Source organism: Papaver somniferum, chromosome 7 (assembly GCF_003573695.1).
Source record: "Papaver somniferum cultivar HN1 chromosome 7, ASM357369v1, whole genome shotgun sequence".
NCBI lineage: Eukaryota > Viridiplantae > Streptophyta > Magnoliopsida > Ranunculales > Papaveraceae > Papaver > Papaver somniferum.
The window spans coordinates 16,362,320-16,433,701 of NC_039364.1; the positions used below are offsets into that span (position 1 = coordinate 16,362,320).

The window sequence follows — 71,382 nt, forward strand, 5'->3', positions numbered from 1 at the left end:
GGCCCTAGTTTGATCGCGCCTAAACAAAGCCAAAACCCTAACTTTTGGCCGCGCCTAAACTGGGCGATATTATACTGATCATACTTTCATACGACTGGCTACCAAACGAAAGGTTGCAATAATCAACGACTACCTTCCTCTTAAGATGCAAAATCATGACCGTTGAAGGTCACCACCGAGCCGACAAGTCTCCCAAGCTCAACTTTCCAGACAAAAACAACATGCTACATGTTTTCCACGAAAACACTCGAGACATCAACGCATGTCACAAACTGGGGGATGCTCATTGGGTATTGGTTTGGCGGTTTACAGCGTGCGGCGTACACTATGCTTGTTATAAGAAAGTGTCATAAGGATGAGGCGGTTAGTAAATACAGGGAGTAACGGTGAAATGCTTTATTTTATGGAACATCAATTCCAAGCGTTACCGGTTACCACCTCCTCCCATTTACTCACCCGTTTTCCATTTCTTAATGAGACCAGAGTACGTTTCACTCCGACTTGTATAAATAGGCATTACCTATTTCCACCGAACAAAAAAGTTCAGGTCAGGAGGATACAACATTCAGAAAACATTTGTTAGCTTTCCATCTGTTAGCTTCCCACTTTCTGATACAAGTCATGAAACAACTATTCTTCTAGAATCAACTATTCTGGTCTCAACACTTTCTTCGCTTCCCTCCCCAAAACCAACTCTTCTCCTTCACTTTGTGACCGAAGCAAGTCTGAAACGACCATTTGATGGTTTAGGACGGATTTGTACAGATTGATCTCTCGAATATAAAGTACTCTCTTGTAGTACATTGTTTAGGGTTTAAATTCGTTTCTCACCCAAACACCCGAAATTACCAAAATCAGCAGAAACCGTTTTTACCCTCAAACAACTTGTCAGGGAAATATGGTACCTTAAGCTATGTATTTGTTAGGGATATACCGGGAGGTTTACCGGAAGTTAAGAAACCGTTGGTGAATAAGGGATAGTTGTTGCTATGCAATTCGTACTATCCAACTTAATAGATAGTTACTACTGCACTAAGGATAGTTGCTATCTAAACAAAAATACGAACTACGGTTGTGCTTGATCCCTTCGAGCAACAGAGAGGGTACGTAGGAATCCGCTATGAAGTTAAGCACAATTACATGGGGTTATTTATATCGTCTGAAAAGGGGTAGTTGCTGCTTCGCAGTTCATACTATCCATTCAGAGACGATTGTAGTCGTGGAAGTAAGAGGTAGTTGCAGTCAACCCAACGACTGTTCATACCTAGTGAGACAAGAGATGATAATTATCATTCTAGATAATTTATATCACCTGTTTGATCAATACGTGCGACAGAGATGATTGTTACCATTTAAGGTAATTCATATCATCTAAGAAAGGATGGTTGCTGTTTATAATGATAGTTCATACCATCGATATGGAAATGATTACTAACTCTTTTTGAGTAGTTCATATCATTTGGAAAAGATGGTACGTTGAGCTTGACCAAGCACTATGAGTTGTCGGGCCGGAAATGGCACCCCTCCTACGGATGGCTACTCAGAAGACCGTTTGTTCGGTAACGGTAGCTGGCGGACTACCATGGCATTGAATTACCTTGCATTTGATAACGACGCGTTTTGTCAGGCCTTAATTTTCACCCCACCTATAGGTGGCAACCTGGAAGACCGTTTGTTTGATGACGGTGGCTGGTATCGGACTACTCTGGAAAGAGACATTGTGTCCTCACAGTAAAGACGGTGAAAATCAATTGTCAGTTTCGATGACCCTGGAAACGAAAAATATGTTCAGAGGAACTCATTTGTGAAATTATTGGTCGGTTAAATGTCCCTCCGAAAATCTGGTTTCTTTAGTGACGTATTGGGAAGTCGGAGCTTGCCAAGTGGGTCGTAACCCGACCCGTTGGGAGCGAAAAATTTCTGGTTCGTTACAGGTGGGGTCATCATCCAAAGAAGAAAGGTATGAATGCTAAAGCTTGGAGTAAATTGTGTTTGCCTAAAAGATTTGGTGGCTTAGGTTTTAGAACTTATCTAAATTCAATATATCCTTGTTAACTAAAATGGCTTGGCGATTAGTGACTCAACCAAACACTTTATGTACTAGAGTTCTAAAATCAAAGTATTTCCCTAAACAAAAATTATTACATGCTGATTTCAAGAAAACGTGGTACATGGATATGAAATGGCATTAAAAAGGCATTGAAATTGTTAGGAAGTACCATATTTGTCAAGTGGCTACAGGAGAGGAATATCAGCATATGACAAGATAGGTGGATAGAATCTGATGAACTCTTGACTAAGCCAACAACATATCAATTGCAAGACTACACTAATGTCTCTCAACTGATAAATCAATATGACACAGAATGGAAGTATTCAGCTTTATGTGAACTATTTAGTAGTGATCGGATTGAACGGATAAAGAACATTAGAATACCAAACTCTGGTACATATACTATAAGATGGAGCCTGACTAGTTCTGGGGATTTTTCTACTAAACCAGTTTACAAGGCTCTGTTGCAGGTTCAATGTAATGCTTCTCAGTTTCAGCAAAGAAAATGGCTTCGACTTTTTCACACTAATCTTCTTCCTAAGTTTAAACTATTTCTGTGGAAATGTTTGCAGGATATTTTACCACTGAAAACCTATTTGGTCATATTTGGTGTTGTTTCTGAATCTATTTGCTCTCTAAGTGGATAACTGATGAAACCATTGATCATTTGCTTTTGCATTGTCATTTTGCTCGCGCTGTATGGTTTGCAGTTTGTCCTCAATTTTTTGCCATCATTTTCAGATCTAAGGGATTGGATTACGCATTTGTTTAGATCTAAACCTAATTCTCTTATGTCTGATTGCTTTAGACTCTACACTACTGTTTGTGGCAGATTTGGAAAGCCAGGTGTAAGACTACTATAGAGAATCTTCAACAAAACCCTATTAGTATTGTTCATAAAATTAAGATAATTGTGGAGTCCATGCAGAATACTCAACAATTTTACACTAGCTTGATGAAATCCTTGCTTATAGTAGTAGATTTTGTTTCAAAGTTTTTACTGACCAACAAAGTTCTGCAAGATAATCGAGACAATTATCTAATGTTTTGATGAGTGCTAAATAGTGCATATTTATATATATTTTTGTTGGCATTTAACTCATCTTTTGTGCATTAATTCTACATTTTATCCCATATTCTGTATTTTCATTGTTTTCAAGAATAAATATTTTTCTTACTTAATTTTGCATTTTTAGGTAACAAATAAAATCTGGATGAAGTGCGGAGCAAAAAGAGCAGAAAAGTAGTGAAAAGCCGGGAGGAATTACGCAAGGAAGCCGCGAAGAGTGTTGCGCACAAGACCAAAAAGCTAGGAATGAGCTCAAGAAGGAAGAATTGTTCTTAAAGAAGATATGGGCTTGGCATACCCAAGGCCCAAAACCCTTACCCAAATCCATTTCCTTTATCCATACCCATTTCCATGAGAGCCGTCAGATTGGATCCATCTTGTCATCCAACGGTCACCTCATCATTGTGCATCAAAATCCGAAGTTCATATCAAACACCATAGTACCTAAATTCCAAGCCTTCAGATTAGATTGCAGTTGAATCCAACGGTCGCTCCTATGCCTGTTCATCAAATCCCGATGGTTCCGCCCAACACTACAGCACCTAACCTAATCTAGCACCGTTGACTTCGTTGTGTTCCACATCCAACGGTCGCTACAAACTTCTTCTCTCTTAGCCGTCCGATCTACCTACCATCTCCATATCCAGCGTCTCAGATCGCCAAACATCGAACCAGATGCTCCCGCTTCACACCCTAGCACCGAATCCTATTATCCACCCAAACAACCCATCGCCCCAAAACTTCATCTCCTTCACCCGACAGTTGCAGAGCTCTGCAACTCCACCACCTCCCCTCTCTGCCGCTGTCACTTCCGTCACCACCACCAGTTCCATCACTGCCACTACTATCTCCATACCGACAACACCCCCATATCCCTAGCCTAGTTATTTTCTTCATCTCACAACCTCTGAAACCCTAGGTTTTGGGGTGAGTAAAATAACTCGAAATTAGGGGACAATAGGAGCAGAGGAAGAGCATCAAGGACTAGAGGAGGCATGGGTCGAGCAGATTTTGGGAGTTTGTAAGTTAAATTTTGTTTAATTTAAGAAAACCCTAATTTGTAATTTGGGGGAAACCCTAATTTTATTGTCTGGGTATAAATTGAGGGTTGGGTATCACTGTTAAAACTTGTTCTTGGACTAGCCAAGTTTCCACCCAATTTGGGTTAGTGTATGTTTAATTTTAATGTTCAATTTCAATTTATGCACTGTTAACTGTTAGGGTTCTTGTTTGGCAAATTTTAATTCTCTGTTTATATGAATGCTCACTGTTAGTTCACCATGTTGTTCACTGTTGTTGTCATGTTAGTTCACTGTTAATTTGTCATGTTAGTTTAAATGCTCACTGTTAATGTTTTTCACTGTCATGTAATGTTATGTTCCTGTTAATGCTAGGCTAGAAGCCCTTGAAGCTTTGATTTGATTGTGCAATGGAAGAAATCAGTGCTCATAGCAAGCTGATTATCTTGCCATTCCTTGTGTATGCTTAGGTTGCACTGTTGATTGAGCATTGGGAGAAACTAGTGCTCATAGCAAGCTAGTTCTCTTCCCATTCTATATGAATGCCTGTATTCTTGCCTTAGTTTTGCTCCATGTTAGCTTCACCATCTTCCCCTGCCTTAGGCTAAATGCCTTTGTGTCATTTTCACTTTGCTCCATTTTGTGTTGTTTTTGTTCACTGTTTTGTTGCTGTTTAGTTTTTCCATTGTTTTTGCCCTGTGTTGCTTTTGTTTGCTATTTTCTCCTGTGCATTTTCTTCACTGCTTGAGCAGCTGCAGCTGCTGCTGCAACTCTGTTGCTGCTGCTGCTCCCCTTCCACTGCCCTGCAGTACTGCACTGCTGCATTGCTTCCCTTGGCTTGTTCTGCTGTTGTTGCCTCACTGCTGTGCAGTATTGCTGCTGCCTTCACTCACTTCCCTTGCAGCTACCCTGCTACCACTGCTGCATTGCTTTTCTTTCTTGCTCCTGCTGCTGCAGTACTGCTTCCTTTTTCTGCCTGCTGCTGCTGCTCCAAGGCTCACTTCACTCCTGAGCCCAAGTCCAATTCAGTGAAACCAAAGGCTAAAGGCCCAACCAACTGAGCCCAAAGCTCAGTTCACTCCCAAAAGCCTCTGAAGCCCAGTTAAGGCCAAAGCCTAGTTCACTACTAAGCCCAACTCACAAGTGAATTGTTAAGCCCAACGCTCAAACCAGTTTCCAGAACCAAAGCCCATTTGCACTTCAAAGATAACTGAGCCCAAGCTCAGTTCATTTTATTTTTAACAAACCCACTAAGCCCAATTCATTCAAAGGGCATTCAAACCCTTAGTACTCAAGCCCAATTTAAGCCAAAAGGCTTCTAAGCCCAAAGCAAATCTAGGAACCCAATTAGCTAAACACTCCAAAACACACCCGATCTCTGTGGATCGACCCGTACTTGCACGAGCTACAACTGACGACCGTGCACTTGCGGTATTACTGTAGGCCCCCGTTTCATTGCTTCATTTTTATACACCTGTCTAGGCCCGTTTTTATCGCTTCAATTATACACATCTCCGGACCACCAAGTTTTTGGCGCCGTTGCCGGGGATTGGTGCTGTGTTTTTTCGTGTGTTTTTCTTAGCTATTTGCATTTCACTTCATAGCATTTGCATCTGCATCTGCTTCACTTCATTTGCTGTTGGACCTGCTGTTCTGAACCTGTTTTTCCTCTGCTGGGACGCCACCAAGGAAAAGAACCAAAGCCCAACTGGGTTTTTTGCAACAATATCAGAGCAGCTGGGCTGTGCTTAAAGGTAACCCATTTAAGAGAACCCGAATTGTGGGCTTCCAATTTTTTAATTGTGGGCATGATAATTAAAGCCAATTTTTGGGCTTCTCTTATTTTCTGTTGGGTTTGTAATAATTTATTTGTGGGCTTGTTTGTTTAATTTGTGGGCTTGTATTTAATTTTTGTGAGCTTGTTTAATTTGGACTTGTATTTTGTATTCTGGGTTTTTAAACCCAGCTTAGCTTGTAACCGATCACGCTAGTTGAACTCGTTAGTGGGCAGAGTACCCAAATTCTAGGCCGAGATTTTGGACTCAGTTCCACCAAAGTTTTCAACCAAGCGGAGCCAAAGCAAACACAGGACCAACAGTGGGCGTGCTCCCAATTCAAAACCAAATTTTATTTTCTTTTTAAAAATAAAAAAAAAAAAAAAAAAAAAAAACCAAAATTTTCTTTTGCTCCCAATTTTAAAACCAAATTTTTCTTTTGCTCCCAATTTTAAAACCAAATTTTCTTTTATATCCCATCAAAACCAAAATTTTCCCAAAAATCCAAACCCATTAAAACCAAATAGTGGGCTTAGTGTCATTTCAAAATGGACCAACCTCGTGCTCTCCATGAATACATGTATCCATCAATACAAATTCCATTATCATGTATTGTATTACCTCAAACCAATAACCCTTTTAAAATAAATGCAAACATGATACAAATACTTCCTATATTTCGAGGGTTCGATTCTGAGAACCTCTATACTCATGTAAGAGAGTTTGAACAAATTTGTCGGACTATGCAACCTGATCATTTGTCCGAAGACTCTCTGAAATTGCGTTTGTTTACATTTTCTTTAAAGGAAAGGGCCAAAACATGGTTTTACGGTTTGAGACCACAATCAATCACCACTTGGGAACAACTCACTAATCAATTTTTCCAAAAATTTTCCACATCATAGGACCATCGCTATTCGTCAAAGTATCAATTGTTTTGTCCAATTGGATGAGGAAACTGTTTTTCACTATTTTGAACGTTTTAATGATTTGTTGAGTGAATGTCCGCACCATGGAATTGAGAAGTGGAGACTTGTCGTCATCCTCTATGAGGGACTAGACTTTAAATCTCGAACCATGGTTGAGTCTATGTGTAATGGTGAGTTTATGATAAATCTGTGGATGATGCATGGAATTTTTTAAGCCGAGATTGCAGAGAAAACCCATCAATAGGAATCCGTTAGGGAAACAGGAACAACACCACATGATATGAGTCACCCCCATGAATTAGAGTTTTATTCTTGTAATAGCTCCGACCTTAGGATTGAAAATTATCCTAGATTGCAAAATCCCTATCATGATGATGATGATGATTATGATGTTATGTTAGAAGAACATGTCTATACTGAAAATGTTATGGAACCTTTGGGTTCAAATACATTAGGCTTCTCTGCCCCGACCTTAATGCATGATAGTTCTTCTAGTATTCCATGTGATGTTTCCCCTGATGTGCCGATACACGAGAATAAAGCTGTTGATGATGTTGATAATTCTGATTGTGATCTTGCCAATGTGATTGATGATTGTGAGCATGATGTGACATGTGTAGATGAGTTAGGAGATTTTGATTTGATTGATAATGATATGCCTATTCTTCTACCTAAGTCACAATCTGGTGGCCTTCCACCCAACCTAGATTTGGTTTGTACCAATATTGTAAAACCAATTTTTCTGAAAATTCCTAATCTAGGATTGGAACTGTGTGCTTCCCAAGTCCTCTTGGACTATTTTGCTTCAAAATATAACACTTTTAAAGAGCCACAGTTGGAAATTGCATGTTTGCCCATCCCGAAAACAGTCCATTATGAGTTAGACCTTTTGAATCCTGAACCCTAAATTAAAAAATTTTGTGCTTAAAAGTAAACCTGTTGAACAATTAGGTTTAGGGGTGATTCATTCGGTTTTTTCACTCTCACTCTCCCATTTAAGTCCAATTTTAGTGTTTTTGAAGCTTTTCTTTGTCTCTACACTTTGTCTTTTTGGGTTGATCCTCAACTCTGTTAGATTGTTAGTGTATGGTGAATTTTTTGTATATAATCCATAGATAAAATTTCTTAAAAACCCCTTTTGTTCCTTTTGTATATATTTTGCTCATCCAATATGATCTCGGCTGAAATATGTTGGATTTTTGCCTTGAATAACGGAGTTTTAATTCTGCTTTCGCCGAAGTCGGGTATTCTCTCTCCTTTTACTCTACTCAGCATGTCCCTTTCCATATGTTGCATTTTAATTCTTTCCATATTTTGAAACATTGAGGACAATGTTTAGTTTAGGTTTGGGGGTATAGAGTAGATACCACGATAATTTTCCATAATTGAAAACGAACTCCTTCTTTTTGAAAAAATTAAAAAATTCCAAAAAAATTTGAAAAATCAAAATTCAAAAAAAACAAAAAAAAAATTAAAAAAAAATGAAAAATCATAAAAATGGAGCTCATTTACCTTGAAATGTTGACTCTTGTGCAAATATGTATTTTTATTAGGAGTCTTAGTCTAGATATTTAGGCACCCTGATTCTAGCACAATTCACATAGTGATAAGAAATTTGCACGCGCACGATCTACCAATACATGTATGGCCTCGATCTTCAAGGTGTTGGATAGGAAGTTACGATTGCCAATCACTTTAGAATACTGAACGAAACTTGACTAGCTTGTTCTTTGGTTGGTTGGGATAGAAGGTGGAGGTTACATTAAGAAAGACAACCATCGAATTTAACTGGGTGCATCAAAAAGGGCTACCTCTTGCAAAGTGTCATGTAATCTTTTGTTTCCTTTTGTATGTATCAAAAGTGTTTCCTTGTTCAAAAAAAAAAAAAAAAAAAAAAACGATGTATATATTCAGAAAAAAAAAAAGAGAAAAAAAATCAGAAAAAAAAAAAAAAAAATTCAAGTATTTATCAATTCCATCATCTCTTGTTCCAAAAATAAAAGAGAATAGTCAATGTAAATAAGAGTCATGTAAATAGTCATCTTTTGTTGTTTCATTGTAATAAGCAAGGAAGGGTGTATGCCATTGATGTACAACGCGAGTAATTGTGAAATACCTCCAACTCATTCACAATTCTCGTAAAGTCCGGACAGCTAGCTAGATTTCGACCTCAGTTCTTAGCCTGAGAAACTATCTCTTGGTGATTAGTAGTCATAACTTCAGATCTTTCTTTACACATGTGTAGATACACTTTACACTCTTATCACATGTCTTTTTTTGTTATCAGTGCTAGGATTGTGCCTTCGATAGCTAGATTGACATCTCCATTTTGCTGTGAGCTTAACTGTTTTGCACATGTCACATTTGATGGAATCTGAGCTCATATTTTGTCCTTAGGTTTTGTAGGCACACCTCTGGTAAACCTTCACGAGACTTCAACTCGTCCACTAGGGACACTTAGTGGTTTAAAAGGCTTAGTGCATACGCTAAATGCATTCGAGAGACCAGCGACAGTGGTATAGTTAGGATTTCCTTAGTTTTGTTTTACTTGAGGACAAGTAAAATTCAGGTTTGGGGGTATTTGATGAGTGCTAAATAGTGCATATTTATATATATTTTTGTTGGCATTTAACTCATCTTTTGTGCATTAATTCTACATTTTATCCCATATTCTGTATTTTCATTGTTTTCAAGAATAAATATTTTTCTTACTTAATTTTGCATTTTTAGGTAACAAATAAATCTGGATGAAGTGCGGAGCAAAAAGAGCAGAAAGTAGTGAAAAGCCGGGAGAATTACGCAAGGAAGCCGCGAAGATGTTGCGCACAAGACCAAAAAGCTAGGAATGGCTCAAGAAGGAAGAATTGTTCTTAAAGAAGATATGGGCTTGGCATACCCAAGGCCCAAAACCCTTACCCAAATCCATTTCCTTTATCCATACCCATTTCCATGAGAGCCGTCAGATTGGATCCATCTTGTCATCCAACGGTCACCTCATCATGTGCATCAAAATCCGAAGTTCATATCAAACACCATAGTACCTAAATTCCAAGCCTTCAGATTAGATTGCAGTTGAATCCAACGGTCGCCTATGCCTGTGCATCAAATCCCGATGGTTCCGCCCAACACTACAGCACCTAACCTAATCTAGCACCGTTGACTTCGTTGTGTTCCACATCCAACGGTCGCTACAACTTCTTCTCTCTTAGCCGTCCGATCTACCTACCATCTCCATATCCAGCGTCTCAGATCGCCAAACATCGAACCAGATGCTCCCGCTTCACACCCTAGCACCGAATCCTATTATCCACCCAAACAACCCATCGCCCAAAACTTCATCTCCTTCACCGACAGTTGCAGAGCTCTGCAACTCCACCACCTCCCCTCTCTGCCGCTGTCACTTCCGTCACCACCACCAGTTCCATCACTGCCACTACTATCTCCATACCGACAACACCCCCATATCCCTAGCCTAGTTTTTTCTTCATCTCACAACCTCTGAAACCCTAGGTTTTGGGGTGAGTAAAATAACTCGAAATTATGGGACAATAGGAGCAGAGGAAGAGCATCAAGGACTAGAGAGGAGGAGGGCATGGGTCGCAGATTTTGGGAGTTTGTAAGTTAAATTTGTTTAATTTAAGAAAACCCTAATTAGTAATTTGGGGGAAACCCTAATTTTATTGTCTGGGTATAAATTGAGGGTTGGGTATCACTGTTAAAACTTGTTCTTGGACTAGCCAAGTTTCCACCCAATTTGGGTTAGTGTATGTTTAATTTTAATGTTCAATTTCAATTTATGCACTGTTAACTGTTAGGGTTCTTGTTTGGCAAATTTTAATTCTCTGTTTATATGAATGCTCACTGTTAGTTCACCATGTTGTTCACTGTTGTTGTCATGTTAGTTCACTGTTAATTTGTCATGTTAGTTTAAATGCTCACTGTTAATGTTTAATTCACTGTCATGTAATGTTATGTTCCTGTTAATGCTAGGCTAGAAGCCCTTGAAGCTTTGATTTGATTGTGCAATGGAAGAAATCAGTGCTCATAGCAAGCTGATTATCTTGCCATTCCTTGTGTATGCTTAGGTTGCACTGTTAATTGAGCATTGGGAGAAACTAGTGCTCATAGCAAGCTAGTTCTCTTCCCATTCTATATGAATGCCTGTATTCTTGCCTTAGTTTTGCTCCATGTTAGCTTCACCATCTTCCCCTTCCTTAGGCTAAATGCCTTTGTGTCATTTTCACTTTGCTCCATTTTGTGTTGTTTTTGTTCACTGTTTTGTTGCTGTTTAGTTTTTCCATTGTTTTTGCCCTGTGTTGCTTTTGTTTGCTATTTTCTCCTGTTGTGCATTTTCTTCACTGCTTGAGCAGCTGCAGCTGCTGCTGCAACTCTGTTGCTGCTGCTGCTCCCCTTCCACTGCCCTGCAGTACTGCACTGCTGCATTGCTTCCCTTGGCTTGTTCTGCTGTTGTTGCCTCACTGCTGTGCAGTATTGCTGCTGCCTTCACTTCCCTTGCAGCTACCCTGCTACCACTGCTGCATTGCTTTTCTTTCTTGCTCCTGCTGCTGCAGTACTGCTTCCTTTTTCTGCCTGCTGCTGCTGCTCCAAGGCTCACTTCACTCCTGAGCCCAAGTCCAATTCAGTGAAACCAAAGGCTAAAGGCCCAACCAACTGAGCCCAAAGCTCAGTTCACTCCCAAAAGCCTCTGAAGCCCAGTTAAGGCCAAAGCCTAGTTCACTACTAAGCCCAACTCACAAGTGAATTGTTAAGCCCAACGCTCAAACCAGTTTCCAGAACCAAAGCCCATTTGCACTTCAAAGATAACTGAGCCCAAGCTCAGTTCATTTTATTTTTAACAAACCCACTAAGCCCAATTCATTCAAAGGGCATTCAAACCCATTAGTACTCAAGCCCAATTTAAGCCAAAAGGCTTCTAAGCCCAAAGCAAATCTAGGAACCCAATTAGCTAAACACTCCAAAACACACCCGATCTCTGTGGATCGACCCGTACTTGCACGAGCTACAACTGACGACCGTGCACTTGCGGTATTACTGTAGGCCCCCGTTTCATTGCTTCATTTTTATACACCTGTCTAGGCCCGTTTTTATCGCTTCAATTATACACATCTCCGGGACCACCATGTTTGTTGATGCTTCTGTAGGTGAATCCTCGACTAATGCAGGATGCGGAATCCTATGTTGCACAACTGATGACGATTTCACAACAGCCAGATGCTGCAGAACAAATGCAACTTCAGTAATAACAACAGAAGCACAAGCCCTTCTTCAGGCAATTGAATGAACTTCCCACTTGAAATTCAGGAACACAATCTTCATATCAGATAATCTTGCCCTAGTAAAAGCCATCGCTGGAGAAGGCTCAAATATCAAACGGTCACAACTTTCCTATGTAAATGACTGTCAAAATGCTTTAGCGGAACTGAACCATTCCAGTTGTAAATTTGGTCAGAAACCTCCTAACTGCATAATAGGAAAAGGATTATATGCAGAAGTAGGCCTGGTCTGGACCCTCACTTTCATTTCTAGGCCACTTTTTTTATTTCTTGCAAAACTAGGCAAGTTAAACGGATTCCATCCACTTTAACCCATCTCGGTCAATTTATCGCGTTGACTTGTCAATATCTCGCCAAAATATCATATAGGGATATCTCATGGATGTGGTAAGATTACTGAAATAACCTTTTTGTACGTGCGTCACTACTTTAGTGATTCTCGTCCATTTCTTCCTTCTTCTCTCTAGTTCTCTCTGGTTCTTCTAAATCACTTTTTTCTTCTGCTAAAATCAAGAGATAACTTAGGGTTTTTTTCTAATCAAACCTAATTAACATTAATGGTGGATGTTTAGAAGAGATTTACATTTATTCCACCTGCAATGATGTTTTCACAATAGGGAAATTCTTATACGGAATTCGTCTTCCTATCAATTTTAGTCTCATCGTATCTTTCTTCTTCCTTGGATTAACTGGGTATGTAAATCAGTCAAAACCCCCTTTCTTCAAATTTGTCAAATTTCATGAATTGATTGTGATTTCAGCAAAACCCATTATTCAATTTTGTTAATTTCATGACCAGGGTATTTGGGAACCAGCTGTTGTTCTTAATGGGGCTTGGATATACAAATCCAACATATGCTGCTGCTGTTCAGCCTGCAATCCCTGTGTTTACTTTTGTTTTAGCAGCTTTCATGGGGTACTCTCAAATTTCATCCTCCATTTGTTCATTTCAACTTTTTTCCTCTTTTCCTTGCATTTGGGTGACTGGGGAGATTGAATTTTTGCAGCACCGAAAAAGTGAATCTGATGAAAATTGGAGGTCAACTCAAGGTTGGTGGCACAATAGTATGTGTTTCTAGAGCTATACTAATGGTTTTTTTCAAGGGACCGTCTATATTTGGAGAGGATGTCACTGAATTGTTGCACGGAGCAGCGGCGACGAATGATTTAATTGTCGGGGCACAACCAGAACCTGCTGGAGGGTTGATTTCGGGTTTGTTGGGTATTGGTCTTACCAAGTTTCACATTGGGATGCTCTGCTTGATTGGGAACTGCTTTTGTATGGCTGTTTATCTATCCTTCCAGGTATTTAGATGTTTCACAATGGGATGTTCTGCTTGATTGTGGTAATGGTTTGCTTAGATGAACTAGTAGGTGGTATTCTCACGAACTGAAAATGGAACACAACCTGTTCACAGAATTTCCTGAATGACGAGAACACAGAATGGAACAGGAGAGTGGATGGAGACATCTGTTGTATACTTGAGAGCAGCAGGTGGTATTCACGTTCAATTGGGGGAGGCATTTCTACGGGAATTCGAATAGGAGGAAGATAAGAAGTTTTGGAGGTAATTAAAGGAGATCTGTGGCATGAAAATAAATGGGTTCTTGCATTTGAATGAACATGGAATTTGGTGTTTGTGTGGTGAAAATTGTGTTAGAAGGCAGCAGAGAAGTGAGAGTTTTGTGGTTATGTTGATAAATAAGAAGATGGGTTGCTCAAATTGAGTTTGAAACCATAAGATTTGTTGATTTCAGAAGGATGTTTGATTGATTGTTAGTGCAGAGAAAGATAACGTTCGCTGCAGAAAGGGTGGTTCATGTCGAATACAAGCTGAGAAAGGGGTTTCAATTGTGGTTGTTATGAATTTATTTCAGAATTAGAGTGAAATGGTTGTTGTGGAGGTTGATATCGATGGGATCTGTGCTGCGGAGGTTGAGATTCAAAAGAGGTTGTGTAATTTAAGAACCAAAACTGAGACAGAGATGAAGAAGTGGAAGTTGGGTTTCAATTGAATTGAGAGATCGAAAAGGTGTTGGTTGTTTGACCTTGAAGTTAAGAGAAGGATGTGCTGTAAGAGAGTTGTAATGATGTTGATGTGAAATAGGTGATGGTAGAATTGATTTGAGTCCGCTGTTGTTGTTCCGAGCAGTATCTGAGAAAGGGTTATGTTGCTCAGAAATGTGGAGAGCTGATGGTTTGAGAGAGAGAATGGTTGTTACAGAGGAGCTGGAGGCACTTGTGGAACTGCAGAGTGGTTGATGTACTGTGTTAATTGAATGAGTGCAGTTTATAGTGAATTGGTGGGTAAGTTTGATGGCTGAAGGGATGAGCAGGTGGAGTTGTTGATGCGGTGCTGCAGGAGTTGCTGCTGTGTGCATCACTGATTTCAACTAAAATTGCAGGTATATTGCAGCTGCAGGAATTGATATTAAAAGGCTAGTTGATGTTGGAGTTGTGCTGCAGAGAAGTCACAACTGGTGGTAAATGAGTTTGTGTGTTGCGTCAGAGAATGTCAGATCTAAGAAAATGGAACAAGCAAGAATTGGATTTTGTTGTTACAGGAAAGTCTGTGGAGAATAGTTGTCTTGTGTTATTGAATTGAGTAGGAAGACAGAGATTATCGTGCTGGGATGGTCGAAAGAACTGAAGCAGTTGAAGTGCTGCAATGTACAAGTAGTAGCAGTTGGTGTTGCTAGGTGTAGCTGGGAGAACAAATGACATGGACATGGTCGTCATTACAATACATACATGGGTTGAACTGAAACCGTTCCCCGATTTAAATCAGTGACACGGACTCAAATCATCGATTCAAAGGACTTCAAAGGAGGAACTGAGTTAAATCAATGATATAACATTAAATCAGTGATACAAAGGACTTTTAGGTCTTTTTAGTTACACCTAACGGTGCTAACTTTCCATCCATCACTTTTGGTCAAAACTTGTTTAGTCTAACAATAAATAAAAAAAATGGCCTAGATTTGAAAAGCACCAAAAAAAAACAGGCTTATTTTTGTAAAAAGCCCATAGGAAAACTTACCCCTTTTTGTACTGTTTAGTTTGTTTCGCATGAATAAATTTTGGTTCCAAAAAACCAAAAAAAAACAAAAAAGTTCCAGCCCTAGCCCATTACCAAAAATACCCCCAAAAGCACTGACCGAAAGCAGACAAAAAAGGGCAAAGAAAAACAAACAAAAAACAAATTCCACTTCCCGGTCCTGACAATTTGAATTCTCATTTAGTTTCTCTCTCAAACTCTCAGTCTCTCAGAGTATTCACACAAAGAAAAATCCGCCATTTCCACCGGAGAAGAGAAGAGGAAGAAACAATGAAGAGCAAAAAACCCATGAGTATGATGCAGCTCAAACTCTCTGTTCCTGCTCAAGAAACCCCTGTTACCAACTTTCTGTAAGTTAAAAAAAAAAACTTCCATTTTTTCCAAATATCTTTTGATTTTCTTAGATCTTTTTTTCCTGGTGATTTTTCAGAACTGCTAGTGGGACATTTCAAGATGGGGATCTATTGTTAAATCAGAAAGGACTTAGATTGATCTCTGAAGAAAATGAAACTACTAGGGTAAGTCAAAATTAGTCAATATTTGAGATTTCTAGGTCAAACTTGGGGTTTTAATTGATGAGATTGTTTAATTTTGTTATGAAATTATGATTTTTGATGTGGGTTTGTTTTAATTTTGAGTAGAAATCAGATGCGAAAGAGTTCGATATACAATTTGTATTGGAAGATTTGGAGACAATCAAAGTCATAGGGAAAGGTAGTGGGGGAGTTGTACAACTTGTTCGGCATAAATGGGTTGGAACATTGTTTGCTCTGAAGGTATTTGATTGCCGCCTTTTGTGTTATTATTGTTTAATGTCGTTTTTTTGCTCAATATGGTATATGTTTAGTTCACTTGATCGAGTAGTCAAAGATGGAAAGGTGTAAATGAACTGCCAATGATAGTGTGATGCATTTAGTTAATCATTGGTGCCGCGTACCTATCATTTCGGAAGCATTGAATAGAATTTATTAGAAGAGAGGTTTCTTTTGATAGAGAGATTAAATTGAAGTCATGGATTAAAATACAGGTTATTCAGATGAATATTCAAGAGGAGGTTCGTAAACAAATTGTGCAAGAAGTGAAAATAAATCAAGCATCACAGTGTCCTCATATTGTTGTTTGTTACCATTCGTTCTACCACAATGGGGTTATTTCGTTGGTGCTTGAATACATGGATCGCGGGTCTCTAGTTGATGTAATCAAGCAAGTCAAAACAATACTTGAACCTTATCTTGCAGTTGTTTGTAAGCAGGTGAGAGTACTGCTGCCTTGTATTTGATATTCACTTTTTGTTCTCTCAAAGAGATGAAGTTCTTGAAAACTGTCAGTTTCTTAAACTGTCATTTTCTTTTTCCAGGTTTTACAAGGACTTGTTTACTTGCACAATGAAAGGCATGTGATTCATAGGGATATAAAGCCCTCGAACTTGTTGGTAAATCAGAAAGGTGAAATAAAGATAACTGACTTTGGTGTGAGTGCGATGCTTGCTAGCTCCAAGGGTCAGCGGGATACATTTGTTGGCACTTACAATTATATGTCGGTATGTTCCCTATCTGTTCCTTCATATATATGTTAGGGTCCTGCTGTTCTTCGATTCTCCCTCCATTCAGATTTGTTTTTCCTGTGTACCATTCAATTTTTTTTTTTGTGTTCCATTCAGATTTTTCTTTCCTGTGTTCCATAGAGGGTGTCTGTAAATAAGTCATGTCATGCATTTGTTTTGTCGAAACTACCTTTTGCTTGTGTGTAACATGCTATAGAGATCTTTATTCTTCATGCCGCACATAAAAAAGTTTGGCGCTGTCTTATGTAGTTGTCTTGTTGTTTTCCATTGTGGAAATTTGGTGAATGTTAGTTTATGTGCTGGTGTGTTGTGTGGTAATTTTGTCAATTGTGGCCATTTGGCCAGCCAGCTAGTAGAAACATTTGCGTGAAACTTGTATATGGATACTTTTGTTCATATTTCTACAGGATGTATTTGTTATTACCTTTTAATGGATTTGCATTCTTATAAATAAAAGGAAAAGAACACGAATTAACTTTATGAACTGTGATAATCTTGGAGCAAAGCCTGAACTCTGAACTCTGAAGTCTGCAAAATTTACGATTTTTGTCTTTATGTTTCAGCCTGAAAGGATTAGTGGAAGTACTTATGATTACAGTAGCGACATCTGGAGTTTGGGCATGGTAATTCTCGAGTGTGCCATAGGTCGTTTCCCTTACATACAATCTGAAGATCAAGGTTCTCCTAAATTTTACGAGCTTTTGCAAGCTATTGTTGGAAAGCCACCACCTTCTGCTCCATCAGATCAGTTCTCACCTGAGTTCTGTTCGTTTATATCATGCTGGTATGTTTTATCCTGCAGTCTTGTCGTATAATCTGAGATTTTTGTAATTGAGTATTTAAAGACAGATTTTGAAAGATTAGATATCACGTCATATGTCCGTGCATTCAAGCCTTTTCTTTTCAAATTCTTATGACATTCTATCTGCAACAAATGCTGACAAACTCTTCTTTTTATTTGGCAGCATACAAAAGGATCCTCGTGACAGAATGTCATCTACAGACCTTTTGGTTAGTACCATTGAATTTTTTAGCCGCCTCTTTTTTGCATCACTACTTTCCATAAGAACAAAAGCATTGAAGTTGTTGCTCATCTTTTTGGTTAATCATGTACAGAGCCATCCATTCATCAAAAAGTTTGAGGACAAAGACATTGATTTGGCCATTCTTGTTGGTAGCTTGGAACCTCCTGTCAACTTCCCGAGATGAGTTTGTGTCTCTGACGATCAGTCAATCTCTGGATATCAGAAAAAGCAAAGGCACGTAATGAACAAGCTTGTAAGGCATTTCAGCGCTGAAAGATAGCAGCTTGTCAGAATCGGAAATCTTATTCATTCTGGCCATCCACTGGATAGTAAAATGCTTTAAGCTAAGATAATGCATTGCACTATAGAATCATGCTGGTAAAAGAAAAAGTATTGTATGCGAGTAATGTTGTATTTGTAAGAACGGTTTTTATTTTATTTTCTATTCAAGGCATATATGGTAAAGACTAATTTCTATAAATAACAATTCTCAAATTTCTTGTTACACTGTCGAATCGGTACAATAGTTTTACAATTTAAGAACCCATTTCTTCAAATGTGGTGCTATTGTCAGTCATTTCTTCCAACCTTGATACAACTTGCAGGAAATCCAACATGGAGTATATTTCCTCACCCTGTGAATGTGATCTATCACCAGCTACAAATGTAGAAAACTGGTCTTTGTTAACCCTAACCATTGACCATGCTGGTTCTTTTACCACCCCTTTTGATTTCATATTTTTCCTCACACTGGCAGCTTCCTTCTGCTGCCCATCTGCTGCTAAAATATTACAGAAAGTAATGTGAGTTCCTGCACAGTTCGGATCTATTTCAAAACTGAATCTTACTATCCTCTTTGCACGCTCTGCATCTCTATGAACCATGCACGCTCTTAACAACGTCGACCAAACAACATCGTCTTGCTTAAATGGCATGCTAAGAATCATTTCCTCAGCTTCGCTCAGCCTTCCAACACGACAGAGGAGATCAATCATGCAACCATAATGTTCTTTTCCTGGACTTATCTTGTACACCTTACTCATGGATCTGAAGTAGTGGAAACCTAGATCAACAAGTCCAGCATGGCTACATGCACTTAGAATGCCAATGAATGTAACATCATCTGGTTTTAAGCCCGTCTTTGATTTCTCCTCGAACAGATCGATAGCTTGTTTGCTATAGCCATGCTCAGCATAACCGTTAATCATTGCTGTCCATGAGACAACATCTTGATTTGCTGTAGCATTGAAGATCTGTGAGGCTTCTGATATGCTCCCACACTTGGAATACATATTAACCAGAGCGCTATTTATCATTACGTCGTGTTCAATTCCAATGGTAAATATGTGAGCATGAACTTGTCTCCCAAGCTCAACAATCGCCATACTTCCACAGACACTCAATAAACTGGCAAGAGTAAACTCATTCGGTTTTGTTCCTTCTTTCCTCATCCATGATAAAAGCTGAAAAGCTTCTTCGCATTGGCCACCCTGGGAATACCCAGAAATTATCGTACTCCAAGTAACTACATCCTTCCTTGACATCTCATGAAACACCACTAAACTTGAATCTAACCTACCACACTCTGAATACATTTTTATGGTGGCATTGGCAACTGACAAAGAGTCCATAAACCCCATAGACAGACTGTGAGCATGTAACTGTTCGCCCCATTCAATCTTCGCAAGACCTGCACAGCAAGAGATGATTGCAGCAAAAGTGAATTCATTAGGACTAACATCTGACTCTCTCATCTGTAAAAATGTGTGAATTGCTTTCTCTTCTCGACCCAATTGAAGATAAGCGGCAACTGTGGTTGTCCATGAAACCACATCGGGTGTTCTCATCCTCCCAAACAAACACAACCCGTATTCCAATTTCCCACACTTATTATACATAGCAGCCAGTGTATTTCCCACAAATGAAGTAGAATCAACCCCCACTTTTATCGCTTGCGTGTGAATTTCCCTACCATAATTCAAAGCATTAGAATCTGCACAAGCTTTTGCTGCACTAGCAAATGTATGTGAATCACATTCTACATTAGATTTCCACATTTCAACAAAGTATCTTAATGACTCCTTATTATGACCAGCACGACCAAGTGCAGAAATGATAGAAGTCCAAGAAACAACATTCCGTTCCGGCATCTCCTCAAACACTCTACAACCCAAATCAATGCAACCACATTTCGCATACATATCCAAAAGTGCACTCCCCACAAACACAGAATTCACAAAACCAGTTTTCACCGAATACCCATGTATCAATCTCCCATAATTCAACTCCAAATTACACCCACACGCCTTAAGTACAATAGCAAGAACAAACGAATCAATCTGCACACTACTATCTACCCACATACGTGAAAACAACGTAAGCGCTTCCGCAACATTGGACACTCTAACGTAACCTGAAATCATAGTAGTCCAAGAAATTTCATCTCTCTGAGGCAATTTATCAAACATTCTCCTTGCATCATCTATACGCCCAGTTTCAATCAATTTTTTCAATTCATAGTTCAATTCCAGTACATTCACACGAGGAACAAACTGTAATCTCTCTGTTTGAAAATCACAATCCCTCCTCTCATATCCATTATCATAAGCATAACCACTCAATCCTGTAAAAAATCTCTTTACCATTTGCTGTTGTGTGGGTCTTGTAATAATCGACAAAATCAGTTTCTGGTTGCCACCCAGCATCTCTCTATGTTTTATCAATTGATGTTTTGATCTTCTCTAATGATTAAGTTCATTCCATAGCAATGCCAATGAGCTTCAATGGGACCTTAGACCTTAAAGGCCATGACAACAACCCATTCAGCTGGTAACTGAGGTTACAACATACGGGGACCTGAACACCACTCTTGTGCTCAAAGGAATTCTTCCTATCAACAAAAAGATTCTCTCAAATTTTGCAATGAGCCTAATGAATTTGAACTCTGCAGGAAAATGCATTAGAGCAAGACTGCAAGAGAATGGCGCTATGGAGAATGCAACAGAGGGGAACTAGTCCTGAGTCTCCTGAACAGCCCAAAATTCTAGTGGTGTTTTTTTTCCACCCAAGTACTGGGTCCGGGGGCACAAACTCAAAATAAGGGTATTTAGGTAAATTAAGTAACCTACCTGCTTCCATAAAACCCTAATTTTACCTCTATAGATAGAGATAAGTCTTTGGTCTTTTAATAGAGCAGTTGAGGGTCTAGAGGCATCCACTCAAAACTAGATCCGTCTGTTCTTGTATCTTGTTGATTTCAATGAATTAAATTTTTTGCTATGTTCTTGTTAGTATTTTGTTGAATTGATTTCATTATTTTTATTTTTTTGAAATATAAAATTTAGGTTTGGATTTATAAGCAGAGATTGTGTGTATCGGAATTTTGCTTATTTCTTGCAATTTAATCCGAAAGATTTCTCTGCGAGATTGATTTTGGTGAAGGTGGGCAGTTGAGTTTCATAATAATCTATTGATTCAATCAACAATCATTTTCTCCATATTTCTTGAACTTTTCTGATTTATTTTAGTCTTGTTCTTTGAGTTGTTCTTAAACTGGATCTCCTTTCCCGAGTGCTTGTTCTAATACACAACTTTACTTGCCGGAATACTCTAATCGGAGAATACATCAGAAAGTACGTCAACGGCGGAATCTGAACAATTTTCTAGATTAGGTTCTTTGTTAATTTGGTTGTGTAGCATAGAGTAAATGTTCTGAGGTTCGAGTTAAATCGGTAGCATGGATCGGAGTCAAATCACCTTGTCAAGCCTTGTGCTGCTTTGAGCATGATTGTAAGTTTCTCATGAATTGATTATTCAAAGCCCTAAATATTTATTTTGTTGGTATTAACATTTTTCTTGAATTAATTTGTTTATTTCAAGTTATATGGATTTATAGGAATATTTGGATTGGTAGGGAAGCAGAGATTGTGTGTATCAGAATTTTGCTTAATTCTTGCAATTTAATCTGAAAGATTTCTCTGCGAAATTGATTTATCGGTGAAGGTGGGCAGTTGGGTGTCATAAATTAATTGATTCAATCAACAATCATTTTCTCCACATTTTTAATCCTCCACTGATTGTGTATTTGTTTTAAGATTTTAGGCCAAAAGTTAGTATTGCTGATTGTATTATCTGATAATTTGTGCTGGTAAATGCTAAATTTCATGTGGTGTTGATTGAGAACTGTTTCTAATTGAACAATATATTGTGAAACTATGGTTGGGTTACAGATGTCATTGTAGGGAAAAACCTTCAAACATTATTTTGTCCTTTTAGGAAGTAGATTATAAATTTATTTCAAGGAATCCAAGTAATGGTTGTTTTATCTTCTTCCCTTTGACATTCAAAGAAAAGTTTAAAAGATCAAACATGAGTGAAGATGATATGTAGGGGTACGAGAATAATCTATTTAGCTGATTCTTCATACTCAGCTACATCATCTTTACTCCTTTTTGAATAATCTATTTTGATACTAACATGTTTGGCCTGTGCAATTGTTTGATTGAAAACTCAAAGCGAATGTCCTTATGAAATATGAATGTCCAAATTCTTTACAAAATATTTATGTAATTTTCCGGGAAAAGTCCGTCGAAACATTTATTTAGGTTATTTTGGATAGTGGATTGTAATCTAATTCGAGTAATCAAGTAATGTTTGGACGGACATATTCTTGGATTATTATGTAAATACTTCGAAAAGAAATCAATTTTTTTGACGTAAATATCCAATGTTTATATGATTTTCATGGCATTATGGCTTTCTTAGTTCTCTATCCTGAAGGCTATAATATTATTGTTTGTAAATGTAGAGTGTCCGGAGATCATCTCAGATACTTCTTATCCACAAAGCAGTTTGTGACAATATAACAAGACCTTTATGAAATTTGAATGTTGGGATTCTTTTAAAAGTATATATGTAATTTTCAGGGAAAGTCCGATTAGGTTTTTTTGGCAAGTTGTTTATTATCTGCTTTTCATAAAATCAAGTAATGTTGGGATGGTTATTTTCTCGGAATACTATGTAAATACTCCGTAAAGAAATGTCTAAAATTATTAAGCAGCTATGCCTATCTTTTACTGATTCAATGTTTCTTGATCTTTTGTTTTTTGAGTTTGTTTTGGTGATAGTGCTGTTCTAGATATAGAGCTGGATTCAGGGATTTTGCTTTACAAATGGGGAATTAGTTGTCTTACCAGTAACCAATTACAAATGGCAATTAGTTTTCTTGAATATCCTAGCAGGGGCTTGATTTTTCTGTGTGTGATTGTTTGGGAACTAATGAAATATATAGCCACTAGCCCCCGTAATGGGGAAAAGATTGATGGAGTGTTTGGGCAATTGTATCCTGGAAGTTAAATAATGTTAGGAAGGTTGTATTTCTCGGAATACCAAGTAAAATATTTTGAAAGGGTAGTATTGAAGTTTAAATTTTGTGATTGATGGAAATGAGATTAATATAAAATTTTCTAGTAATTTAGAAAATCCTAGTAGGTGTGTGATTCTCCCTAGTGTGATACATGTGCTTGTTTGGGAACTACTAAATATAGCCACTAACTACAGTGAGTAGAAAACATTTGTTTGGTGCTTTAGGTGGAATTATTTGGGCTTTGAAATTTGTTTGTTTGATCCTTAGGACCACCAGTCTGATGTAAGTTTGTACTGAAATGAGACAATTTAAGTTTTCTAGAAAATCCCAGTAGTTGGGTAATTTTCCATAGTGTGATACATGTATATAGCCTACAGTGAGTAGAGTGGAAAACATTTAGTTGGTGCAGGTAGTGCTTTAGGTGGAAATATTTGGGCTGTGAAATTTGTTTTAATGAGGACTGAGAGATTAAACTAGAACTGTTATAGAAAGATTTGTATGTTGGGAAAAGGCCGTTAAAACATTTATTTAAATAAATACTTTGAAAAGACAATTTTGGAGATGTTTGTATTCTTGATTTTAAAACAGTCAAGGGAAAACATATTTGAACCCATGGAGCCCTTAACACCACACCAGTCCTACAATCAGCACTTTCTGATGATAATGTAAAAATCTTATGTGCCTAAAAACTCCACATGAAAATGTATTGGAGCAAGAGAATGGCTAATGCAATCGAGGGGGCACTAGATAGTAACAACTGATGCCCTTTGCATAGGCAAAACAGTATACCCAGGTAGGGTTGATGCCATGTGTCATTATAGTGATTCTGACAGAGAATTTTTTTTTTCGTGCAGTTTTTTGTTATCTTTAACTCATTAGTGAAAAAATTATTCTTTGTTCGTTTTTTTTCTTTATTTGAATTTTTTTTTTTCGTGCAGTTTATTTGTTATCTTTAACTAATTCTTACACCCCATAATCCTGATTTGGTTCATCAACTGAAGTTTCAACTAATGATGCCAGCCAGTCACAAGACTTGGCCAGGATGAAACTAACTAGCAAATCTATATTTGCCGACGATCAGCTCTACATAATTGGAATTAAAATTACAACGAAAACGTGTCGGCAGGCCGTATGTACTTTCTAAAATGTGGACCCAATTCTGGAGAGTTGAATGGCTGAGAATGTACATTTCTAGCTCATACTCAGACGTACTACCGAAACACTTTGTGGATTGTCAATGTCATTAGAAATCAATGGTTGGAAGTACGATGATGCCAGCAGGCGCAGACTTGGCAACAACCAACCCAACGAGCAAATCCATATTTACCACCACCTATATAACGGGTTTGGATATAATTTTACTTCTGATTTCTACTTCTCTAAGTCAGAAGTCCAGCTATTTGGTTTCATCACATAAATACTGTTGTTTACAAACATGGTCCCTCTGTAGGCTTCATCACAGTTGAAGCATAACTCTTGAGCTTTCCTAACTTGTATCTGTTCTGGAGTAAGTTTCTTGAAAGGTAAAGTTGGGATGTTTTTAGGTGGAGGGTTGGAAGTGGGACCAGTGGGTGGAATAAAAGTAGATTTCTGTGAAGCAGTGGCAGGAGAATATGATTTGAATGAAGAATTTGAAGGAGAGAAAAATTTGGATGCAGGTTTATGGGCTTTATGTATTCTTGCAAGTGAAAAGGCATGGAGTAGGGTTTTTAGATCAAACATAAGAACTGAGCTTCTGAGCTCTTCCTTTAAACCTCCAATAAAACTAGCGAACTATAATTTTGGGAATACCAAAATCTTCAAAGGCATACTGAATGAAGACAAAAAAGGTTGTGAAATAGCAAAATCAGATAACCCCTTAACCCAAAAAAATTTTAATGGCAAATCTGCCCTTTACGTATTAGTGTTAATAATCTTGATTAGTGATTAAATATTTTGTTTAGTGATTAAAATAATTTTCAGAATTATAAGAGTTGTTTAGATGAAAATTTTGAGGAAAAAAATAATCAAAGTTTTGGTTTGGTTAAGAAGGAGAGAAAGAGAAGGAGAAAGTGAGAAAATTCTAATTCTTGATTCAATGGAGGGTGAGGAGGGTCATCATTCATCTAAAAAACCTAGAAAAATACATATCAAATACAACAATGATCCAGAAATGGCTGATTTCTTAGATTATGAGAATGATTTTACACCCACTCAAACTCAAGCTCAAACTCAAACACAAACTCAAGATGATGATTTTTATGAGCCAAATCCTGATGATGAAGACATTGATGAGGAACCCAATGCTTCTAATACACAGGTACACTTATATCCTATACTTAATCTCACATCTATAGCTCTCAATTATCAAAAGTTAGGTTTTTTGAATCATGGTTCGGCGAAACAGGTTGAGGTTCGGCTCACATCTATGAGCCGAATCTACCAATTGATGAACGGTTCGGCTTACTGAATCTGTTTACTTCATGTGTCGAACTGTTTGCTAGACACTAGTTCGGCTTATATGAAAGTTTCATAGTAAGCCGAACAACATCCTGAATAGCTCGGAAAAAAAAATAATTACCGGTTCGGCTTATATTTCGAAAATCGTATGAGCCGAACATCAATTTGTTATTTTTTGGGTTAAAATATTGTTATTAGTTCGGCACATATTGAGAATATCGTAATAGCCGAACCTCGTTAATGTGATAGGTTCGGCACATATTATGATTATCGAATACGCCGAACCCCTATGCATCTCTATCTGTGACTAGGTTCGGCTTGAAATTTCATGAAATTTCATGCCGAACTGTTCATATACACTTACATGAAGCTTTTGTGAAGAACAGTTCGGCTAACAACGCAACTCAATTTTGAGCCGAACCCAACACTGTAACCGTCATTTAATCGATGAAAAACAGCAAATAAGAGATTGGGTTTGTAAATCTTGCTTTCTTATCCTCATTTCCGGAGTTGGAGATGCAGTTGGTTCAATTGGTGGTTGATTTTCAGTTTCTACACCTTCATCTTCAATTGGTTCTTCTTCTTCAATTGATGGATTAGAAGACGATTTGGTTTGCCTAGTCCCTGCTTTTCTTTGTACGAGTCATTATGTGGTTGAGTTTAATCGACGATCAAATTTTTACGAATCGACAATTAATCACGATGATGAATTTTTTTTTTCGCAGGAGTGGGAAAAGTTCGGCTAGAGGAGGAGGAAGAAGAGATGGTAAGGGAAACTGATTTTGATTTTTTAGAAAACTGATTTTAGATTTTTGTATTAAGGGTATATAGGTAATTGAACTACCCATAGGGTACCCCTTATAAGGTCACCCAAAATGGGACTATTGTTTTGTATGCCTAGAAATATTTTGGTATGCCCAAAATCAGGGTTCAAACTAGCAATGAAATAAGGCTTGGGAAAATCATGATGAACATCCAGTAATAAGGCCCTGTAATATTCAAATCATAGCCACACCTTTGTGGTTATAAGATCCGTCCCTATAGAAGAAAACGTGTCGAGGTGTTGGACACGACACAGACATGCCGTATTGCAGTGGACCCAAATTTGACTGAGTTGAGTGGCTGAGAACATATCCGTACACTATTTTCAGGTCGCTGCCTGAACATTTGTGCATCATCATCAATCTCAAATAGTTGGAAAGTTTCAACTATGAACCAAGTATGTTGCGGGCCAGTCATACACTTGGCCAGGATAAAACTAACTAGCAAATCCATATTTGCCAACTACTATGACACTCGATCACGTCCGCACCCTAGTTAACAATTCGGGATACGGGTAGTAGTTCGGGATATCATATGTACGGAAATTATACGGATTCGGATAGGTCGGATTCGGTCAAAAATCCGGTCAATGGTTCGTTGTTTGGACAGTAGTTCGGAACGGCGTACGTACGTGCATATTCGTTTTATAAATGTGAGTTCGGCACTTAAAATTCGGCTTACATATATGATAAATTGATAAGTATTATGACCTTATTAAGAGACTAATTTTATTTGTATATGGTTTATAAGATGGAAAACAATATTTTAACGTGATTACTTAACATGAAGTAAACAATTTAATCGCATAAATGTATTATAAAACGAGTTTATAGGCTTTTAAACAAAAATTAACACTTAAAACACTGGTTAAACAACTATCAATAGAAAAATTTAATTGAATAATTGTATTTAAATATAAAGTATATACAAAATCAAACAAAAACCAATCAACAGAACTCTGGTCAGAGAATTACCTATGGGAGAGCAAGGTTAGGCGCGACCTGGGTTCAAAATTTTAGTTCGGAAATATCATTCGGATTCGGTTAGTTCGGATATGTTCGCGAATCATACGTGAGGTCCATATAATCTGGTAATTAGATTCGGAATTCAGCTAGTTCGGAAACATTATTCGAATTCGGTCAATTCGTATATTTTTGCGAATCATTCCGGAAGGATTCGGAGAATTACTAACTACGCTCCGCACAATTCGAATTAAAATTACAAATTCTATGCCTATCTACAAATTACGATGAAAACGTGTCGGCACACCGTATGTACTTTCTAAAATGTGGACCCAACTCTGGTGAGTTGAATGGCTGAAAATGTATCAGTGTACATTTATACTCACAGTCATACGTACTGCTGGAACATTTTGTGCATTGTCGATGTCACTAGAAATCAATAGCTGGAAGTTTCTGCTTGGAACCAAGTACGATGTTGCCAGCAGGCGCAGACTTGGCAACAACCAACCCAACGAGCAAATCCATATTTACCACCACCTATATAACGGGTTTGGATATAATTTTACTTCTGATTTCTACTTCTCTAAGTCAGAAGTCCAGCTATTTGGGTTCACAAAAAATCGAATTTTCTGTTTTTAAAAATCATTCTGAAATTTTACGTGATTTTACTTTTAACTTCTGCTTTTGGAGAAATAGGAGTCAGAAGTCAAGTTTCACAAAAAATCGGCTTTTTATTTTAGAAGTCCTTTTGAAATTTTACATCCAAACTGACTTCTTGTTTTTTAATTTCTAAAAATTAAACACTAAATATATGTGTCCAAATTTGTTCCAGCTTATTAGTCATCTTTCAGTAGCATGTTTGGACACATCTTCACAACTAGTAGTTCCACTTCTAAAAGTTAAATATAAGAAGTTAATTTGCGTACAAAATGTATTTGTTTTTTATTACTGATTTATATTTCTACACAAAGCGAAGCCATTTCTGCATCTGGTATCGAACTCGCAATAAGCAAATTTTATTTAAATTGTCCTGAATTCGGTAGATGAGAAGAGACCGAGCATGTGATATGGTTGGAATATTTTTGGAACTGAATAGGTTTCATTTTCGTGGAGCTCTGAATGGATAAGAATGAGAAGAGGATTTGAACAACAAAAAAGAAGAGACATAAGTTTAAACAAGAAAATGGGGGTGGAAGTATTGGGTGCCCATCAATGCCATTACTTGTCAACCATATTCTTATCCAATTTTGGGATTTCTGGTTCCATTCATAAACAACAAAATCATTTGGGAAATCTTTTATAAGATCATGCTCTAGGTATTAGGTTTTAGGTGTAGAAGAACCAATGCGGGGGACCCAAAATGATTCTCCCACTTTCACGATCATATTTTCTTTGCGGACTTCCTTTCTGGCTTTTCTTCTTTAATAGGTGGATAGAAGAAAAACAAAAAAGAAAATAGGTTGAAAGAAGTTTCCTAGGTGAACAAAGAAGAACAAGTCTGCCGAGGTGCACACAAGGTTGACGCTTCTACATGGAGTCTGGCTCTTGTGGAGCATTGACAAGGCCTTCATCATAATTGGAAGCCACTTCGGCACTGTGAAAGGGCCTAGCTCTTGTGATTGGTTTACCATGTTAAATGTCAAACGTGTAATAGATACATATATCCTTAATTAATATGGATAAAGAACTAATGATTCATCTTTAGAACAAAATGCAAAATTATCATGAAGAACCAAATGATTCACCTTTCGGGGTAGTCATAGGATAAAAATGTAACATATTTCACCCAAAAAATTTATAACTTGTGTTTAAACTAGTCGGATTATCTGGTTGGTTGAGCTAGATTAGCAAAAGGTGTACGTTGTAGTTCAAAAAAGATGTTGTTTATTTGTTAACACTAGTTATTTCTCTCCTAGCGTTTGCTCGCAGTTGAACTAACAGCGAGATAGTGGCGCTGAATAGTTGAGCGCTACAAAAATTACCTTTTCGCCGAATGTTTCAGCGCAGATTTATTTATCTTTTGATCTTGCTGCCGAAATTGGTTGCGCTAAACCAAACATCGCTTGACGGTAGTCCTAGCTGACGCAGTCTAGTTGCTAGATTAGCACTCTGATCTTAGGAGATAGTCCTAGTTGACATAGACTGTTAATCCAACCGTTAGATTAGCACACCAAAAGACTTAGCATAAATGTAATTTTTTTTTCTAAACGGACCTAAATGCAAAATTTTGTTTATTATTTAAATTCCGAAATCCTTGTGGCTCTCAAAGTTCTCCTAAAATGCATATTATGAATCTCCGACACGTTGAGCCATCCTCTGGCTGCAAAAATCTAGCTTGCAAATTCCAGCTTGTTTTGTTTTGTTTTGTTCTCATAATATTGAACACGTTCAAGATAAAACTAGTTCTTGACAAAATAAGCTTCTCTATAACAACTCTACAAAATCTTCAAAAAATGACGACCCTACATTGACCGCCCCATGCCTTCCTCCTCCATTCCACCTCTTTTGAATGGGAAAAAAAAAGAGTTTTCTATGTGTGACCAAACCAACCAAGCAATATGACTTGGATGGATGTGGATGCCTTTTCTTCAAAACCTTATCCCCTCCCAACATATGAAAACAACAACTCATTCAAAATGAAGATGATAATGCCGAATCTCATCACATCTTATAGATAAACCACACAATACTCTTAAACCATAAACTAATCCTCATTGTTGTGGTTTTTAATGCTTTTGTTCTCCACCATTAGTATGCCTTTATCTTCTTCTTATTTATTTAACTAAACAAAAAAGACTTTAATATCATCCATCCATACACTATATATACAAAATCTTATCCCAAGTGTTTTTGAAGCAACATTAGTTGGAGAGCAAAATCAAAAACAAAAACACACACAAGAAAGAAAACCAACAAAGCAAACTCAAAAAAACTTCAATCTTCATTCTTGAATCATATATATCAAATCAAATATGGGTGAAGTGATGGTTAAGAATCAAAGCAATTTCATTAATCTCTTATCGGCCAGGCAAAACGTGTTTCCGATGGCGGCAAACGTGCAACGGTGGGGTGTCGTGGATAGTAGTAGTGAAGATGAACTTGGTGGTATTGATGAGGCTATGTCTTCAGCATCATCTTTCGAGGAAAGGTCCTCATCAAGCGGTTCACTTGGTTCAAATTCCGACGCAGAGGATTTACAAGACGACGCGTCTTCTTCTTTCGAAGCGGCGGCGACGTCGCCACGGTTAACCAGGGGACCGTTATATGAATTGTCAGGGCTCATGAATGAACTACCTGTGAAGAGAGGCTTGTCTAAGCATTTTCAAGGGAAGTCGCAGTCTTTTACCTCGTTGTCTAACGTGCAGACGTTGGAAGATCTTGCGAAAAGAGAGAACCCGTATAAGAAGAAGCAGATGATGATGAAATCATGCAAGAGTTATGCGTGTGGATTGGATAATAGTAAATCATTTGCTACGAATAATAGTTCGAAGATGATATCAAAGAAAGGTTCGAATAAGAGTGTTGGGTCTTTTTCTTCGCTGTTGGGGAGTAAAAGAAATGGGTTCATGAGTTGTAGTATTAGTCCTCCTATTCTTGAGTAGATCATGATCTTAACAATATTTTTTTTATTATTTGAGATGTAATATTTTGATGATTTTTAATGAAAATTCCATAGTTTTGTTGAGATATGTAGCTTCTAGTGTTTACAAATTACAATCAAAACCAAAAAAACTTTTATAATTCTTATATTTTCAAAGAAATTTCAAAAATTGGTAGGTATTTGAAGAATTTTGTAGTGGAAATTTTACCAAGAAATCCAGATCCAATTCGATTCAAACGCTGTCAAACATGGGTGTTCTGGTCAACTCATACCAGAACACGCGGTTCACTTAAAGTTGATCCAACAACTTGAGTCAACAACTTCAGCTGACAGAGTTCTTTTCTATTACTAGTTAGCCCTTCTGCTGACTACAGTGGAGCTCCAAAGGTGGTGATCTGGGACAGAATTTGGTTCCCCAATATGGTATGTGGGAATCATGCCAACTCATGCCTCATTGGCCAGCTATTCCACAGAAGTTTAGAAAGACTTGCAAAACACACCGACTTGATGCAGTGACGAGCAACGACAGTACTGCTCTAGCCATGGAAAACATGGAAAACGAAGAGGAAGATATGTTATTGGGTAACTAAACAAAAACACAGATGCATGTCTTACAGTTGCAACGTTCTTTTGCCGTACTAACTGCCGGCAATGAGACCAACAGTTTTACTTTACAAATTAAAATTACAGGAGACAAGAAAAGATAATTACACAATCAATCTTTACTGATTTATAAAACTGGAAATTCCAGCCACCAGTTTTATTTCTTTGGAACCATGTCAGCCACCAGTTCTGGAAACGGCCTCTTTCGATACAGCAACTTTGACATTCTAGAATTACAAATGGATGTTAACAGATCGCGTCATATCTTGTCGACAGGCACAATTCTGACTCGAAGGAAACATTGCTTCATAACGAGCTTCAAACAACCATAATCCGCTGATAATTCAATAACCTGCACAACATTTTAAACTAGTTAACCAACAAGATGAAGTTGCAACTACCTTCAATCTCATCTTGCAGAAATATTTCCTAATCCCAACTCCCAGGAGGATCAATAAAAGTTTTCTTCAGTGCACAACAAAGTGAATGTGTTTTTCCTATACCCCTTTCACAAGGGTGTGGTAACATAGTCAACAGATGATACAACTATGCAATGGGAAAAGCCTGAGAGAGTTGAGATTGGTGATTCAAGTGTGGATAAATCATACCCGACAGTTAGAATAGTCAAATTTTGTTTAATCCTTGGATAGCTTATACAGAGGCGCCCAAAACACTTGGGGATAGGTTCATAGATGCCTCTTCAGCAACCTGAAAATGCAAGCGGATAAGTACTAGATTAACATCAGTCGAGGTTAAATAACCAGAAAACAATCTCCCTATTATTGAGAATAATAACATGACACCAGCTATAAATGAAATGAACTACTCTGCTTTGGAAAATTTCAACATGATCTTGGTTCCGTCTTTTTGATATTTTAAGCCACTCCCTTCATTTTCCCGCATATTATATGTTCTGTTCCAAGCAAAAAGTAGCTTTAATAACGGAACTGATCAACATATCAACCAACATTCTGAAAACTAGCCCATGCTAAAGTAATATATGTTTTTCCAACTGTATCTGTTTCAATTCTCATAAATCTACAATTATGGTGTCGTTGCAAGATAAATTTCCAAACAAATAATCATATCCAACTAGAAAACCATTCAGAAAGTAGTAACTGGAAATTTGGAATTGAAACAGAGAGATATTATTACAAGATTTACATTTGATAAGTGAGAAGGGTCTATGATAACAAAAAAATTAAAACAGTTAAATAAAAGGAGGAACAGAAAGACAGAGAGAAGGGACCTGTTGGCAATGATTGGAATTAGTGAGAATAACTTGCAGCAGACCTACTTCTTTTCCTGATCCCCCATCAAATTCATTAACTCATACTGGCAGCAGGATCTTCTAGATGCTCGTCTTCACTTTGAGTAAAATCAACTCTTAACACTTCAAGAAAGGTAAAAGAATTCTTGAGATTGTACGGTATTGCCTGCTTCAATTTGTCACACTGCCATATGGTTAATTTTCGGAGAGAAGTCAGCAACCGTAAATCCGGGAGCAATGTAAAAATAGGACAACTAAGCGGAGAGAATTGCTGCTGTTGTTGGAGTTGATTTCAGGACATGAAAAATATGGCACCGCTTCGGAATCTTCATCATCCTTGTTGTTGTTTAGATCATTATCATCATCACGAAAACCCTGAAGTTTAGAGCAGCTCATGATCCGCAAATTTTGAAGATTCGGAGTAATGTTTTGGAGTAGTAAGCCCAGTGGAACACATATTAGCTTTGGAGAGTATGATATAAAAATGGACGTGAGATAGGTTAGTCGTCCAGTGGCTAAGATCGGGGTTACTTCCTTGATGCTGGTGTATATTAAATCCAGTTCCTTAAGAAAAGAGAATGACTTTGGTGTGCTTCTCAGTTTTGGGCATTTTCCAATTTCTAATTTCTCAAGGGAAGAAAAAGAATTATAAGTTGGAAAAGGAGCAACCCATTCTTTTAGATTTTCCATATCCTCAATGCTCAGATGAATTAACGAAGGGAATAATGACGTTGGACTAGCAGTCTTAGTACTACAACTGCCTTTACTACTGCTGCAGTTGATGTTTTCTTCATCCTCTTCTTGCTGGTAATAGAACTCTTCACCCAAACACTGAACTAACTTCATCTGCCAAATATGAAGAACCTTAAGACATGTGAGCATACCCAGCGCAGGTAGAGCATCTACCGCAATCCCAAAGCCTTAATTCCGCTAAGTTTGATAGGCAATTGGATAAGCCCATCCATTTTGGAAATTATAAACCCGGGAATTTACATAATTCTAACTTTCTCAAGTTTGGGTGAGGTTTGAGACCCTCCAACACCTCATGAAATGACATCTCATGATCCTCTTCAAAAATGGAGAGCCAATTTAGAGACAAATCACATAGGTTTATCTTATCTTTTAATTTTGCTTTCTTCCCCTCGATACCACCTCTCACAAACTCCAAATTGAGAATCTTTAACACTCGTAAAGAATTTAGGTTGGCTAATTCTTCAGTACCATCACCACTACAAGAGATTCCAACGTCATCTCTGACCATCACCTCAAAGGAGTCTAACAATTCAAGGCAAGTTAGAGATTTTATACCTCTAGGCATTCCATCTGTTCCCTCTCCACTATGTGTGAGAATTCTCAGTTTTGGCCAATTATTTATTTCTTTGGGAAGCTTACAGTCTCCAAATTCCATTATCTCCAAACTGCAAAGGTTGTTAATGCATGACTCGGGCAATACTTGGATCATAGTACCTGACAAATCCGGGATCCTTAATCGTGTCAATTCTCCAACCTCTCTTGGTAAAATTTCTAAAGTTTTACAGTATTTGAGTGCCAAATCTCTTAGATCTTTCAAAGACCCAATCTGTACAGGTAAGGCTACTAGTCTCTTGCAACAATGTAGATCTAGTGTCGGCAACTTAGTAAGCTTAACGACAGAATCAGGTAGCTTTTCAACATCTGAATACGAGAGATTAAGGTGCCTTAAGATCTTCAGAGACCCAATGCCTACGAGAATCATTCTAACATTTCTGCATCCATGAAGCACTAACGTCTGCAAATTGTAAAGTCGAAGGATGGACACATTATGTCCATCATCAAAACCACAATAAGACAGGTCAAGGTACCTCAAATGATTAAGCTTAACTGTCGAAAATTGAATGTCTAGAGCATGCCGACTAAGCAAACAAACTACCCGCAGATTTCTGTTTAGAAGTAAATGTTCTCCCAAATGGTCATTTTCAAGGGAGAAAACAGACCTCAATCTTTTTGTTTTTTCTAAGACTTTCGAAAATGTAATTGAAGTTTGTTTGTCTAAAGCTAACTGCAACCGACGAAATCCAGAAATAGATCCAATTTCACTGGAATTCACAATCATGAACACCATTGACACTCTGTGCAAGATCATGTACTAAATCATGCACCTTGCAGGTTTTGATGTCGCCTAACTTATCCTTGGTCACATCTTGGGAAAACGAGTTAGCCAGTAAACTATGAAAATAATCATTACCAACATCTTCTAGTGATATCTGATTTCCACCATGAGATGCATGAAGAAACCCTTCAGCCATCCACAATCTAATCAGTGTTTCTCTATTAATCTCCCAACCCTTTGGAAATAAAGAGCAATAGGAAAAACAATGTTTCAAATGAGAGGGTAATTTATCATAGCTAAATTTTAATATTGATATGATTTTTGTTGTTACATTTCTCATATTCAAACTGTCATGGTCCCGGATTGACACCCAATCATTCTCGGATTTATGCAAGCGCATAAGATTTCCGAGAACATTTGCAGCAAGTGGTAAACCGCCACATTTGTTCGCTATTTCCTCTCCTATACCTGTCATTTTTGGAGTCTCTAATGCACCACCAGCAGAAAATGCTTTGGTCTTGATGATAGACCAGCATACACAGTCAGGTAAGTTTTCTAAGATGTATGGTGGGCTAAGACCACCAACAATAGATGCAACATCGTTGCTACGTGTAGTGACTAACATTATACTTCCGGGAGCACCCACACTTAGCAAACCCTTCAGTTTATCACAGTCCTCCGCGTCCTCATTCCACAAATCATCGAGTACTAGTAAATATGTTTTGTCGCTCAACTTCTCGAACTTTATTAACCAAGACCATGTCATTTGATACATAATCAGACTTCTTGTTAGTGACTGACTCAATTATTTTCACTAAGATCTTTCTGATATTAAAATCATCAGACACGCGCACTCAAGCTCTTTTCTCAAAGGAACTCACTATCGAGTCATCTTTGTAGACCATGTGAGCAAGTGTACTTTTTCCAAGCCCCCCCATGCCCACTATGGACAGGACTGAATTTTTATCTCGACGACAAGTGTTTATGGATGATGAGGCTGATGATGATGTCTGGGGTGTAGTTAACATCTGTATTATGGTTGATTTATTATTATTTGTTCCTAGGAAGTTTGATTCATCTACAAAGGATGGAATTGGTAGGTTTTGTTCTCCAGTACTGCGAACATGAGTGCTACTATCAGGGGTAGAAATTTGAAACTGAAATTTTGCCATCTCAATAGAAATTTTATCTAGGCTCTTGTTAATATGTTTAATTTTCTGCGCCATTTTGAAACGAAACGAAAGTGAGTTGGAGGACGAAAAAAATCCTTGTACCTTATTCATTTGAGCTCCGCACATGGCTTTATACGAAAACTCGTCCAGAACATCATCAGCATCATACACGACGTTCCTCAGCCTTTTTAACCAAAGTCTCACAGCCTTCTCATTCGCTTGTTTCTTCTCTGCATCATATGTTACAGCCTCAATCATCTCCAGAGTGTCTTTAAGTTTTTCTAGGTCGTCTTTCACACCCCAAGCCATACCAATCTGTTGAGTAACAACAGCACTCAAATTTTTTAATAATCCAGTTGCACCACAGACAACTAACCCTTGGTTCACCATGAGAGCAAGTTCAATGAAACGGAGAAAAGAGCAAATTAAATCCAGTAGAGTGTATATAATCTCAGATTTGTTTTCTGAGTTTCTGTATTAGAGCTATAGGAGTTTATCATAGAGGGTGTAGTTATCCATATAAGACTGATAATCTCAAATTCGTTTTTGACTTAGAGCTATAGGAGTTAAATAATCAATATCCATTTATTATAGAGGGTGGAGTTATCCATTTAAAACTAATGGGACAGAACCTTAGATCTAAATATATAATCAAAATAAGAGAACTAGTAGTGACATAGTGGTTATTTAGCCAAAAAGTCAAATTACAGCTATAGATGTGAGCTATGATCTTTAATTTAAGTAAGACCACATAGTTCAAGTAGACAGCTCACAGCAGCGGTTTCTCTAATTTCATTTTTTGATTAACAGGAGGATTCATATTTTCTGGGCCACAAACGCATGTGCAAGTGCAATACCGTTGTGATCAATCCCATTATATGGGTGCACAGAATAACGAACCAGCATCTCATTTTATATATAAAAGATGGAAGAGTTAAATAGAAGTGCAGTTTTGGCACTCACCAATAAAATATCTGTTTAAACACAAATAAATTTAGTTGGTAAGAGGCTAACAGCTCATTCAGGTTTTTGTTTCCGCGTGTTTCTTATAAAAACCAAACAATCATCCTAAACAAGGGTGCAGCTCAAATCTGGGTTTTGTTGCTTAGAAACAGTATTATGTCAGAGTATTACCTGGGGCAGGTTCCTTGTATGGATGATCGCCATCTAATGATATTGCAAAAGGCGCTCCATGTATTGAAACAATTGCTCAAATGCCGGATGTCTACCCTGCTGAACATGTCGACAAGTAAGGTTATTAGGGGTTCTGTGTTCTTATGAATGAGCTAGAGCACAATGTTTCGCAAGACATAATCAGTAATATAAAACCACAACGGAAAGAATTCATGTAATTGAGCTGCAAACCATAAGGATTTTTCAGGGAACAATTGAAAACAAAAGAACACAGTTCAGCAAACTGAGCTTCAGACTATAAATAGTTCATTGATACTGAAATCAACGTTCAAAGAAATTTCAATCAAGTGTTGTGGGTTCGTTAGATGTCAAGGATACAGTGCTGGAAGTGGGGGTAGTGTGAAAGACTAGTTGGAAAAATTTGGGGGTTGAGCAACGATTATGAGTCCCAAGAAAACAGCCAAACCCATAATTGTATAAAATGAATTCAACTGTAATACAATGCATATGAAAGAAATGAGTTTCCCAGATAAAATCATGACGTAATTTCGTTTTTATTCTTACCTCAATTGAACGAACAAATTCTTCAAAAGGAGGGAACCAAGAAATGTAAGAGAAATTTCTTTTCGGAATTTCATCAAACAGTTCGCGAGCAGATGCAATGTACACTTCTCAGTTAGCAATTTCGTTCCAGATGTTCGTGACGAATGGACTCCGCCACTCCGCTGTGTGGAACTGGTTTGGATCAAGAAATCAATCGGTGTTCCAGAGTTCGAGTAAAGACAAGGAATTTGTTGAGGCTAGTGTGAAAATTGTGAAGCTGTTCTCAGATGGTTGTTAGTAAGAGTTTCTGGTAAAAAATTCATGCAAGGGTCAAGGGTGGGCGTGCAACAATTTACACATGTTTAACGGATGGTAGTGCTTGTTACCGGAAATGTTGGGCTACATGGTATACTTTGGCCCATTGAGTCCATTTTTGACGCACAACAAATTTTGTACTCCCTCCGTCCGTCCCATTATTAATTGACCTAGTTCAAGTTTTCACAATTCTTAAGACGGGAGAGGTGAAAGAGTACTTTTAAGTATTTTTTTACAATTATATCCTTATGGATAATAACTAGTAAATTTAGAAATGATTTATCTCTCAAACTATACCACGGATATTGTCAAATTTTATACCATTGAAAAACATTTTAAAGCACCTGCGCAACGAATATAAGCATGCCTATCAAATTATATACATTTCTTATACTAACAAAAATCAATTAAAAGGATAATTTTAGAAGTATTCCATTGTTTAGTGAAATAGGTCATCTATTATGGGACAAAATCAAAAAATAAATAGGTCATTTAATAGTGGGGAGGGACTATCATTTTTCTTCAAATTTCTTTCATTTTAAATATTTTAATTCTCCAAATAAATTACAGGAAGTTGATTTGAAATTTTTTGAATTAAAGATCTTATCCAGAAACTCATATCCAATTCGATTCAAACACGCGTGTTCAGCTTATTAGAAGTTCTGACTCTACTTGAAGTAACATATTAGGCAATATATATATATATATGAAGTTTTAAAACTTTACGATTGAGGAAGTCTGCCAAAGGGTAATGGACTATGCTCAAGGAAAACAAAACTCACTCCAATTTAGCATCAAGTTGTAGTCTCTGAATCCACGGAGATACTAGTGAACTATGACAATTTTTTGGGGATTCTTTTCACTCACAGAGAAGGTAATTAAGTTACGGACATATACAAGCAAAGGATGCAACAAAAGAGAGATTTATTAAACAACAGTTTAATTACCTCAAATTGATGATGAGAAGCTAAAAGTGGGATTCTGAGGTGTATGGAGGTGAGTTATGAGAGGTTGAGCACGAACAGTCTTCGCCTAAACCACACACAATGATCGTTCAAAGGTTGCTTCAGTCATAGGAGAGGAAGTAGAGATGGATAAATAGATCAGAGAATGAATGATAACTATAAGAGGTTAAGATAAAGTTGTATGTTAGCTCGGAGAAATAGAGGACCTATTTATAACTGAATTTTCTAATCTCATGCCGGTGAAAATAGGGATTTCTTGCCGTGTGAAGCACTTTTCCCGTCTCTTTCGGTATAGGTAGGGATAAACTAGGTTGAGTTTATCTCTTTATTTCATCGACTTTACTCTTATGTTTGAGAAATACGTCGTGTATTTCTCACACATGTCGTAGAGAAATCCTAACTGATATCCTCCCATTTATGTGTGATTGAGTCAGGCTTTTGTGATATCGGTGTGTTGATAGAGAGAAATATTCTCTATAGTTGTCCAAGATAAAGAGGTATTCTCTGGTTTGTGAGAATGATCGTGATGAGTCACGTGCAAAGGCAATGAATGCCTCAGAAATCGTGTGTAGAGTGTGAGAGGAGCTAAAATTGGGCTCTATCTCTTTGTGTCTAGTCACATATGTCATGTTGAGGACGAATTCTTGTATGTAGGTCCTTTATGGATCATGAGGAGCTCAAGGGAGTTTATTCATGTGTGTGAGTAAACATGCACACTACACCAAATCCAGGTATTTCCAACGTTTGAGTTTTTGGGTATGCAACGGATATTAAGGTGCAGACTCTAATCTGTTGTTTATCACAATAAATACGTTGCACCAAATACTGATAATTAAAAAGAAAAAAATAATAGAAAAGGACACGATTGCCTTTATTAATATAGTTGAGGGCTTAAACGTATATTTCAATCTAATTATTAGCCCTTTTCATCTATTTTTCATTTCTCGCAGAACATTATCTTCTTCTTCTTCTCCTCTAAACCTGAGCTGCTTGTCTTCTAATCCTAAATGGACATCTTCAAAATCATGACAAATCAAAATATATCTCTTCTGAACTCTAATCTCATGAATCAAAACCCTTTTCTCTCCCATAACGTTATCTTTTCTCTTTTTTATCTTCTTTCTGTTCTAAACCTAAATCGAGATATTCGAATTGAAATCAAGTTTTCTGAAATCAAAATTTATATCTTTTAAGTCTGAATTTTATTAATCAAAACTCATAGAAATCGTTCAGATCTGAGATTTTGGTTTTTTCTCATGTTACGAAACTTAGGGTTTCGTTGTTTGTTTTTTTTCAGTAGAAATCACTAAAAAAGTTCATTATTTATGAAGGATTTTGGATCTAATAAAGGTAAAATGGCGGTTCACCATTATCATAGAGTTGGAGTTAATGGTCTTGAATTAAACAGGAAGAAAAAAAATTCCAGTGATAAAGTTTATGTTGTTGAAAGAAAGATGAAAGAGTCTTTTAGGAAGATTTTCAGATGGCTTAAAGACAGGTAGTATAATCTATCTATGTTCATTCTCTGATTTATTCATTGTCTAGGTGTGTTTGATATTCAATTTTGTTATTTAGGTGATTGTTGAAAGGGGAAATTGCTGGAAAAAAAACGTCGTTGAAACTGTTAAGCTTCTTAAACATAAACTGACTGATAAGTTTGTTTGGTTTGTTCCTTGATAATCATACATGTTTGTTTCGTTTTTCCTTTAATTTTAAAGTTGTTTTTGAGGTTTGGAATTGTGACATCTGATTTAGTGGTTTTGTGATTTTGAATTTGTAGTTCTACCAATCTAGTTGTCTAGTTCTAATAGTGTTCCGTAGCCAGTCATTTTCAGTGATTGTGGAATTTTAAGTGGTAGTGGATGCTGGTTGTGGACGGTGAAGGTGGCTGGTAGTGGGGGTGGATGTTAGTGGTGGGTGATGCTGCTAGGGGTGGTGGATGCTGGTGGTCAGTGGTTGGTGAGGAAAGCTAACTTTCTTGTTGATTAAAAGTTTATTATCTTTCTGCATCTGTTTTTTTTTATGTGTGTTTAAGGCTTGTGAAGAGAGTAGTACTGCCTTCTCTTTTTCCTGTAAGTATTGTCAATATCTTATATCTTTCCATTTTGATTGAAGCAGATGTTCTACTATATTCTATTCAACTGGTAGATCGCGGAGTGTTGCTGCATAGTACTGTTTCGATCCAGTAAGGAAATCATCGCATTTGAGTGCATCCTATGTTCCATGGTTTCTTTGATAAGCTCATCGGGTTATTTTTATTATTTCTTTCATGGACGGGTAATCCAATTTCAGTAATTCATTGTGTACAGTTGATGCCCATAAAGTGGACTGTCCACAAGGGTCTGGTAACTCCCCTATGCAAAAGACCTCTCTTTGTTATGCCTAGGGCTGCACATGGGTCGGGTTGGGTCGGGTTTGACCTCACCCGTCACCCAACCCACTGATGGTGGGTAACATAAGTTTTCACCCGCAACCAACCCAACATTACAATGGGTCGATTTTCATCCGACCCACATTACGGTGGGTTGGATCGGGTGGGTGGTGGGTTACCCACCATAAAATACAATGAACATTACATTAAGAACCCAATTGAAATAATCCAACCCAAAATCAATCTTAGGAAACAAAACCCTAATTAGTATTTACAAATTACAATGATTCCTAGTCTCACCTTTGATTGTTGGTTTACTGGTGACGATGTTGATTGATTGCTGCTGGTGATGCTGTGATTTGATTTACAAAGCGAAGAGAAAATGAAAAAATAAACTGAGCCTCTGAGACTGCCGTTGAAGGGAACTGATTGAAGACTCTTCAGTGAAGAGAAGTTACCGATGATTAGGTTTAGGCATTATATATTATCACTTCAATGGATGTGGTTCATCTAGGATAGGTAATCTAAGGGTTAGCATTAATTTAGAAATATTTAGGTGGGTGGGTGGGTTGGGTCGGGTGAGGGAAGTTGTCACCCACAGTCGACTCACCATACGATGGGTTTTGATGTTGTGACCCATAGTCGACCCGCTCCTAAGTGGGTTGGGTCGGGTGCGGGTAATTTCAGGCAGGTGTGGGTTGGGTTGGTGGGTTGAGTCGGTTTTGTGCAGCCCTAGTTATGCCATTTATGATGCAGAGGGAAAATTCACATGTAATTCTATACCTTGTGGTAATTTCTACTGGAAAATATTTTTTTCGTGAACATTACGTCTTTCATTCCCATTTTTAGTAAGAAATATGACTTCTACAGAGCTGTACGAGGATTAATACCCAAGCTCAAAAGGGTCGAAACTTCACTTTTCTCTTGTTTATTGTGAAACCACCATTCCGCATTTTAGTTTCTCCGGAATATCAAGTGAGTTTTTTTGGCATTGTGGCAAATAATATGCTAGGAAAGATTATTCTAGAAAGAAATTCTCATTTCGTCTTTCATTCTTGTAGGGGTTTTTGATATTTTACCATATTACAAGGGCCAGTATACAGTTTTTGACGTGTCTGCTCCATTCGGTCGATATTGGTCCCTGTTGAGCATCGTCATGTTAAAGTAACATAAAATTCCAGGTGCGTGTTTTTGGTATTACAACCCTCTGAATAATAGCTCAGTAATGCCTATCTTTGGTATTACTATATTCTTGTTAAACAGGTCATATCTATCATGGCATCATTTGAAGTTAGTTGTTTGCACAGGTCATTATGTTTTCTGTTGGTAGTTGTGTGATTGATGGTTGTGGTAAAGGAGTATATGGTATTGCGACTATAGTGGATGGCCAAGAAAGAACAACATTTTGATTGTTATAAAGGTCACACAATCAGTTTTTTCCATTGAGTGTGCACATTTTTTTAATTGGCAGTTCTATTGAGGGTTCTTCCAAGAAAGGATCTACAAGGGCAAAGTAGTTCTAGACGAAATATTTGCTAGGTTTACAATCAAGGTTCCTTATTGGAAAGTAAGTTACAATCTAGTGTTCTGTGAAATTATGTATTTCTCTGGAATTATGTTTTGAACTTTGCACAAGTGTTCTGTAAAATTGTGTATTTCTCTTATAGATCTTGATCGTGTCTTTTTTGTAAGATTTCTAATAACCTTGGTTTGTTCATATATGTATAGATTGCATTGAGAAAACTATGGATGCGCAAGATACCTTCACCATCCATCGCTACTTGCCTGACGGAAGGTATGTTCTGCAGTTAGTGAATAGTTACTGATTATTACCTCTTCTTTATAAACGAAATGTCAAACTAATATTACTTCCTTCCATTTTTATCTTCCGTGAGAAGTTATGAAGATCGAGGAGTTGATGAGGTGATCGTTGAATATTCCTGGAAGAGACAAGTTGGTGGTGATTGGTTAGTGGATCAATCTGGGGCTCTCGCTATCACACTATCAGCAATATATTTTGTTAATCTCATTCTCATTTGAAGTCTAGATGCGTAAGTTGGAACATCTGTGATATTTACCAAATTATTCTTAGTTTCTGACTTTCTGTCCTATTTTGCTTCTGCATTAAGTATGTCTTTACTTGGTAATCCATCATGTCAATACTGGCTCTCTCATCTGTTCAGATTTTATCAGCAAGGCCACTTGGTAAGATATTTATCTATTTTATCTCACAAGACTAGTCCCTCTGTCCTCTTATTTTGTGTTATATTACTTCTTGACATTCTTGTATATGGACTGCCCATGAATAACCCAATGATCCCAATTTGATTCGAATAGAATTTTATGAATGTTTGACGTTACTAGTGAGCATGCTTACTAAGTGAGCCATTTAATCATCTCCATATGAAATATTGGGTTATTGGTGGTGCTGGTGACGCTTATTATGGAGTCATTTGTCAAAGTAAACTTGTTTGTCTGTGTAGTTCAGTTGTTTATGGAAATGCCTATGAGAAATATAATTCACTGTTGATGTTTCACCTGATAGTTCACTATGTGCAGGTGGGGGTAAAAATGGTGCGACTATGGAGAACATTTTGGTTCAGAATTTCCCATACAGGACTCCAAACAACTGAACTGGTAATTTCTAGGACTTCGTTTTTATTTTATGACACAACAAATAGAAGGCATTCTTCTAAGAGAATTATTTGGATGAACCATGGCAATACATATATATATTAAAGATGTTTAGTTGTACTTGAAGTCCATGGAAGTACTCCATATATGAAAGGAAATAGTCCATGGCAATAAGGTGGTGTTTTGTGTGATATTGTGCATGTGCTTGTATGGTTCGATTTGATGCCCTGTGACCTTATCTGCTAGTGTTTGTTGGTGGAGTGAACATTATCGATTGTATAGACATTTTTTTTATAATAGGTTTATATTCATTTCCTTATATTTTCGAATGAACATTTGATTATTCTGTCTGCAGGAAAAAAAAGGTATGAAGCTGGTAATGTTGTGGATGGATTGGTTCATTACATCATGTCGTGGTGACAAGTGCGGAAAAAGGATCGAGGTACCTTGTACCATTTATGTTAGTTTTTCAAGTTAGAGTATATCAGAGGCTAGTTTAAACTTGGGTAGGTCCTGTAGTGTGCCAACATCATACACACTCCCACTATTTTCTTGTTGATCTAATCATTATGTATTAGTCATAATTGGTTTGTAAACTCAGTCATAGTTCAGCTCTGGTATTCCGAGATTAATTATCTTCAAGTCCTGCGATGTATTATTCGTCTCCTTTAATTGTACAAGTTCAATAAAGCATTTACTATGTCTATTTCGGATCTCTTGTAGAGAGTATAATACATGTGTATGTAATCCATGTTGGAAGAGAGAATATTTTGAGAATTTTCCATTTTCGTATGAAAAATTGGGTCTTTTAGTTGATCTACGGTGGTATATGAAGGTGCAGAAATTTGCCAGTAGTATTGTTGGAATTGTTTTTTACCTGGAACTACGGTCGGGATTTATTATTTTTTTACCTGTAAATGGGTTTGCAACGTATTTAACTGTTGCTCTAATTAGAGTAATATGTTGCCTAAATTATTGTAGAAGTTGCACAAATTAAGGAAACCGTTGCTCAACAAACGTCGGTAAACCAGTGGACCAACGTTTTTATGCGTTGCCAAATTAATTTTCCCAATGGATTTTGGCGTTGCACATAAATTTGCTACGCCATATCCCAACGGATATATGCGTTGGTGAAATTCATTGCAACGTTTACCGTCGCAAATTGGATGTTTTGGTTTAGTGATGTGTCGTAGAGGCTCAATTTATTAGACATGAGTTGTTTGAGACGCTAAGAAAAAGGCATGTGCTCTTAGTGAGGCTTGTGCATGAGTCTTATGAGTGTATAAGACTCTTCATACGAGAATGGTTCATCTCGGATTAACATGGGATAAATGAGTCTTAGGTCATGAGATGAGTCTCTTCGTAGTAAGCTGAGACATGTTTGAGATAAAGAGGCAGGCCTGCAATCATAATAACGTCTTTGAGAGACCTTGGCTCACTTGTCTTTGGCCAATGTATCTTGCGGAGATTTGCTATGAGTCAATTGCGTCCATATAGTGGGGATGATATGACCAGTTGTATCTTGAAAGGATGTTCTAGAAATTTGTAGTAAAGGCCCGGAGGCAAATAACTAGGATATCTCGCAGGGGTGTTTTAGGAATTATCTGGAAGCCTCAGTAAGTCGATCGGGGGTCTAAAATAGACATGACCAGTGTATCTCGCAATGATATACTAGGAATCAATTCTTGATTTCAAATAGCGCCAAGTCATGCTTACGAGAGACATGAATGTCTTTTCTCCGGGTCATAAGTCAGTCATGAACGTTTTTACACATCCATATAGCCTACATGACCAAAAATATCTCGTCGAGGATGTATAATAGGGAGCATGGCATCACAACCATGTGGTTCTCGTGAAAACATGATGAAATCATGGTTTACGATCTACAAAACCTACGTGACTAGTAGTATCTCGTCGAAAATGTTCCCTAGGAGTCCCTGTATCACGACCAACAGTGTCTCGCAGGGACATATATTAGAAATCATGGTTATGAGAACCTTGAAAAGCAAGGGCTGAGTCTCTCTCACGAGAGTTAAGTTTTGTCCTATGGGGCTAAGCTTTTCTTTTATCAATGAGGATCAAACTTTATCTTCAGAGATTCATCTTTTCATTCAGTCTTCTCTTATTTTAGTTTTGTTGAACCTCGAAGATAACTGTTGGCTCCGAATGATGACTCACCCAATATTAGTAAAATTACCAATTTGACTCTGGTTTTGAAATGACAGTTTTTCCATTTGTCTATATTTCACCAACTACATCAGTGTAATTCAATGCCTTACTTTCTTTCTTTTACTCTTTTGTCAGACAGAATTAATTTATTTGCTTTTAAATACCGATAATGTCTTTCCTTTCCCCGTTGATGAGGCTCAATTTCTACTTGGAGATACTCGTATTCTAGACAATTCCGCCGAAATAAGGGCAACCAACAATCAATTTCCTTTTGGTATAATATGGCTCACTTACAACAAATAAATAAAATCAAACGGTGAACATGAGGCTACTTTTGAATCACAATATAAGGTTTTTGTCACATAAGTAGAACTTGGGTTCAAAATAAATTTTGATTCGCCTTACCATCTTTTGTTACTTCTCATGATTTTGGTTATGTTTCTAGATTTTGTTTAACAATGCAAATTTGGGGGTGAGCAAGTGAATCTTGGATTCTTGAATTTTTGGGAAAATTTTACGTTGTGTAGTACATTTTGGTTAGATTTCCAATCACAATGTAGCTTTTAGGTCATGAGAGAGATTTTGGGGTGCTTTAATTTTTTAACCTACAAGTTATATATTTTTATCAAATTTCGACTCGTGCTTTAGAAAAATTTAGATCATAATAATTCTAGATCATAAATTTATAAATAATGTATATTTTTGGATCAATATGTATTCATGCTTTACAAAACTTTAGATCATAATAACTCTAGGTCATAAATTTATAATGTATGTATATTTTTGGATCAATATGTATTCATGCTTTACAAAACTTTAGATTATAATAATTCTGGGTCATAAATTTATAATGTACTTCCTCTGTACCACATATATAGGCGTAATAGTCAAAATCGCCTAGATTAAGAAACTTTTTTGATTTTATAACTTTGTATGCTTTTTCTGTTTTATCCTTAATTATATTCTCAATGTTAGAGACATACACTCAATTATGATGACTCCAAGAAAATCAATAGGGTAGCAGAAGTAAAAAATCGTTTTGAAATTTAAACTCCCCTTATATAAAAATAAAAGTTCACGGAGGGAGTAAATTTTTGGATCAATATGCATTTTTAGCATAGTGAATTAAATTTACATCACAACCCGGATATTTCACGTCTAATGTGATATCGATAGTTGATGAAATGTAACCCGAAAAATAAAATAAAAATCATTTTATGCATATAAATACAACCAAAGCCATACATGTGGACGTCGCAAGATGAAGGAAGCATCAAAGAATGATGCCGTGTCAAAACATCTAGGACTGCACGACATCATCAGCCACGTGTCTCATCAAAAGTGAATCCGATGACTCCAAGGCTAAGGAGTACACAACAAGAAGATATATGGTAAGCACGATAGCAACACAGAAGATTACTTTATCAGATCTCGAGACAGACTCGAATCGTACGGACAAGATGAGACACATCTGACACCGAGATGACACCTGCATTAACAGTTGTAAAGCGTGCAGACTGCCCCCAACCACCTGTATTAATATTACGAACATAAGATACGTGTCAAGCATCCTATGGAAGAAGGGGAGACGCGCCATCGTTACAACACATTACCGTTAGAGGCATCGACAATCACGAAGATAATCATCGGTATCGGCACGATAACTAAGACGATAGGCTTCAGTAGTATCAGTGAAGAGGCCCACATAAAAATTCTGTAAATACCCAGCTCGACTAAAGGAGAAGGGGTCGACTAAATTTTAGGAGAGAGAACTATTGTTAGAAAGAGCAATTGTAATAGTAAGTATGAGTTTTACCTTTCTTTCCATATCATCGTTCCCAACTCAGAGTCACTCGACTATCACTTGTAACCATGTTTGATCCATAGTGAAAAACCCAACCCACCGTGGACGTCGGCCTTAGTGCTGAACCACGCAAATCATCGTCTCATTTACATTATGCACTTATGGTTTTGATTTATTTATGTTATGCATCGTTTTAATTATCATAGACGTACCTATGATGCAAAGTATAATTGAGACAATGACGAGCTCGCAGGCTCAGAGTTCCCCGGGAAAGCTTAGTTATCATCCTATGTTGGTTTTATTCCGTTGTTATTATATTTGGTCAGCATTGCGTACATTGATTGTGGACACCATGTTATCTTCGTTTCATCTGTGTTCACAATTATAATCGAAATAAAATAAAAAGTTGGCATATAGGTCATAACTTCGGCGGTTCTGATATTAAAATGACACAATAAATAAGCAAGTGGTGGTTTGAATGACACATGAGACCATACACTAAATCAAGAAGGTATTAGGAAGGGAAAGAGAGGAACAAATCTAAGAATAATAGAGAGTGTTTTAATGTTCACTGAAAATCTCATTCTAAATCTTAATCTCAAACTCACTATCATTCGACAATCTCCCATTCTCTTAGTGATTCTCATCCTAGTCATTACCACAATTTCTTATAGACAATCATTTCTAAATAAAGTTGTGCAAGATATTAAGATCTGCAATCAATCCATAAAGCTGCATGAAATAAACTGCATACATTTCATTAAGTCCATTATTAAAAGTTCTCAGAGTTCTACTAAAAATTACAACCTTTCTAGTTTTCCAATCTCTGGAAATTCAAAATACCAAAATACTTACTTCAATTCTAAACATCAGGAAATCAACATTCAACCCCCATTTACTATAAGTTCCACTAATATCAACAATAAGACTTACAACCTGTCCATCTATACATCCAAAAAATAAAAATCCCCCCTGAACTCCAACACATATATTTTTCACCAACATAAAAAAACTAAAAACAAAGCCGACCGAACTCCAAAACAACAAAAGAAAATGTTCACCACCATCAGTAGCAGATTTAAAAAGGATGGAACCAAGAAGAATTACCAGGGTAACCGTTTTGTTAAAAACTTGTTAAATGTTTTCAAGCTTTATCCGCAGCCTGAAAAGCTGGCCTCTCCTGGTAAATCGGAAGAGATTAACACCAATCATCTTCATCAGTATCCCATCCTTCTTCTTCATAACGCTCGCTATCATCAATGTCAGATGGAGCAGGTGAAGTTCCACTGGAAGACGATGCTTCATCACTGTCCTCATCTTCTCATCCCTCCTCATCCTCATTTTCCTCATCATCTGAAATGGCAATACGTCTGCTTACTTTTCTCCTTCTTAGTTCAACTTCACTCATGGTGCGTGCAAAGATCTTGGGATTGGCAAGTTCGTACTCGAATCGGACCCTCAACTTCCTATCATGATAAGCCTCGGATTCAAGGTCACTGGTGTTCACCTCCTCTACAACATATTCAAATCCATCAGAAGCCTCAGAATTACTCTTAGTTTCACTTCCATATCTTGGGGGTTTGGCATGCTTATCAGCCCATTCCTCATCTTTTCTTTCTCTCCATTCTAAGAATTTGGGTAGCCATGCAGTGTAGAGAGTATCGATTCTTCTCTCTTTTCGGATACGAGAAGCTTCTTCTTCTTCTCTTTGACGTATTTGCTCTTGAATACGACGATCAATTTCAGAACTGAGTTTCATCTCTCAATCTCTGTAATTCACTCAAATTCAAAGAAGGGAGAAGTGATTTGTCTTTTGAATATTCAGGTGTCTCTGGTGGTGCAATGGGAAGATTACCATCGGCGTTTGGTAAATTTTGGCCAGGAAAATCAACCATTCTCTCCTATTAGTCTCCCTAATCTAAACCTTTCCTCTTCTGTAAAAAACTACCTTGAAGATGATAACCTCTCTTCTAATTACCCCCTTAAATAACCATTTGCGTCTATTCAATTCCATTTATGGCGCTTAGTTAACCGTCATGTATCTTTGTTTACCACGCCCATTCAAAGCCATGCATACCCCCTTCACTCTAATAACCATCATTACCCTATCAAGACCTATTTTCAACACCTAATCTTTATTATTGCCTTTACTTCTCTTGAAATTTCCATTAAGGGAGGCTTTGGTGGGTTACCAAACTTTGAAATTTCTCTTTGGGGTCTAATTAAAATTTTATGTTTTATGCAGACCAAAAGAAGGCAACATCAGTTGGGAGGCACCATTGCGGCATGGGGCATGTCAGGCAGATGCGTTACTAGCTCTAATACTGAACCAAATTACTCAATAGATACTCTACACCATTCCCTTAACCATCCACCCCATCACAAATTTTCCCTCCATTTTCCTTCCATTATTACATTTGGAAGTTTACATCATCAAACAAACGTCAGCCCAAGAAATGACAAATATAATAAATATCTAACAACCTCAATCCAAGTCATGCATCCCCAATCCAACCTATCTCAGAAGATCCAACAATGTATTATTGGGTCTGTCCATATGTGGTCTTCTTTCCACAATACTCACGTGAATACTTCAACTCGAAAAATACCCATAAAGTATGGATATGAAAGTGACATCCCATATGTTAACTCTCTTCCCCAAAGCAAACTTTGCAGCACAACTACAACTACTTTATACCAATTTTCTCCTGAAATTTTCACATTCCATAGTCAACAACTTTATCATTCTTTTTTTAAGGTTCAAATTAATATATAAAATATACAAACAAACCCTCAAACCTCCCCCCCCCCTCCTTCCTTCACATTATCTGTACAATATCAAAACAATACCAACAAGAGATTCTTTACACCTGTATTTTGTATTAGTTGCTGGGAAATCTAAAATCTATCAACCCATATTCACATATATCCAATTCTTTTGCATGATGGAAATCGCGTACTCCTCAGAGAACACTCAAAACTTGAACCAAGAGATTCAAACCCTTTCTGCTCAAATGACTGAGAAACTAACCTTACCATCTATACTTGTAAAACCAGTTTTCATTGATAAAAAAGTTGTTTTAGCTGAAGCTGATAACAATTGGAAATGGTGTATGGCTGGTTATGTTTGCTGTGAAACTTTGATCCCAACCTCTTCAATCAGATTTTATATCTGTAATAACTGGCCTTTAGCTCAACACCCAATAAATACTACCTTCAATGGTCAGCGAAACAAAGTTCTTATCAGTTACTTATCTGAAGAGGATTTTAATAGAATCAATTCTCAAAAACCTTGGTTTGCCTGTAGTTATCTTATGGTGTTAAAAGTTGTACCTGTTGAAGGCTGAACTCCAAACCATCAAATTTTTTTCGATGAAGAAATCATGTGGTTCATTTTATGCAACATCCCAAATAAATGTACAGAATTTAAGGATCTTCAGAAACTCACTCTGAGTATGGGGGAACTTATCGAATCCAAAAATCCTTTTGGCAAGCATCCTCTTAAGAAGAGTGTCAAAGTGTGCATTAGAATCCCAGTTCAGAAATCCTTACCAACAGGCATTCCTCTCTTCACAAGTGGTAGAAGTGAACCCTTCTTAATCGAATGTAGACACATCAAAGTTCCAAGGTATTTCTGCACCTCCTGTCGCATCCTTGACCATAAACATCAAAATTTCCCTGCTTGGAAACTAAAGCACAAAAAGGTCAAAGAGATTGATTCTCGTTGCAGTAGCTATACTCTTCCGGCTGTCTCAAAGTTAATGATGCCTACTACAATCAAGCAATTAGTCCCTTCATTTGCTGTCATCAATGATACTATTATGCAACATTCTGACATCATACCAGAAACACAAATTGAATCAACTTCTATCGAAGTGTGCAACAAAGGAAAAGCTAAAGCTATTGATCAAAGAATGGAAAATACTATTCAAAAGAGCTTATCAAACACTTTTCAGATGGGTCCCTTCATCAACAGATCCATTACTATGAAGATCTTTGATGTTGGTCTTGTTCAGAAAGATTTAACCCAGTTGGAAAATGGTATGCCAATTGTTCTAAAGCAAGTTACTACCCAGAATGTGACTGTTGCTACCTCTATCTCTGGTTATGAGTCAACCCCTAGTGGACCGATCCATACTACAAACTCATAAAGGAGATTCAAAACTGTTGCTATCCCGAATACCAGTCCAATCATCACTAGAGGAACAGTCAACTCTGCTGAACAAGATGCTCTAGCAAATCTCAAAAGAAAGATTAGTCCCAGGGTTGACTTACGGAAACGTACTAGAGCTAACTCTAGCTTGGCTAGTATAGTGGTTATCCCTGAAAAACAAACCTCTACTGAACCTGATTATGCTCAATTGTGTCCTCCAATTACCAAATTGGGAGAACTACCAGCTATTGACCATTCTACTTGCCCCCCCAACACCCAACCAGTCTTCAATTCTTTTGGAAGCTACAATGTACTTGATGATAATCCGCCAAGCAACAATGATGTCCGCAATAATTCCCCTCTCAATGCTGCTACTTCTAGTCTCAATTCCTCCCAAAGTGCTTCTCAAAGTGGTGACGGTACCAGTGCTCCTCTTGGTGGTGGCTCTGACTTTACCACTCAGGTAAACCATTCTCAACCATCCCCTTTAATAAATACTATAATATCATTTCATATCAACATGCTCAACATGCTATAATATCAACATGATTGCTATAATATCAACATGCTATAATATCAACATGCTAATAAGGTAAACCATGCTCAACATGCTATAATATCAACATGATTGCTTGGAATCTTCTTGGTTTTGGTAAAAATTCGGCTAATAAGGAGCTTAGATTACTTTGTAAGAATGTCAACCCTGATATTATTTTCCTCTCTGAGACTAAAATGAACAAAGACATGGCAGCTAGAAAACTAAGAAATATGGGATTTCCTTGTACCTTCAACATACCCTGTGTGGGTAGAAGTGGTGGTCTTTTTCTTTCTTGGAATAAAGAAGTTCACCTTAATATCATTTCATCCATTATGAGGAGCATCTATGTTACTTCTGTAGACATTATCCATTTTAAGACCTATCATATCCACTTCATGTATGGTGAACCTAACAGTAGTCTAAGACAAGCCTTTTGGGAACAACAATGTCAACAGACTAAAGTCCCCTTAGATGAACCAGTTTTCTTTATAGGAGATTTTAATGCTCTTTTAGAAACTGAAGATAAAAATGGTGGTCTAGAAGTTGACCCTGATTTTGAAAATCTTAGGAATTTTTGTTCTGTTTTTAATCTGCATGATCCTGGTTTTTCTAGACCTAGGTTTACCTGGTCCAATATGCAACAAGGTCCTGATTTAATCCTCGAAAGATTAGATAGATGTCTTATCAACCAAACTGCTGAAGATCATTTTCCAAAACTTTGTGTCAACAACCTTCCTAGGGACTCTTCTGACCATTGCCACATGCATATAGGATTTAATTATGAGGACATTTGCATGCCTAGACCTTTCCATTTTATGGCCATGTGGATAGAAGATCCTACTTGCAGAGACATTATAGCTAATTCTTGGTCTGTCAATGTGGTAGGCTCCCCTGACTTCAAACTTAAAGCTAAACTTTTAAGTACCAAGAAAGGCCTAAGAGATTGGAATAAGTATTCATTTGGTAATATACAAACAAACATATCTACCATTAGGAAAGAGTTGGGTGACCTCCAAATTTCTAATCCAACTTGATACTAGTAATACTTCTAGACTAAAAGCTAGGCTAGAGTATCTGTATACTTTGGAGGAATTATATTGGAAGGACAAATCTAGAGAAGTCTGGCTTTTGGAAGGTGACATAAACTCACCATATTTCCACAAAGTAACTCTCTTTAGAAGAAAAAGAAATGCCATCAGCTGGATAAAGAACTCCTTAAATACTATTCTAACGGATAGAGATAGTATCGGAAATTCTTTTATAGATTATTTCAAAGGCCTTTATTCCTCTCACCCTCAGCAATTTCAAGATGAAATTCTTGGAGATCTCCCTGTTAAGTTCTCGGAAGAAGACAATACTTCTTTTAAATATGCCTCTTACTCCAGAGGAAATTAAGAATGATGTTTTCCAAATGGATGGGAAGAAGGACCCTGGTCCTGATGGATTCACTGGCCTTTTTTATCAAAAGCATTGGGATATTGTGGGAGATGCTGTTGTTGATATGACTCAAACCTGCTTTAGAACTGGTAACATTGCTAAGGTTTTCAATCATACCAACATAACTCTCATTCCCAAAGTCCCTCTTGCTGAATTGGTAACTCAGTATAGGCCAATTGTCCTCTTTAATTTCATTTACGAAATTCTTTCAAAAACCTTGACCAACAGGCTAAAACCTTTTATGAAAAATATTATTTCTCAAAACCAGAGTGCTTTTATCCCTAAGAGGAGCATTTCTGATAATATTTTGCTAGATAATGAGGCCATATATGCTGTCAATCATAATGATAGAGTTGAGGGCCTAACTGCTATTAAACTTGATATGTCTAAGGCCTATGATAATCTAGAATGAGATTTCTTGGAAAAAGTTTTAACTAAAATGGGTCTGTCTAACCAGTGGTTAAACTGATATACCAGTGTGTTTCTACTGTGTCTTACTCTATCCTTCTTAATGGTATCCCCACTGGTTTCTTTCAACCTGAAAGAGGGCTAAGACAGGGAGACCCACTTTCTCCCTATCTTTACATCATCTGTTCGGAGGCCCTCTCTTCTTACATTGATAGCCTCCAGAAGAAGGGGGTTGTAGAAGGCATTAAAGTGTGTAAAGATTCTCCTGAAATGACTCATCTTTTGTTTGCTGATGATTCTCTCTTGTTTTCCAAAGCTACTTAAAATAATTTTAAAATCATAAAAGATTATCTTCAAAAATATTGCTTAGCTTCTGGGAAAGAAATCAATTTTGAAAAATCTTGTATTTTGTTTAGCAGGAAGATTCCTGAACATAGGAAAGCTCTTTTGGCTAATATCTTAGATATCCAAAGCAGAGATTTAGGAGAAAAATATCTTGGCACTCCCACTGTGTTCCAAGCTTCCAAAATCCAGACCCATAAGGGTATTCTCCAAGCCATTGATGCCAGGATTTCTATCTGGCTTCATAAGCTATTATCTCAAGCTGCTAGAACTACTCTAATCAAGCACATAGGCCAAGCTATTCCTCTCTTTCAAATGAGAGCTTTTCTTATTCCAAAACATATTTGTAAGCAAATGGATTCTCATCTCTGCAAGTTCTGGTGGGGTGAAACTTTAGATCCTAAGGATAGAAAGCTGCACTTCCTTGGGTGGGATATTTTATGCTCCCCCAAAGCTGAAGGAGGTCTGGGATTCAGAAAGGCTGAATTAAACAACCTAGCAATGCTTGCTAGGAATGCCTGGAGAATCTTAGAAAATCCTAATTGTTTACTGGTCACTGTTCTTGAGGCCAAATATTTTCCTAGAACTGATTTTTTGAATGCTAAATGAATTTCCAATTGCTCTTGGACTTGGAAGTGTTGCATGCAATAAAGGAACTTATAAAACCTTTCATTTCCTGGATTGTTGGGGATGGTCAATTCATTGATCCTTGGTGTGATAAATGGATCCCCTCTCTGGGGTCTGCTACACCCAACCCTCTTGTTCCTCCTGATCCTAGTATTAAAGTTGCTTATTTTATTGACTCCCAAACCAGAAGTTGGGATGTGTCTAGACTTAACACCCATTTTGATAATGCTTCTGTTCAAAAGATTATCTCCATTCCCTTAAACCAGCTTTGCACTCCTGATAGGAGGGCTTGGGATATTTCAAAGAATGGTAAATTTTCCTCTAAATCTGCCTACTTGGGGATTAGAGGCCTTAGGCCTTCCTCTTGTAAAAACCTTTGGAAGTGTATTTGGAAAGTTAGAGTTCCTTACAGAATTCAGGTTTTCCTTTGGAGAACAGCTAGAAATGCTTTGCCCTCCAGAACTGTCCTTCACACTAGAATGCCTATGCATAGTGTGGATTGTCCTACGTGTTCTGATCCTCAGGAAACTATTATGCATGCTTTGGTCACTTGCCCCTTTGCTAGTAGGATCTGGTTCATATCTGATTTCAACATAAACACTCAATTTTTTCTGAACAATTCTTTTACAGACTGACTTCTTTTCTGGTTAATTGACCCACAAGCTAAACTGTCTGAGGATGATCAATGCCTTTTTGTGGCTATCTTATGGACCAGTAGAAACAATTTCATCTTCCAAAACATTAAAGAAAACTTCAATGCTGTCCTAGCTAGATCCAGAGCTATGCTTCTCACTAGGAAATCTAGGAATCCTAGCCTGAACATACCTTCTACCATGAATGCCAGTATTTGTGATAAATGGATGCCACCTCGCTTGGTTGGATTAAATGTAATACTGATGGTGCCTTTGATGATATCTCTGGAGCAAATGGTGCAAGATATGTGATGAGAGACTTCTCAAGAAAAGCAACCTTTTGTGTTCCTTTAGTCTTTTGATATTTACTCTGCTAAAGAAGCTGAAGCAAGAGCCATCTGGGAAGTTCTGAAGACAACAGTCAAACAACACTTAACTTATATCATCGTAGAAAATAATGCGGAAACTTTCATTGACCAATTTTCAAACGGAGAACTTTGATGGGAATTCGCGGACGAATGCCATCTTTAAAGAAATTCTCATCTTTTCTTCTAAATTAGCTTCCATTCCCAAACTCTCAATGGTGGTCACCGTATTCAACCCAACACCGTATTGCATAAATAACTCCATTTGCTAACGCATTGTACCACCGTGGGGTACCACTGCCCACACCAAGTTCCAAGGGGTGCACAATATTCAATCTAACATCGAGTCATGGATATCACATTCTTTTTGTCTTTCTCCCAAGTCCCAACAATATCTGGACGTTTCAACACGTGGCACTCCCTATCGAAATCACAAATGTTTTTACGCCCTATAAAACACAACATTTGTGCCCACTGAACTGTACAACACCCCCACGCTAAACCCATTCCTGGTGGCTGGTATAGCACACAGAAACAAACTCCCCATCTTTCACGTTCCACCATAATAAACCCACACCCTCTGAAACATCAAAAAAAAAATTAACGGTCCAAAAGTCATCCCCGATCCCAAAATCATTAACAGGTTTAGAACTTATCTTCCTTCTCCCCCTCAAATCCAGTCACCTACATTTCTTGACACGACACGATACCCGTTCTTATCCATTTACCTCAAAATCCCAAACATAAATTATTCATTTAAAACAGATCAGTACTAGAGTAGACAGCTTCACAGTGTACTCAGCAATGGCAAGACAACACGTAAAATTAAAAATTGTTGACTCACTCAAAAGCTAGAAAGCACTATTTATACATGGAGATTGACACACAAATATCTTCATCAATAACCATTACAAAACCAGTGATCAAATTACTGAAGAGAGTGTGAGTTTTATTTTAGAGAAAGAAATGAGGCAAGGAAGTGAGAAGAATGGGAAGAATTCAAAGTCAGGGTTCGGAGTAGAAGGAAAGAAAGACAGGAAATCAGGATCTGGAGTTGATGGTGAACCAAAGAAAAATGGATATGGTGGCAAGTTTACATGGGCAGGTAATGGAGGAATAGCTGATGATTATACTGAAGAGTTGGTTTTGGATGAGAAGGATCCTAACTTTGTTCATCCTCAAGATAACTAGTAACTGGTAACATCATCATCATCATAATTTATTAGTGTTGGTTAAAGATCTGATGTAGTACTACTGTCTTCTTTAATGTGTTTCTTCTTAGTAGAATTTAATGTTATGAGATTTCAGAGTTGGTGTAATCTTGGTTCAAGATTTTAATTGTCTTTGATTTCTCTCTTTATGATGTATAACTTATGGTTTCAGTTGGATTCCAGATCTAATTACTTGTGCCACTTCAGATGACCAATTTTCCCTTTTTCAGTATACTCAAAACTGTTTTTTTCCTGAAGGATTATCTCAGATTTTTGAAGGCTTTTTGTTGAATGGTACTGAAAATTCATTTATATTTGATTCACTGAAAGATCATTGTGCATACCCTTTTCCAAAGGATCTATCAAAATGTTAAAGGGTTGCAACGAATCTCATTTGCCTCTTCTGAATCAAGTGCAAGTGTGGAATGATTGTAGACTGTACTTCTTAGATTATCAGAACTTAACTTACTCATAAACCACAAATTTGGCATACATATAAATCTTGAGTAATCCTTTCAGCAACAACACAATTAGCTTAAAAGAGAGTATATCATAGTTTATTACATGGTTTTAGATGACACTGCTTCTGCAAGATTGCTGCTAATAGGGGGTACCAAAAGATTGCTAATAGGGGGTATAAATTAAATGGGGGTGTACCAGAATCAAGATAAGACAAAACATGTTTCTGTAGGATAAAATAAGTTTTGGCTTGGCGTGGTACACACCACTACTTGACACCCCCATTAGCAGCTTGGCGTGGTACACACCACTACTTGACACCCCCATTAGCAGCCTTGGGGCTGCACAAATAAGTAACCTTGTGTCTACAAAGAGAGTCACGGCTCAAGAATTGCATAGAGACTACTAAAATGCTAACGCTTACTTTGCTAATAATCTCCATCTTAGGCGCCAACATGGTTGCGGATGATCAATCTAGTAGCATAAGCCAACTGACATGGTTGCAGGCTATTCACCTAACTCAGTTTTCAGTGCTTGCAGTTCTATGGGTAAGAAGAGAGTAGGGTTGTGACGGATCCGTTTTGTTAGATGGGCCTGCTCGTGGACCAAGTGAGAAGAAGGCACCACCAAATCTCTCACTCAGACCTCAAGCGTTTAAGATTATTAGGACCAAACCCATTGTGACTAGTTTTGCGGTGACCCAAAATCTATTTTTCCAGAAGTTCTTGTTCTAAATGATCAAGATGGGTCAATTAAATGTATTGACTGGTAACCAAGGAAAGATTCGAGCCATCCTACTTGTCCTCAGTGGTTGGTGAAGTAGAAGATCACCAGGACATAATAAATTTTGTTTGATTTCATGTTATGTTATGCATGAAGAGGGAAGTAGTATTTCTGCAGTATCAATAGAATCAAAGAGCAAGTTTATAGAAAGGGAACAACCAAGGAAGAAAGAAAACACGGGTAACGCAGAACATTAAACATTCTTGTCTGAATTTCGAACAAGGAATTATTTTACCGTTCAAGAGAAAATAAAATAGAAAACTAATAATGATTTGGAAGGAGTAAAATTAACAGAGAACCAATAATGTGAACAGACCTCAACTAATACCCACAAGAATCAGTTGCGCACCTATAATTTCTTCGATTCATATTTCAATATCCATAAGATAGTAGTTCACTCCAATAAGGTCGCGGAAGTATTGTCGCATTTGTTTTATAGAAGTTGCTAAGGTAGTCTTCTTACTCTTACCAGGATGACATTCTTGTTCATATACCCTGGTCTTAGTGTTATATGCCCAAATGTACTTCTCGGAACCAAGTATAACCACATTTTTGTCAACTGGACTCATACCTACAACCTCAATTTCTGTAATCAAATTAAACCCATTTTCTCCTTCTAACCGATCTTGAATTCTAATATCCTTGTGCAACATATACCAGCCTCCATCAAGCACCCAGACACTCAAACTCCTCTCCGTTACCTTGAACCTAGCGAAACAGATCAATCCTTCCGACTGCACAAGACATTCACTGAAATAGTTGATATCACCATCCACTGCTCTGTCAGGCATATTAATTAACATGCAGTCATTGCCATGGGTTCCATGGTTGGTGTTCCCATTAACACACACAGCTAAAATATTGCGGTTTCGCTGTTGAAACCAGTAGAGAACACCATTATGGGTGAAGTGATTGCCATAAAGGGAGTTATCCCAAGTAACATATTCAGGACATGAAACATCATACATATTCCATTCACCCAATTCAGAACAAAACACTTCAACTTTAAATTCTTTTGCTGCTGCAAACTTTGGTATACGGATGACCTTATAACTCCTAGAATGTGGTGAAGATGAAAAACATTCATCACATATGATACCAGTCACTGAGCAATTATTTTCTCTTTGTGGTGGCGGAGGAAGTGATATCCATTGTTTTGTGATTGGTTCACAAACATAATAAGTAATCTTGTTATAAATGTTTTTTGTCCACAGAACTAAACCACAGCTTGAACCTATGATGAATAACTGGTCATTCCAATATGAGGAATGTTGACTTCCAAAGTGAAACAAAAAATCAGTTCGATCTCTAGATATAAATTGTGGATCACTATATGCAATCGCTAAAAATCTTCTCAATTTGTTATCCAATTTATCAGCATAACTAACCAATACCCATGGGAGTGATACATTGTTGTGTTTATACCACTTGTTCATGAAATTAGGGTTTGAGAGTATTGAAAACCATAACTTTGAAACGCACCTGAATTTGAAGATTTCATAATGATAAAGATGAAGAAAGATTTCAAACCAAATATCCTCCGTTATATCGTTTCCGTCAAATTTTTTAATGGATGAATATGAAGAAGAACAGCAACCCATCAGCCTAAGTTTCTTCGTTATGAAATTGGTTTCTATTGAAGCTAACAAGAAGAGAGAGTAGGTACAAAATATGTTACTCTACACGTGGCGTCATGTGAAAAACGAAAGAACTTAGCAATATATGTAGGATCACATGTATATTTACAAGTCTAAGTTAGACTAGTTTGTAAACAAAGGTTCTTTCTGTAATTTTCCCTTCTCGGATAGTCTACAATTAAGTTGATGTTAAAACCGCCCAGACTCATAAGCGTGGGCCCGCCGTCAGGAGATTTATAGGGGTCCAGCATATGAGACCCGCCATGTGTCTTAGCGGTTTTAAAATTGTCCCAATCCACGGTACGTTTAGAATTTTCGGTGATAAAAACAAGAGATAAGCAGGGGTGGAACTACGCCCAGACTAGGACTGGTTTAAGCCAACCCTAAAAGTCCAAAAATCTATTTACCTATTTTACTTGGACTGATAAAAATAAACCCAATTAATGCCATCCCTAAAAACCCAAAATCAACCCCATGTTAAATTTCCAGTTCCGCCACTGGAGATAAGTATCTTCTTTCTCTTACGTAAATGGGATATGTAATGTTTTGGCAGATAGGTTAGCCAAGTCCATGCGCAGGGGCAGTTTAAGGTCTCTTAGTTTTGTAACCATGCATCATGTTCATGAGTAAGCATGGATCACTAAGCCGTGTAAAATAAATAAGGGCAGTGCTATCCCGCGCGGTAGTGAGGGGAAGCTACATGAGCTAGCGGGTGATAAACCCTTGGATGATAATATTATGTATTTTCAGCCGTTGATAATGTATGTAAATTGTTAAGAGATTTGATTCGAAACAGTCCTTATTCATATGCAAAAAAGCCTCTATACATCACAACCAAGTCCTTGCAGTGTATCTCGCTTTCTCGTCCCATTCCTCCATTTGAGATGTATACACCATAAAATGCCTTGACACGTGAAGGGAGATTAGAAGCTGAAGCAAGATGATAGCAAGGCAACGCAATACACTGTAACAACTCCAAAAATGCTTGAAAACTAAGCTAATGTCATTTTTATAATAAAGAAGTACCCTTTTTTCCTATAAAAAGGGAGAAGATAAGGAAGAGAAGGGGATAGATTTTTAGTTAGCCATGGAGGAGGAAGAAATCCACTACCTCTGAAAAGAGGAATAATAGCTGGGTTGGTATCCTACCTTCGTTTTACCTTCGTTATACCTTCGTTTTATCTTCATTACTGAACACTTTCATTAAATTCCTTATCTAATGGGGCTTCATATCCTTTGTAATCATACCCAAACTTAATAAAATCGTTACTATCATTACCCTGTGGATGTAGGCATAGCCGAACCACGTAAATCACTTATGTTTATATCTTGTTTGTTATTTCCTAATTACTTCTTATTTTTCGTGTTGCTATATCATTTTCATACGAAGGTTGCAGTACAGCCACTATGTAACCGCAGTGTAGCTCGGCTCAAAACGGACGATGATGGTGCAAAGTGCAACGATGATAGTTCCAAGTCAAGCGATGATGAAACAAAGACTGATGCGGATAAAGCAAGTCTTGCAACGACGTTATAAAATCCGAAGACGAAGGATCGCTGAAAGATGATGATTGTTGCTGCAAACACCGTCCTAGTGGAGAAATTTCATACGACCAAAATAAACCGAAGTACAAAATCACTAAAAACCAGCAGTAGGACGAAGTATACAAGCTAATGCCGTGGTATACCAAATTTCACGCATCCCAAGTTCAGTACTGCTAGTTAAGGAGCTGGCAATGGATGTTGTTGGCAGTGAAGAACAGGGAACAAGAGTAAAGAACGACCAAGAGAAAGAAGTGACATGAGATGGTGAGGATCGGCAGTGTAGAGAACTGTGGTGCTTTTGCTGTGATGGAAGAAAGTGTTGAACGTGAATAAGAGAATATGAGTTAAAGAATAGAGATAGGATGGAGATGGGATGCTGAGATGGAGATGGGCCGAGAAGAGATGATCGAGTCTGTGATGATGGCTGCAAAAAGGAGAAGCTATTTTTGCTGCCATGGACGTGCAGAGATGATGGAGTTGTTTATTGGTGTGGTGTTGTGGATAATAACAGAGTCTGAAGACGTGAAAGTGAGATTGCTGTTGTTAATGGGTTTGAGAACATGGAGTCTGTTGCTCGATGGAAGAACATGGAAGAGACAGAATAGCTCGAGTGGGGAGCTGTTAACGTGACTAAACAAGAACAACGAGATTTTCTCGTTTGACAGCGATGAAGAGTTTTCATGAAGAAGAAAGAAAGAGCTTTGGCTTTCATGGATGGAGGGAGAAGAATGGAGTTTGATGACTATGATAGGGAAACAGAGACGTTGGCTGATTTTTGTCCGTGAGTGTCTGGGATTTGAAACTTGGAAGCAAAGATGGTTGACGGTTGAGAAGAGTTTATGAAACTTGGAAGAAAAGAAAACTTACGAAGGAAGATATGTCCGTGAGTGTCCGGGATTTGAACGACGGGAGAAATACAACGACGTGAGAAAAGAATGATTTTGCTGCTGCAATAGGTAATGAAGGATGATCAGGGGCGATGGAAGGTGATGGAGTTTTGAAAAGAAAATAGAAGCATGAAATTACTAAGTTAAGGATCGATCAAGAGAGAGAGAGAGGAGAACACGGAACCATAAAAGACTACATTGATAATAATTCTGGTGTATTAACATTCATGGCTCAACAACCTATTTATATTGTTCACAAACTTGACTACCACTCAAGACACTTTCCTAACTAAGATCAAACTCTAAACATAGACACTTTCCTAACATAAACTAATTTCCTAAAATATAAAAGACTTGTTTAGCAAGATAAACGTGTGTTACCTAACACACGTACTGTATGCCTTAACACTGCTGAAAGAATTTCTATCTCTAAACTCGTTCAACTCAAGGGAATGCCAAAGCTAAAGAATGATGAAATTATGACGTCCAAACTCGATGATAGCTCCGGACCTCATGCTGATTATCATACGCACGAAGATGATACAAGGTCCTGCAATGATCATGCCAAGCCCTGCAACGAAGGTGATATGTCCAACGACGATGATGAAAGCAAACCGGAAAATAGTTCACCCGGCACTCAGCTCAATCCCTATGATGCATACAAGCTCTACTCCGATGATGGCAACTGGAAGAGAGCAACAAAACTTAATTCAAAGGCTACTTTGAAGGACAATAGCTAAGAGAATGTGCAGTTCAAGTTCAGCTCACAAATCATTCTCTGTTTCTTTTTCTTTATTATTGGAGCAGCGGTACTAATATTATTTATTGGAGTAGCGGATTTGGCTATGAGACCGGAAACTCATTACTCCTAGTATTCTATATATTTCTTGGTTCTCATACTTCATGCTTCTTGTCGACGAGTACTTATTCCGGTGTTCTTTTATTATACTACTATTTAGTGACCATTGTCTCCAGCGCTATCAGATGGCAAATTTTGCTAGAATATATCAAAAACCCGAAGAACAAATCCAATTGTTTCTAGGTTAATCCTATCCATCGTGGCAAGAACAAGTCCAATGACGGCGATGCAAAGTTTCGTTACGATGCATTATAACCGATGATGATGATGACGATATGTGAAAACGAAGAGCCCGAGTCTTGTTACGATGCCCAAAACCGGACGATGCAAAGCTGAAAATGACGATGGTGCAGAGTCTTGCGATGCAAAGCCCAGTCTTGGTCCGAAGATATAGTCTTACAACGCAGGCTTGGTCCGAAGATGCAGTCCCGATCATCCACTCGATGCAAAGTCCAATGAAGACTGATGATCCAAGTGACCTGACAACGATCCCGATAGTCTAATGCGGATAACGAAGATGCAAGCAGCCAGGTATCTAAATCCCGACGCAAGGAATTTGGGTACGCTCGAGTTACACAGCATCTTAGTGGCAGCAGCGGGTTTCTTAATCCATGAGACTACGATACGAGCTGCAGTCCACCTAACGCCAACAATTGACCCAATTCAGCCCTATTCCAAGAGCCGACACTAGCTCAAATCACAAGAGAAGAAGAACAGTTCAAGTCGTGGCTACACTAATAGATTGCACAATGAAGCAAAGGCTACAGCGGTGGCAAATGCAATGAGGAGAGGTTGCAACGAGCTTGCTATAGCCCAAAGCACAAGGAGAAAGATCGAATGACGCTCAGCATTTGGTGGGAAGAACTTCTCAAAGGATTGTGCGGAGTGGGGAAGAATGACGCTCAGCACCTTCTCTAAAACAACAATGGCGAATGGCATATCTCCAACGCTCCAACAGCAGGCTACACCAATAATTCATGCAGCGGCAACGTATGGCAAGAGCAAGGAGCCCAACATCCCAAAGGCATTGGAAATACAACAGCAGACGAGGCGTTGAATCAAAGACCCAAAGAAGATGGCACTCTCAATTCGCAGAGCATCTGATGATGTTCCCATAACCTATATTATGAAAGACCCGAGTCACGAAGCTTACTTCACAGCAAACCAAAGGTCTGCCACAAAGAAGTGCAAGTCACATGGAAACACCAATACCTCTCACAGCAGCAGCGGAAGTGGTTACAGCGGTAGCATTTGCAACAAGGGCAATCACTTTTACTTTCAAAAGCTTCGACAATCAGCTTCCAAAACCAAAAGGGGGCACACACACGTTCATACACAACTAAAGAGTTTGCACTTACTTACACTCCTTACATTTTGAAAATACTTGCATACATCTTTTATAAACTATGTGCATATACTTCTACAATACCCTTCGTATTCTCATTTTGCATATCTATATGAGAGCTGGGGAAAGCGGCAACGGTGTCAAACCATCATACTGGGGAAAGCACTTGCGTGCAATCTCTCCGGATTCCCCCGTAAGCATCTATAAGTGTAAGACCAGGGGAAGGCATCCAACAGAAAGAGATACCCATCATGTTTAAATTCTAGACCCCCACCGTTCAGTAATCCTCTGGTCCGGGATTGGCCAACGGGGTGACAGATCCCAAACATAGCACAAGGTAATCCCTTCGTGACACTATGGTCTCAAACACTCATCGTGCTCAACGATAATAAATTTGCGCAGTGCAGGGTAAAGAGCAACCATGCTACCAATAAATAAATGTATTAGCACACTCAAAAAAAAAAACTCATATATTTCACATTTTTCATTTCAACAATACCTCTTGGATATGTGATTCATTCTTCCACTTCTTACACAGAGAAATATGATTTCCACTTCCTTATACAGAGAATTGTTATTTCAAAATGCCGTGTGCTTGTGATTTTGTATTCAAACACGGTTCAAAACAACAAGCCACCCTTCTGCATCATTTTATATTCAAACATAAACGTCTAAAAACTTAAATTCAAGACAGTCGGTCCAACCGAAGCTGTTATGACGCCGTTGCCGCAGTGACACGCCCAAAATATGAACCTGTCGCTGCTGTTGTACACAACACTGATGCTGAATGTTGTTGCTGCTAAAGTAATGCGACGAAGTACATTTAACTCGAAGTGTACGAGGGGCAAGCCAAGTACCAGAAATGACGCGTCAGAAAGAAAAGGTAAAATATATTTAAACTCTTGATTTGAGAAACGTTTCAGAATTTCGATGAAGAATAGGGGCAAGTATATATACTGCAACGCAGTATATTCTTCACCGAAATTCCTCCGCAAAGAGTATAGAATCCAGAAAAAGGAAGCACTGATAAAAGCATGAAAGCGCAAGGCATAAGTTATTTTTCTCAAGGATAGTCCACCAACAACCCTCAAGAAAAGGCATGTCATGTTGGATATCTCTTTCTTATTTTTCCTGGGCACGAAGATGACGCAAAGCCTAGCTAAGCCAAAGTCCGATGCATGGATCAATGATAGCCTCATTCTACATTAATGCATACCAATTTCCGAAGAGATGTTACTTAGTGGGAGACGTACCCGAAGCTGCTGATGCTATGATGAACAAGCTGTTGTTGCTGCCCGATTGGCGTTATGAAGTACCATCGAGTTGGGTGATGAAGATCATCCAAGTCGGTGAAGAATAGGTTGAAGAACCTTCATATACTTTGATACTGACATAATCAAACCAAGGTACGTGTTTTATTATTTCAGGATGCTCCAGAACTTCGGTGAAAAACCAAGGTCGTGATATATTCTTCACCAAGTTCTTCCACGAGGAGCGCAAAAGCCTCTCGACCAAGAGAAGATGGAGGAAACAACCAATGCAACGACGAACCAGGTAGAAGTGTTTTTACTCAAAGATTGTTTCATCAACAACCCTCAAGAAAAGGGGCAAATTGTATACACCATAAAATGCCTTGACACGTGGAGGGAGATTAGAATCTGAAGCAAGATAATAACAAAGCAACGCAATACACTATAACAACTCCAAGAGAGCTTAGAAACTAAGCTAATGTCATTTTTGTAATAAAGAAGTACCCCCTTTTCCTATAAAAAGGGATAAGATAAGGAAGAGAAGGGCGGACAGATTTTTAGTTAGCTAAGGAGGAGGAAGAAATCCACTACCTCTGAAGAGAGGAATAATAGCTGGGTTGGTCTCCTACCTTCGTTTTACCTTCGTATACCTTCGTTGTACCTTCGTATACCTTCGTTACTGAACACTTTCACTGAATTCCCTCTCTAATGGGGCTTCATAACCTCTCTAATCAAACCCAAACTAAATAAAATCGTTACTATCATTACTCCGTGGATGTAGGCATAGCCGAATCACGTAAATCACTTGTGTTTATGTCTTCTTATATTTATATATTGTTTTTTATTTCCTAATTACCTCTTATTTTTCATATTGCTATATCATTTTGATCGATTGATTGTGACGCTAGAAAAATGGTGTTCATATGAGATTTACAGAGGATCTTTCAATGGCATCAGAAAATCTCTCATCTGCTCACCACTATTATTATCAACACAAAACCCTTATTATCCTCGAAAGATTTGCAAAACAGTTGTGGTTAAATTCTTTTTAAACCCGAAAGAAGCAAACCCAGACCCATCATATATTATCATAATCATATCAATCCAGGAAAAGTTTTAATCTTGCGAAAACTAAAGACCTGCATCTAATTTTTTTTTCTACTGATGATGATTTGGTGATAAACTTGTATAAGAGTGAGTATTGTTGGTACTTTCATGGCTATACACATCAACTTCCAGATCAAAACTTAATCAATTATCCAATGATTTAGCAATTACCAGGTTCTCTAAAGAAGAATATTAAATTTTTGGTTCATGTAAAGATATTGTTATCTGATTAGGTGACTTGGGGTTTAATGTCTTGAGGAGATTTTGGGTTACATCAATTAGAGATTGACCCTAAGCTCCATAGATCCAATACGGTGAAAAGCTTCGTAGATAAAATCTTTTGAAGTCGGTGGTGATGTTGATGGTAACTGAAATGGTAGAAGCGGCGGCGAAATTGATTTTAAAAGACGAAAGAGAAATTTTGCTTCAGGATCTAAAATCTTAAAGTAAATAACTAATTATTTATTTTAAAATGGGCTTCCTATAATTAATTACTAGGCCTTGACCCGTGCGGTAATGGCTTGGGGCTTGACGTTGGTTAATTTTTAATATCGTACTAATTGTGTCCCGAAAACTTATCAACTCCTGTTGTAGCAGTTTTTTCTTTTAAATATGATGTAGCGCTTAACTCATGTCGAAACGGTATGGGAACAATTTTTATCTGGATATTAAATGAGGGAGGATCCCTTCACACTCTTAGATTCACACTATCGCACACTTTGGAAGATATTTTTTTTAATAAAACTTAAATGGGAGAATATTTGAAGTTATTCAGGGAATATGCGCCTCACAAAGCTCTACATATCAAAAAAAAAGGAGCATATTCCGAAATACTAAACCCCACCATCTAGCGATCTTAATTTTAATCGTTGAAAATTAGTTGGTTTTCGATGGTTGATTTTCAAAATAGTAGATTACGAAGTTATACATTATATAATTTGCTCATTTTTGGTGGGTATGTATAGCTTGGTAAGACGAACATATACCCGAATATTAGCTTCAAGTACTCTACCGTTCGGTTTTTATATAAAAGATTGTGCCCAAAGTGTGAGATATTGTAAAAATAAAAGTGTAAAGGGATCCTCCCTCATACTAAATTTAATATTTATTAGTTATCGAGTTTACCCTCCTTATCATTATAAAAGTAAAGGAAAAACCAACATATATTTTTATTCTGCAGTCCACGACTCGGTAATTAGTAATTTCATATGTTTTGATTTTGATTCATGTCGTTTGTCCGCAATTATTAAATTACGTGACAAATGAATAAAGTTTTTTTTTTCTTTTTTTTTTTTCCCATTTTCATGTGTTTTATCCGAGTTTACGTTAACATTAAAACGGTCAACCATGTTTTACAGTTTATAATGTTACACGTCTTGTGGCGTCATGGAATTAACATAGTCTATTATTACTCTCCAATACGCGCCACCACCACAAAACCACATGATACCAATTCTTTCACCACAAAATTATCCAATAAGTCTTTAGTTTCATTTTATAAATAGTACTTATCACATCTTAAAGTTTAGTCCACCAAAGTTTACATGTTTTTTTTATTATTATTTAAAAATAGCCCTGTCAGTGTCAATTTCTGACTCTGCCACTGCTACCACCACTGCCGCCTACCCCATGTAGGTAGTTGGGAAATTCTAATTTTCAATCACAAACACCATATATGAGGTTTAACTAGAACAAAGTTAAGTCATTAATTAATCTGTCCCATTATTTTTTTCCATCTTCTTTTGTATTGCAATCAATTTTATTTTAACATTAAAATCCATGATAGCACGGGTTCCATTTGGTTTATCCAGCTGTCGTGAACAATTTGTCACATATATGATTTGATATCATCCCTGAAATATATGGTACATGGCTTTTTCAGTCTTGCTAAAACAACCAACCGCGTATTTCACAATACTGTCTATGTTGTAATGACACAGTACTAATATTGTCCACTACCACTCACCAGCACCCACCGCCACTACTTCTTCCACCACCACCACCACCAAGGGTAGAGCCAGGATATTGAGGAAGGGGGTAAAAATTCTTGAAATTGGATACGGGTGCAAACTACACTTAATAACCAATTTTATGATAGAAAAAAGATCAAAAACAATTAAAATTGGACTTGGTTACGCCCCTAACCACCACTAATGTTTCCGCTTCCAGCACTTCTTAAAAATGCCACTGCTTCCACCACCTATTACCACCACCAGTATCTATTGATATCATTTTTAATTTTACCAAAATTATTTCTTAATGGAGATACATATTTATTAAATTAATTAAGGGAACATTTATAGTGAATAAAATTAATAGATCATTTACTATGAGCAATTAGTGAAAATCTAATTAATAGAACACTTTATAATGAAAAAAATTAATAAATCATTTATTATGAGCAATTAGTGACACAATAATTAATAGATCATTTATTAATGACAGGGTGTTATATGAATCACGTATAATTATATTCGATTTTGTTTCTACTCAAATTATTATGGACTTTTGAACAGAAGCCCAAAAAACGGGGCATTTTATATACATATATAGTAAATGCCAGTCAATTGTCAAATTATAATGTGTAATATGAGCAATTTTAGTAGTTTCTCGCTAAGTGTAATTATCAAGATGAATCCAAAATGCTACTTCCACTAAAGTCTAAAGAAAAGAAATAAAAAATTGGTATTTCAGAAAGTCTCACCTTTCTGGACCAAATATTTGTGAACAGATTAAAACCTCGGCGACTATGATGACCAAATTTTCATAATCTGGCTAATAACAAAATATAAACACCCAAATTTAACATGACATTATCGTAATTAAGTAGGCTATCGTTGAAAATGTGTTCTTCAGTTAAATATATAAAATAAATAAAATTCAAGAAAATGATAAAACCCAAAAAATCATACATTAAGCGATGTCAAGAAATGGTTTTCTCAAATATTATTATCTCAAAGTAATTTGATTGGTCAGAGATGTACGTTTTGGTGGAAGAAGATTGAGAGGACATGGAAAGACGATTGACCAGAAGTATATTTTTTGGATTTAAGTCTTTTTTTTTTCTGCAATTTATTTCACCTTCCTAATTTTATTTCGGATTTTTGTTTGCTCCAAACTGAGGAATTAAAGTTTCCAAAATGCACTCATCCTAATGGATGCGAGTGAGTGAATGAATTGTTCTTTTTATGGGAAGATAGGTATATTATTTTCAGTTGATCAAATTTTCCTGTTTTGATTTTGACTTTTGAGATAGGATGAAGAGGATATGTAATGAATTTCTCCCAATTAAAATGTGCATTCATAGGATCGACCGCAGTCGTGAATTTATCAATTGGGAGGAAAAATCAGGACGGGTTTTTATCTTTCCTAACTTAGCGAAGCTTCAATTTATAATACAGTACAAACAATTAGACTGAAAAGTATACCTAACTAGGGTACAACCCTTACCGTAACGACAAATCTCGACAATAAGTAATTTTTTGTGTATGGATTTTGACTTGTGCCATTTTTCTTTAGTAATTATATGACTTGACAATTTTTTTTTTTTTTTTTAATCTTTCATGTACTTAAATCATTAGGGACAATCAGCCACATCTTTTAGTTTATAATGTTACCCATTTTGTGGCGACACAAATTAACATAGTCTATTACTACTCAACAGCCGCCGCCACCACCACAAAATCATATGATACTATTTATTTCTCCATCATAACCGCCGCACCTCCAGTTAGCCGGTATTCGTACTTCTA

General features: G+C 37.4%; 6 protein-coding genes, 2 long non-coding RNA genes and 2 other non-coding genes across 17 annotated transcripts; 7 read left to right on the forward strand and 3 right to left on the reverse strand.

The window, feature by feature from the left end:
• Positions 1-15,384: 15,384 nt before the first annotated feature.
• LOC113296283 (mitogen-activated protein kinase kinase 6-like) lies at positions 15,385-18,276 on the forward strand. The gene is made up of 8 exons (XM_026544594.1): positions 15,385-15,548; positions 15,629-15,716; positions 15,840-15,974; positions 16,226-16,450; positions 16,556-16,738; positions 17,326-17,546; positions 17,728-17,773; positions 17,879-18,276. Exons 1-8 carry the CDS (start codon positions 15,469-15,471, stop codon positions 17,969-17,971), a joined length of 1,071 nt encoding a protein of 356 aa, XP_026400379.1. The 5' UTR covers positions 15,385-15,468; the 3' UTR covers positions 17,972-18,276.
• Positions 18,145-20,809, reverse strand: LOC113296282 (putative pentatricopeptide repeat-containing protein At3g47840). The gene has a single exon (XM_026544593.1). The coding sequence runs from the start codon at positions 20,490-20,492 to the stop codon at positions 18,324-18,326; it is 2,169 nt and encodes a 722-aa protein (XP_026400378.1). The 5' UTR covers positions 20,493-20,809; the 3' UTR covers positions 18,145-18,323.
• Positions 20,810-20,974: 165 nt separating this feature from the next.
• On the forward strand, positions 20,975-24,059 carry LOC113296286. Its single transcript, XR_003333019.1, has 2 exons — positions 20,975-21,576; positions 21,683-24,059. It is a non-coding gene; the product is annotated as an uncharacterized LOC113296286 (long non-coding RNA).
• On the forward strand, positions 21,143-21,289 carry LOC113300909. Its single transcript, XR_003336011.1, has one exon. It is a non-coding gene; the product is annotated as a small nucleolar RNA snoR135 (small nucleolar RNA).
• Positions 21,702-21,848, forward strand: LOC113300910. Its single transcript, XR_003336012.1, has one exon. It is a non-coding gene; the product is annotated as a small nucleolar RNA snoR135 (small nucleolar RNA).
• Positions 24,060-30,347: 6,288 nt separating the features above from the next.
• Positions 30,348-30,977, forward strand: LOC113294223. Its single transcript, XM_026542628.1, has one exon. It carries the CDS (start codon positions 30,348-30,350, stop codon positions 30,975-30,977), a length of 630 nt encoding a protein of 209 aa, XP_026398413.1.
• On the reverse strand, positions 30,352-38,111 carry LOC113296287 (disease resistance protein RGA2-like). Of its 3 annotated transcripts, none has more exons than XR_003333021.1 (6): positions 37,809-38,111; positions 37,245-37,340; positions 32,829-36,425; positions 32,406-32,492; positions 32,188-32,287; positions 30,352-31,931 (listed from the first exon to the last, which is right to left on the reverse strand). XR_003333021.1 is itself a non-coding variant. In XM_026544597.1 (4 exons), the coding sequence occupies exons 2-4, from the start codon at positions 37,275-37,277 to the stop codon at positions 32,905-32,907; spliced, it is 375 nt and encodes a 124-aa protein (XP_026400382.1). In that variant the 5' UTR covers positions 37,278-37,343; positions 37,809-38,111; the 3' UTR covers positions 32,501-32,904. The 3 variants fall into 3 exon arrangements, 1 of the variants encoding a protein (XP_026400382.1); XR_003333020.1 differs by having other exon boundaries at positions 37,245-37,343; XM_026544597.1 differs by lacking the exons at positions 30,352-31,931; positions 32,188-32,287; positions 32,406-32,492 and having other exon boundaries at positions 32,501-33,033; positions 36,213-36,425; positions 37,245-37,343.
• A 1,934-nt stretch (positions 38,112-40,045) lies between these two features.
• LOC113296288 lies at positions 40,046-44,888 on the forward strand. 6 transcript variants are annotated; one of them, XR_003333025.1, is made up of 11 exons: positions 40,046-40,565; positions 40,643-41,026; positions 41,186-41,252; positions 42,309-42,413; positions 42,500-42,619; positions 42,910-43,005; positions 43,167-43,233; positions 43,337-43,489; positions 43,568-43,643; positions 43,998-44,075; positions 44,428-44,888. It is a non-coding gene; the product is annotated as an uncharacterized LOC113296288 (long non-coding RNA). The 6 variants fall into 6 exon arrangements; XR_003333026.1 differs by having other exon boundaries at positions 43,622-43,643; XR_003333027.1 differs by having other exon boundaries at positions 40,643-40,690; positions 40,848-41,026; positions 43,337-43,643.
• A 9,217-nt stretch (positions 44,889-54,105) lies between these two features.
• Positions 54,106-55,532, forward strand: LOC113294224. The gene is made up of 3 exons (XM_026542629.1): positions 54,106-54,330; positions 54,651-54,886; positions 55,001-55,532. Exons 1-3 carry the CDS (start codon positions 54,106-54,108, stop codon positions 55,530-55,532), a joined length of 993 nt encoding a protein of 330 aa, XP_026398414.1.
• Positions 55,533-59,365: 3,833 nt separating this feature from the next.
• On the reverse strand, positions 59,366-60,601 carry LOC113294226 (F-box protein At3g26010-like). Its single transcript, XM_026542630.1, has one exon. The coding sequence runs from the start codon at positions 60,599-60,601 to the stop codon at positions 59,366-59,368; it is 1,236 nt and encodes a 411-aa protein (XP_026398415.1).
• Positions 60,602-71,382: the final 10,781 nt, after the last annotated feature.

Coding starts and splice junctions, on each gene's coding strand:
- LOC113296287 (XM_026544597.1), bottom strand. CDS start 37,277: ATGGCGATCATCCATACAAGGAACCTGCCCCAG. Junction 36,426..37,244: donor ATACAAGGAACCTGCCCCAG/GTAATACTCTGA, acceptor GTTACTCAACAG/ATTGGTATGGCTTGGGGTGT. Junction 33,034..36,212: donor GCGGAGCTCAAATGAATAAG/GTACAAGGATTT, acceptor ACCATATGGCAG/TGTGACAAATTGAAGCAGGC.
- LOC113294223 (XM_026542628.1), top strand. CDS start 30,348: ATGGGTGAAGTGATGGTTAAGAATCAAAGCAATTTCATTAATCTCTTA.
- LOC113296283 (XM_026544594.1), top strand. CDS start 15,469: ATGAAGAGCAAAAAACCCATGAGTATGATGCAGCTCAAACTCTCTGTT. Junction 15,717..15,839: donor AAGAAAATGAAACTACTAGG/GTAAGTCAAAAT, acceptor AATTTTGAGTAG/AAATCAGATGCGAAAGAGTT. Junction 16,451..16,555: donor TTGCAGTTGTTTGTAAGCAG/GTGAGAGTACTG, acceptor TTCTTTTTCCAG/GTTTTACAAGGACTTGTTTA.
- LOC113296282 (XM_026544593.1), bottom strand. CDS start 20,492: ATGCTGGGTGGCAACCAGAAACTGATTTTGTCGATTATTACAAGACCC.
- LOC113294226 (XM_026542630.1), bottom strand. CDS start 60,601: ATGGGTTGCTGTTCTTCTTCATATTCATCCATTAAAAAATTTGACGGA.
- LOC113294224 (XM_026542629.1), top strand. CDS start 54,106: ATGCCTCTTACTCCAGAGGAAATTAAGAATGATGTTTTCCAAATGGAT. Junction 54,331..54,650: donor AAGTCCCTCTTGCTGAATTG/GTAACTCAGTAT, acceptor CTGATATACCAG/TGTGTTTCTACTGTGTCTTA. Junction 54,887..55,000: donor TTTGCTGATGATTCTCTCTT/GTTTTCCAAAGC, acceptor TTTGTTTAGCAG/GAAGATTCCTGAACATAGGA.